General features: G+C 43.3%; 2 protein-coding genes and 1 long non-coding RNA gene across 4 annotated transcripts; 1 reads left to right on the plus strand and 2 right to left on the minus strand.

Moving 5' to 3' along the window:
- Window positions 1-14,243: 14,243 nt before the first annotated feature.
- On the plus strand, window positions 14,244-59,219 carry LOC140712857 (uncharacterized). Of its 2 annotated transcripts, none has more exons than XR_012094661.1 (3): window positions 14,244-14,369; window positions 26,117-26,260; window positions 57,601-59,219. It is a non-coding gene; the product is annotated as an uncharacterized lncRNA (long non-coding RNA). The 2 variants fall into 2 exon arrangements; XR_012094662.1 differs by lacking the exon at window positions 57,601-59,219 and adding an exon at window positions 39,343-39,400.
- LACRT (lacritin) lies at window positions 15,192-19,614 on the minus strand. The gene is made up of 5 exons (XM_008003531.3): window positions 19,287-19,614; window positions 17,654-17,707; window positions 16,707-16,844; window positions 16,198-16,299; window positions 15,192-15,409 (listed from the first exon to the last, which is right to left on the minus strand). Exons 1-5 carry the CDS (start codon window positions 19,477-19,479, stop codon window positions 15,348-15,350), a joined length of 549 nt encoding a protein of 182 aa, XP_008001722.3. The 5' UTR covers window positions 19,480-19,614; the 3' UTR covers window positions 15,192-15,347.
- DCD (dermcidin) lies at window positions 29,317-33,291 on the minus strand. The gene is made up of 5 exons (XM_008003532.3): window positions 33,152-33,291; window positions 32,074-32,112; window positions 30,561-30,662; window positions 30,127-30,216; window positions 29,317-29,500 (listed from the first exon to the last, which is right to left on the minus strand). The coding sequence occupies exons 1-5, from the start codon at window positions 33,207-33,209 to the stop codon at window positions 29,457-29,459; spliced, it is 333 nt and encodes a 110-aa protein (XP_008001723.3). The 5' UTR covers window positions 33,210-33,291; the 3' UTR covers window positions 29,317-29,456.
- Window positions 59,220-71,336: the final 12,117 nt, after the last annotated feature.

Consider the following 71,336-nt stretch of genomic DNA (forward strand, 5'->3'; position numbering starts at 1 on the left):
GTGAAATACAAATGGCAGAGTACACAGTCAGAGGATGGAGGTTGTTCTTGGGGAAGACTGAAGATCAAAAAATTTTGGAATTCTGAATCTGGAAGGAATCATGTGACTTGTGAATCACAGAGAGGACTCTAAGTAAGGGAAAACCAAAACAGGTTGCGGTTGTGACCCATCATGATCACATCTGTGTGTTAGGGAGATTTGTATTCCCACTAATTCCCTCCTGGGCATGGGGAAGAGGGTTTAACACTGGGGCCCTTGTTTAGGGATGTACTGGCTTCATAACAGAGATTTCAGATGCAACCGAGAGCACCCAATTTCCTACACAGTCTCAGGTAGGATGCTCTTACCTGGGAATAATGGACAGTCCAATTTAGTTGGCTCAAACAATAAAAAAGGCATATCTCATGATGCAAGAACACTAGAGGTAGGCTTGGTAAATTCAGCAGCTTAATGAATTCACGAAGGACTTAGATTCTTTCCATTTCTCCATCCTACTCTTTTCTGTCCAACAGCCTGGTCTTCTGGCTACCTCTTTTCAGGTAGCAAACTGGCTGCTGCTGCACCAGGTGTCACATCCTCACGATGTCCAGAGGCAGAAAAATGACCCTTCTCTTCCTGTGTTACCTTTTACGATCAAGAGAATCCTTTCTTGGGAGTCTTGATAGCATACTCTCTCTCATGTCTCACTAGCCAGAATGGCATCACGTGTCTTTGTGTGACATGTCAACCAGGCTTTGGCAAAGGCAACGGGACCACTTTGATTGGCTCTGGCTGACTGTGATTCATCTCCTGATGGGACCTGCCTCCCCAGAAACACATGGCCATGAGAAAGGGGCATAGGGAATAAAATCAGTCTGTCCACAAGGAGAAAGGGAGGTGCAGCTATTAAAAAGGCAACCAACAGCATTTAATGGGCGTATTCAACATTCTGAACCTGGGATTCAAATATGTAATGGTTTTATTTTCCTTTAATTGCTGCCTTGAAAATGCTCCGGGGAACCTCCATTTCTAATCGTTTAATAATATCTCTGGTATATTCTATAGGTAAGTCCAATTTAACATTTCAATTTCACATCCAATTCAACACTCACTTTCTCTACCTCCTTTTTTTTTCTTCTAGTTCGTTCTCTGCTCCTCCCAGCTTGTTTAAGCAAGAAGAGACAATCAATGAAAAGAAATAAACATCCCTTATCTGATTGCTCTCAGACTCTTTTCTCAGCTAGCACAGCTTCTTAGGCCAAGACCGGCTGATCATGTCCTCTTTGTGGCAAGAGGCCAAATGATGGCTGTCTCAAGGAAGGGGTGCATATGTGAGTATTTGGGGCACCTGCAGGACCTCCCTACTGTACAGTTTTCTCTTTCAACCACCCTCAGCAGCCATTCGGCAGTCCACCCTATATCTTCTCACATCGGGGGTCTGCTTGTCAAGTGACTGCCCCTTTTGAGTCAGATACCAACAAGATGGCTCAAGTCACAAGATCTGTTTAATCCACAGGAAACTCTTGCCCTCTTTCCATACCAATCAGTATAAAAGGCTGCTCATCACACTCCTTGCCTCCGTCTAGTCTTCTATTTTTTCCTCTATTTGAGCAGGCACAGAGGGCAGATCAGCAAGTCCGCTGTGCAAGCAGGTGTTGAATTTGGAATGAAATTTCATTCTTCCTTTTGGCAAGCACCAAGCCCTTGCTGCTTGGCTTGAGGGTGGAGGGAAGGGATGACAACTCATGACCCTAATAAATCTCCAATATTTTCCTTCTCGCTCCTGTTCTTTACACATGCCGGGGACTAGGGTGATGGTGACAGGACAAATTCTGTGACTTCTGAATCAATCTTGAGGGATGTGTCTGGTGCCTCCTTGTTGGCTCTCTTTAGGTTGTAGAGTACTCAGCACTTTACTGTTTTCAACTTGTAGCTATAGTTACAATAGAGATTTTATTTGGCATCTTTCCAAGTCATCCTACCACCCTAGCCTTTCAAGTAGTTGGGACTAAAGGTACATACCACCATGCCTGACTAATTAAAAAAATTCTGGGGGGATAGAGACAGGTTTCTCTATGTTTCCCAGACTAGTCTTGAACTCCTGGCCTCCAGTGATCCTCCCACCTTGGCCTCCCAAAGCATTGGGATTAGAAGTGTAACACATGCACCTGGCTTTATTCAGCATCTTATTTTAGGTGTCTGCTACAGTTCCACTTTTGGCTGTCCATCATTTATAAACACCGTTCATCACATATACACACTTAAATGTTTTTGTGCTAGATGAAGCACATTGCCTCCATCTCTAAAAGAAGATACCCGAAAGCTTCTCATCTGTTTACTGTACCTAACTGCAGATCGAGATCTCAAGCCTAATTGTAATTCCTTGATGTCCTATGACCTATGTTTACAAGATATACATCATTGAAACATACAGTATACACTAGTGGAGAAGGAAGACTGGAACATAATGAACAGTTCCATCAAAAAAGGAATGATGATAAATTTCTCCAGTAGCCAGTGATTCACAGTAAATATTCTGCTGGGCAGAAATAGCAAGGATGCCCTGCCTAGCATTGAATCAGTACCCTTTCCTGGCCAATTTGTCAGCCCTCAGGTCTGTTTTCTGGGAGGATCTACTGTCTATTGTCCTTGAGGGCCATTATCTCTAGGGTGGACATTGAACAGAATGCCTCTGAGGGGATTTACTTCACTTTACAACAAGCCTATTTAAAGGATTTGTTGTATTCATTTTGCCAATTCCTACCACACTCATTCTAAATCAGCCTTCCACCCAAACCATCCCACTGAAATTGCTCTTGTCAAGATAGCCATATTACTAATTCTAATAGTCAGTCCTTAGATCTCTTATTTTACCTATCAGGAGCATTTGATACAGTTGATCACCTCATCTTCTTGGAAATACATTTTTTTCTTTTGGCTTCAAGGACACCACGTTTTTCTGTCTTTCTTCCTGCCTCACTGGCTGCTGCTTCTTTGCTGTTATTTCGATAACTTTCCCCAACCTCTAAGTATTGGAGGAGACATTTTTCTCTATTTATAGTTCTTTGGCCATTTCATTCAGTTTCATAACTTTAAATCCTATCTATATCTCGTCTATGTATTCATTGGTCCTAAATGTGTATCTTCCAGCTTAGACCTCTCCTTTCAACCCCAGCAAAGAAAAAAAGTGGAAAAAATTGCTGAAATATTGGTGGGAAGGAATAGGATGCCCCATATCTATATTTCTTCTCTAAAAAGTACTTCATGTTGCTGTGTCCCTTTGGTCTTCTTCGCCCACATCCTACCATGTTAATTTTTCTAGAATTTTAGTTTTGTGATGTTATAGATTTAGTTCTATGACATTCTCTTCTTCCTTTCTTTGATTTCTTTAGACAATAATTGTTATCTTTCCCATATCTCTTGGGGCATGTTCCTAGATTGATTTATCTGAATGCTTCTATGATTGTTTTCTAAGTAGAACTTTTTGTGGCCAACCTTTTGAGTGTGGTTTTATTACCACTACCATTTAAATGATAATATCACCTTTAAAAAATATGAATGTTGAATTGTTGTCAAAGTCCTTTGGAGCATTGTGAGGATATAAACATATGTTTTTATTTGTTAACCATTTATATATATATGCACACAGATATATATTATATATTTATTAACCGTATATATTATATATAATTATATTCATACATTTTCTAATATCAAACCATTCTTTCACTCCTGGCATGGACTCTACTTGCTGCTAGATTTTATTGATAGTATCTCATTTAGAACTTTGCCCTAATGTTTGCAAGAAAGAAAGATTGTTCTATATTTTCTTTTTTGGTGGGCAGTCTTTTGGGTTTTTAAATAAATAATCTGCTGACTTTGATATGTATTTGGAAGGGTTCCTCCTCTCTGTGTTCTGGAACAGTTTAGTGAAATTGGGTTCCTTAAAGGGACAGAGAATTCACTTGTAAAATTCTCTGGGTGTGGTGCTTTTTGGTGTGATAGCTCTTGATATTTTCTATGTTTTGTATCGCAACTTATCTGTTTGTAGTTCACCTCATCCAGGGTCAGGTTTCTTGGATATTTTTTCTTTTCTTTTTCTTTTTTTTTTTTTTTGAGATGGAGTATCACTCCTGTTGCCCAGGCTGGAGTGCAATGGCGTGATCTTGGCTCACCACGACCTCTGCCTTCAGGGTTCAAGCGACTCTCCTGCCTCAGCCTCCCTAGTAGCTGGGATTATAGGCATGCACCACCACACTCTGCTAATTTTGTATTTTTAGTGGAGACGGGGTTTCAGCATGTTGGTCAAACTAGTCTTGAACTCCCGACCTCAGGTGATCCGCCCTCCTTGGCCTCTCAAAGTGCTGGGATTATAGGTGTGAGCCACCGCACCCAGCGGTCTTGGAGATTTTTTCTAGAAAATAATTCATTTTACACATGTTTAAAAATCGATTTACTCAGGTTTAAGCAAAATAATCTTTTCATTGTTTGAATTTCCTTTTTACCTTTGTAATGTTCCCATCCTCATTTCTTATTCTGGTTTCTCTCATGCCTACCCTCTTTACCTCTCAAAAGTTAGATAATAGTTTATATTTTCCATAAATAATTAGCTCTGGATATTTTAAATTTAGATTCTATAATTTTCTGTTGTCTATTCAATTAATTTTTGCTTTTACTAATTTATTCTTTATGTTTTCATTAAATTTAGTTCATTCTTTTGAGTTGGGGGTTTAATTAATTTTTAAACATTTTTTGATTAATGCTAATATTTAAGACTTTGAAATTTCCTGTGCACACTGTTTTAGCTATATCTCATAGATTTTAATATATAGTATTTTCATTATTATTTTATTTTAGATAGCAATTTTGGTTTTGTTTTCTTCTTTGAATCAAGAGTTGTTTAAGAGGGTTATAAATTCTCATATGGATAAGACTTTAAAAATTACTTAGTTCTGTTCTTAATTTCTAGTTTTATTGTGTTATTATTGGGGAATGTTCATTTGCATCATTTCTGCACTTTAGAGTTTATTCAAGTGTTGGTTAGGAGTGTAGACTCTGGATCCTCACTGCGTGGGTTCAAGTCCTGGTTTTCCCGTGTATCAGCTGCATGACCCCAGGCATCTTGTTTAACCTCCCTGTGTCTCAAATTTTATCATGGGGTTGTTATGGGGATTAAAAGAATTAAGATCTACAAAGTACTGATGAATAGTACCTGGTACATTTTAAAGTTTGACAGATATGTTAACCATTAGTAGTCGTGTAGTTGTTTATCATATAATTTTTGATGCATTTTTCAAAAGTTTCTGAAATGAAAGGATATTCTGGCTTTTCAGGAGTATTAAATTAAGCCTGTTTTCCCGTTTAGGTTACTTAGATACTCTGTAGTCAAACTTTTCTTGTTTATTTGACCTTTACGGCTTGAGACAGGTGAATTAGAGCCTGCCCAACTATGAATCTCTTTGCATTTTCCTGAAGTTTTGGTGCTCGTTAAAAGGTGCAGAAATCTTTGTGTCTGTTTTTAGCATGGAGTGCAACCTTTATTCTTTTTTTTTTTTTTTTTTTTTTTCTGATACGGAGTTTCGCTCTTGTTGCCCAGATTGGAGTGCAATGGCGCTATCTCGGTTCACTGCAACTTCCGTTTCCTGGGTTCAAGCGATTCTCCTGTCTCAGCCTCCTGAGTAGCTGGGATTACAGGCTCCTGCCACTATTCCTGGCTAATTTTTGGTATTTTTAGTAGAGGCGAGGTTTCACCATATTGGCCAGGCTGGTCTTGAACTCCTGACCTCAAGTGATCCGCCCACCTCGGCCTCCCAAAGTGCTGGGATTACAGGCATGAGCCACCGCGCCCGGCCCCAGCCTTTATCCTTATAAACACTTCTCCTTGTCTCATTTAATACGTTTACTCTGAAATAAATATTGACTGATATTAAGATCAAGATTCTGTGTTTTTCATTTGCTTGGTGGGTTTTCGCTCATCTTTTAACTTTCAATCCTTCTGAGTTACTTAAATGTTCTTTTTCTATTGAATTTTTTGGTAATTCCTACGAACAAGGATATTTCATCATAACCTCAATGCAACCATTAAAATTAGGAAATTAATATTTGATACACTACTGATACATTATAACCATCTCAACCATACACCCCATTTAGTTATTTTCCATTGTTTCAATAATGATCCTGTGACAGAAGGATCCAGTCCAAGATTACGCATAGCATTGAGTTGTCACAGTTCCTCAGTCTTTCCGTGACTTTCATGACATTGCCACTTTTGAAGATTATAGACCAGTTATTGTGTAGAGTGTCTCCAATTTGGGTTCATCTTATGTTCCTCATGTTTAAATTTCAGGCTTCTCACTTTTGGCAGAAATATCAATCAGTCATACGGCATTCTCTGCATTGCATTCTGTCAGCGGGCACGTTATTTTGATTGATCTGATTTCTGTGATGGTACTGATGAAGGTGATGTCTGCCAGGTGTCTCCACTGTGAAGTTACTCTTTTTCTTCTAGTGTAATTAATAAATATTTTGTGGAAAGGTACTTTGAACGTACATAAGTATCCTTTTCCTTATGAAACTTTTACCAATTAGTTTTAGTGCTCATTGATGTTTCCTGGTTGAATTATCACCCTGATGGTTGCTGGATAGTGATTTTCTACTTCAGTCATTCCTTCTGAATTCATTAGCTACCATTCTAGTGTAAGAAAAACCTTTCTCATATTCCCATTTACTTATCCATTCATTTATTTAATCAATATGGACTCATGAGTTCCTATTTATTCAATGATTTACAATCTTCTTTTCCTTTCTTCCTTTTTTCTCTTCTTTTCCTTTCCTTTCTATTTATTCAATGATTTATAGTCTTCCTTTCTTTTCCTTCCTTCCTTTTTTCTCTCCTTCCTTCCTTCTTCTTCTCCTTCCTTCCTTCCTTTCTTTCTTCCTCTTCTTCTTTCTTTTTTCTTTCTTTCATTTTCTTTCTTTCTTTCCCTTTCTTCCTTCCTTCCTTCTTTCTTTCCTTTCCTTTCCTTTCCTTTTCTTTTCCTTTCTTTTCTTTTCTTTTCTTTTCTTTTCTTTTCTTTTCTTTTCTTTCTTTCTTTCTTTCTTTCTTTCTTTCTTTCTTTCTTTCTTTCTTTCTTTCTTTCTTTCTCTTTCTCCTTCCTTTCTTCCTTTCTTTCTCTTTCTATTTTCCTTCCTTCCTTCCTTCCTTCCTTCCTTCCTTCCTTCCTTCCTTCCTTTCTTCCTTCTTCTTTTTTCTTTCCATTATAATCATTTATAATAGTTTTCCTTTCTGCTGAATTTTGTTAGTCTGTGATAATTCAATACTATTAGGATTAAGCTAACCTTCTCATTAGATTTTGTACATCTTTTTTTTTGTTAGCATTTTCTTACTTTCTGGTACAACAAGTCATTCCAGCCTTATCATGTACTTTCTCTGTCCTGCCCCTGGTATTAGCCACTTCTCCAAGGATCCCTGTTCTCTTAATGGTATTTGGAAAAGAAGATATAGGCTCTATATAATGCTCATTGTTCTTAGGATGTTACTGCTTCTAGGTCTCCCAGTGGTCAAGCTAAGAAATGTATCTATGTATTTATATATGTATGTGCATTCCTATGAATAAATTATATATGCATATTTATATCTGTATGTATTTCTACATCAAATTATATATCAAAGACCGTAAGTTCTTACCATTACCTCCAATTCCAGTCTAACACCACATTGTTCAGGCTCAGTCACTCTGCACCACCTAGACCCCCTCACCCTGTTTGAGCTGCACCCCCCCCCACATCAGGCTGGATGGGTGCCCTTCTCATCCTGCGCAGGTCCTGATGTCCCATGTCAGGTCACTGCTCCCCTTCACCCCCTGTGCTCCTGGTAGATGCCCTCCTCATTTCCTGTTCCAACACCCTGCTCTGGCTTTCTCGTAATCCCTCACTCCCTGTTCATGCAGATGCCTGCCTTGCTTAGCTCTACCCACTGGCTTTTGTACTGAAACTCAGAAAGTAAGGCAGGAATATAGGCAGGCAGGAAGGGAGGCAAAGTAAAGCAGTTCCATTGTTCTTCATGTATAATATTTTTGAATCCATTGTTTATAGTCTGGTTTTGCTTTGTGTCCTGATCTGAGACTCTTGCTTTTTATGACATGAATTTGTTCTATTTTTGTTTGTTCACATAAAAGACATATTTGTACTAGTTATACCTTCTTAATGCCATCCTTTTATTTTAACAATTTAAAATGTATATTTTGCTATGTGATCTGTGTTTTTTTCCTTTTTATGTATAGTTCTGCTAATATAAAAGATTTATAGTTTATAGTCCTATTGTTTATCTTTATAATCAGCTTCAAATGATGTACTCAAATCTTCATTTCTTCGGAGTTGACTCCCTCTACTATCAACTATTAAAATAGTATACTTCTACTTTCTCCTTTCCCCTTCCTTTTCATCATCTGGTTTTCATGCAATGTATTATTATGAATTCTTCTAGTGATTTACTTTAAACCTTGATTATTTGATTTAGCATGTTAAAAATATTTTTTGATCCTTCAACTATAAAAGTTGTAAAATCCACCTACTTATATGAATTCCCTCTTTCTCTTCCATCTGTATTCTGATTTTTTGTTACGTTCTCATAGTTTATAACATTTACCCCCTACTCTGTAACCATAATTTTCACAGCAGTTTTAGCTTTGTCCTGCATTAAAATGGATTTAGCACTCATAGCTACTCCTTTTACCTCATTTTCTCTATTTATCTCTTGACTGGCTGAAGTTTATCTTCTAATGGTTTTTTAGAAGAGTTCATAGAATGGAATTCCTTCAACTGTTGCATGCTTGAAAGTATTTGTCTCTTGCCTTAGCCTGGTAAAATAGCTTGACTAAAGACAAAATGCTTGGATATCACCTTTCTTCTCCCAGAGGACTGTGTAGGAATTTCTCCATGGTCTTTTGATGTTCAAGTCAGGAGCTAGCTTGATCTAATTTTTTTCCCTTCAGTCCGTGTGTCAATAGTTTTGGCTGGATGCCCACATGATTCCTTCTTTATATTTGAAGATAAGAAACTCTATTAGGCCAGTTCTTAAAATTGGTCTTTTTGAATCAGTTTTTTCTTTCAATCTGTAGATTCAAGCTTTTTTTAAATTAAAAATTTTAATTGTGGTAAAATACACATAACATAAAATCTACCAGCTTAGCCATTAATGTACAGTTCAATGGTGTTAAGTATATTCATGTTGTTGTATAACCAATCTCCAGAACTTTTGCATCTCGAAAAACTGAAACTATATTTATTAAACAACTCCTTATTTCCCACAGCCCTCTGCTAGATTCAAGTTTTTCCCCTCCCTTCCCTCCTTCCCTTTCTCTTCCCCTTCTTCCTTCCTTCCTTCCTTCCTTCCTTCTTCCTTCCTTCCTTCCTCCCTCCCTCCCTCCCCTTCCCTCCTCTTCCTTCCTTCCTTTTTTCCTTCCTTCCTTTCTTCTTTCCTCTCTTTTTCTTTCTGTCTATTGAGAGAGAGTCACACTATGTGCAGGCTGGTATCGAACTCCTGGGCTGAAGCAATCCTCCTGCCTCAGCCTTCAGAGTCACTGGGATTACAGGCGTGCACCACTGCTTCTGGCTAAAGTTTTATTTTAAATAAATCTTTTTTCACTTATGTTTCCTATTCTGCGTGTTCGGTTCTCTTTTTCAGGAGTAGTCATTATACATATGGTTGCTCTGGTTACAAACAAGGTGACCTTGCTTTTGTTCTTCTGGGTATGTCATGTACTTTACAGAAGTCTGCATATTGCCAGCTCTGCCCATGATCTGTTATTATGGGACACTGTGTCAGCATCCTCCCTCCATTTGGTTCCAGTTTCACTGGAATTGGCAGAATTTCTTCAAAGAAAGTGTTATTTGGGGTTGTAAGGGCTTTCTATTTTCATCTAAGATGGAATTTACATATCTGCATTTATTTTCCTTGTTGTAAAATTCCGTTAGTTTCCAAGATAAGAAATTAGTAGATATATCTTTATTTATTTTCCTTACATTTAGAATTGTGTTATCGAATGTTTCCTCCCATTAATTTGTATATAATTTATTTAGCATATCATCCACATCTGAATGTTAAAACTTCTATAACCTCAGAAAGCACGAAAACAACTGTGAACCCAGAAGTAGCCTGTTTTTCATTAAATCAGCATTTTCAGTCATTTCATGAAATATTGAGTGGAAGGGGAGATAGAAGGCTATGCTCAGCCTTTCATCTGGTACAGATATGTTTGTGTATGCCTTGAGTAGTTCGAACATTCCAGGGTCCACCTTCTCCTCACAATAAAGTCACATAGTCCACAAGCCTGTGCCACAAGGGGGAATTATCTGCTCCTTGTACCTCATAGGCCCTTTGGATTGCTGCCATTGTCTCTGGGGTTGGAAGGGATTTCATCAGGACTGGGGTTTTCTCTGAAACAGTATCTGGGGTTAGCTCTTGCCCCTTCATCAGTCTTTGTCATAATCACTGTGTGTCCAAAGTCACCAATTTGTGAATGTGAAATGGTTGAAGTTTTCTCTCCTTTGAGGAGGATGAATCTGGGGAATTTTGGGGGTGCTGTAGGCAGGTAATCCCAGAGCCTGCTTCTCCTTCATTCAGTACACAGACAACTTGTTAACCACCTGTTACCTGCCGAGTGTTAGGCGTTCTGAGACGAATTCCACCTGGACCGACTTCTGAAGTGTTGCCTCTCTGGCGAAGACGTATTACAGCAGACATGCAAATGCATATTCTAAGAACATAGATGATGGAGACATTCATCTCACAGGATATAAATTAGGAGGTGGGTGGAAGTGGGTGAACTCATTCAACATTGAGCCAATGTTTCTTGGGTGCCTTTTGTGTTTCAGGCACTATTCTAGGCACTGGGGATATAGAAGTAAAAGAACAGACAGAAATCCCTGCTGATATGGCTTGGCTGTGTCCCCACCTAAATTTCATCTTGAATTCCCATGTGTTGTGGGAGGGACCTGGTGGGAGGTAATTGAATCATGGGAGGAGGCCTTTCTCATGCTGTTCTGGTGATAGTGAATACATCTCATGAGATCTGATGGTTTTATAAAGGGGAGTTTCCCTGAACAAGCTCCCTTCTCTTGTCTGCTGCCATGTCAGATGTGCCTTTTACCTTCCACCATAATTGTGAGGCCTCCCCAGCCACGTGGAACTGTAAGTTCAATAAACCTTTTTCTTTCGTAAATTGCCCAGTCTCAGCTATGTCTTTATTAGCAGCATGAAAATGGACTAATACAGTAAACTGGTACTGTATTAGTACTGATTAATACAGTAGAGTGGGGTGTTACTGAAAAGATACCTGAAAATGTGAAAGCGACTTTGGAACTGAGTAGCAGGCAGAGGCTGGAACAGTTTGGAGGTCTCAGAAGAAGATAGGGAAATGTGGGAAATTCTGGAGCTTCCTAGAGACTTGTTGAATGGCTTTGCCCAAAATGCTGATAGCAACATGGACAATAAAGTCCAGGCTGAGGTGGTCTCTGATGGAAATGAGTAACTTGTTTTGGGAACTGGAGCAAAGGTGACTCTTGTTATGTGTTAGCGAAGAGACTGGCAGCATTTTGCCCCTGCCCTAGAGATTTGTGGAACTTTGAACTTGAGAGGGATGATTTAGGGTTTTTGGTGGAAGAGGTTTCTAGGCAGCAAAGCATTCAAGATGTGACTTGGGTGCTCTTAAAGGCATTCCATTTTATAAGGGAAGCAGACCATAAATGTTCAGAAAATTTGCAGCCTGACAATGCAATAGAAAATAAAATCCCATTTTCTGAGGAGAAATTCAAGCCAGTTGCAGAAATTTGCATAAGTAACGAGGAGCCAAATATTAATCCACAAGATGATGGGAAAATGTCTCCAGGACATGTCAGAGATTTCCACAGTAGCCCCTCCCGTCACAGGCCTGGAGGCCTACGAGGAAAAAGTGGTTTCATGGGCTAGGCCCAGGGTACCTGCGCTCTGTGCAGTCTAGAGACTTGGTGTCCTGTGTTCTAGCCACTCTAGCCATGGCTGAAAGGGGCCAACATAGAGCTTGGGCTGTGGCTGCAGAGGGTGCAAGCCCCAAACCTTGGCAACTTGCATGTGGTGTTGAGCCTGTGAGTGCACAGAAGTCAAGAATTGGGGTTTGGGAACCTCCACCTAGATTTCAGAGGATATATGAAAACACCTGGATGTCCAGGCAGAAGTTTGCTAGGGGTGGAGAACGCCTGGAGAACCTCGGTTCTATGGAAAGTTTGGAACTCCTTAGAGATTAGTTAAGCGATTGTGACCAGAATGCTAGTTGAAATATGAAGAGTAAGGCCATTCTGATGATATTTCAGATGGAACTAAGGAATGAGGTATTGGAAACTGGAGTAAAGACCATCCTTGTTATAAATTTACAAAGAACTTGGCTGAACTGTGTCTACATTTCAGGGCTTTGTGGAAGGCCAAACTTGAGAGTGACACACTAGAGTATCTGCAGAATAAATTTCTAAGCAAAATATAGAAAGAGGTGCATGGTTACTTTTGGCCACTTGTGCTGAGATTTGGGAGCAAAGGAATAATTCAAAGACAATTATAAAGATAAAGAAAATTTACATTAAAAGGGAAGTAAAGTGGAAAGAGTCGGAAAACTGTCAGTCTGGCCACATGAAGAGTGAAAAAGTGCATTCAGAAGAGGACACCAAGGATGCAGCTAAAAAGATTAGCATAGGTAGCATGGAGCCAGATGCTACTCCTCAAGACAATGAAGAAAGACCAGAAATGCATTTCAGAGATCTTTGAGGGTACCCCTCCTGTTATAGGCCCAGAAGTCTAGGAGGACAGAATAGTGCCTTGGGACTCTGCCCCTAGAATCCCAGTGCAGAGCTTCATGGCTGCCCTAGCCAAGGCTCAAGTGACCCCAATTGTAGCTTGTGCTGCAGTTCTGGAAGGTACAAGCCATAAACCTTGACAGTGTCCAGGTGGTGCTGACTCTGCAGGCTTGCAGACAGCAAAAGCTATGGCAGCTTGGCGGCCTCCACCAAGATTTCAAAGGATGTCATCAAAAGCCTAGGAGCCCAGGCAAAGATTTGTCACAGGGGCAGAGCCACTGCAAAGAGTCGTCATCTAGTGGAGCCATGGAAGTGATGCCAGAATAGAGAGTCTCCATTAGGGTAATGCCTAGTGGAGCTGTGGGAGTGGGACAACTACTGGGACCCCAGAAGTGTGCAGTCACCGGCAGCATGCAACATCCACCTGGGAAAGCTTCAGGCACCAGACTGTAATACCTAGGAGCAGTCACATGGGCTGCACCCAGAAAAGCCATAAGTGTGAGGCTGCATGAAGCCTTGGGGGCCTAACCCACACCCCAGTGTGGATGGGAGGCCACACACAGAGTCAAAAGAGATTTATTCTTCAGCTTTAAGATTTAATGTCTGCCCTGCTGGGTTTCAGATTTGCTTGAGACCTGTTACTCCTTTCTTTTTGTCGATTTCTCCACTTTGGAATGGGAATGTCTGTTTTATGCTTCTACCACAATTGTATCTTAGAAGTAAATAACTTGTTTGTATTTCACAGGCTCACAGATGATACTGTGGACTTTGGACTTTTGAGTTGGTGCTGGAATGAGCTAAGATTTTGGGGCTTTGGAGTTGGAATGAATGTATTTATATTTGAGAAGGACATGAGTTTCAGAGGGCCTGGAGTAGAATGGTATAGTTTGAGTGTTTGTCCCCTCCAAAACTTACATTGAAACTTAATCCCTAAAGTAACGATATTGAAAGGCAGGGCTATTAAGAAATGATTGGGTCATGCTGGGCGCAGTGGCTCACGTCTGTAATCTCAGCACTTTGGGAGGCCAAGGCGGGTGGATCACATGAGGTCAGGAGTTTGAGACCATCCTGGCCAACATGGAGAAACTCTGTCTCTACTAAAAATGCAAAAAATTAGCCAAGTGTGCTGGTGGGCGTCTGTAATCCCAGCTACTTGGGAGGCTGAGGCAGGAGAATTACTTGAACCTGGGAAGCAGAGGTTGCAGTGAGCCGAGATTGAGCCACTGCACTCTGGTGTGGGCGACAGAACAAGACTCTGTCTTAAAAAAAAAAAAAAAAGAAAAAGAAAAAGAAATGATTGGATCATGAGGTCTTTGCTCTTATGAATAGATTAATCATCTATGGATTAGTGAATTAATGAGTTAATGGATTAATGGTGTGCCATAGGAGTGAGACTGGAGGCTTTCTAAGAAGAGGAAGAGAGACCTGAGCTAGCAAGGACAGCCACCTCACTATGTGATTCTCTGTTCTAGCTTGGGATCCTGCAGAGATTTCCTGCCAGCAAGAAAGCACTTGCCAGATGTGCCTCCTTGACCTTGGACTTCCCAGTTCTAGAACTGTAAGAGGTACATTTTGCTTCCTGTAAATTATCCAGTTTTAGACATTTCGTTATAAGCAGCAGAAAATAAACTAAGATGGGGCGAGAAGAACAGTCTAGAATCAATGACTCCGGGCATGTTAAAGAGCAGAAGACCATGTGCCCGGCCTGAGAAGGAGTCTGGCAAGGAGATCTGACTGCTTTCTTTGCCCCCTGAAGTTATGAGTGACCTTCCCTGGTTCATCTGTGTGCAAGACACAGCCCTGAACTGTGGGGGAGGAAAACAAAGTTTCAGGAGGAGGAAGAGGTGACCGAGACCCCTTTGAAAGAATTTAGTCCTTTGGGGAAGATAATTCACACATCTAAAACACAGTCAAAAATGGCTTCTCTGCACCGCATCACAAGAATAACTTTAATGGATTCGATTGGTCTTTTCAGTCAAGTGCCAGTTGTCACTGTAGTGGCTCATTACTTTACTGTCTGATCTGATTAGCCATTGCCAGCCACTTTGGCCCAGTGTAGAATGTACGAATAGAAGGCAGGAGAGATGAATTTCCGATAAAGGTACCAGAAAGTGGCTTTAGTATCAATGGCCCAGGCTTTGATTATTTTCAGGATGATAAATCCTGGTCCTTTGGAAGTTGATTTAATTTTTGGAAATGCTCAAATGTCACTAGGAGTAATGTGTGAAGAATAAGAGGTGGACGACAACTGGAGTGGCATTTGGACTCAAAGGAGGCTCAGCACATGTGGATGTGGCTCAAAGTGAATAAAAGGGCTTGTTAGAGGCTCCGCCTTCTAGGCAAGCTGTGACTGGCCAAGGGCCGGGGTCAGGACATCGTATGCCTTGTGTTGGTCCAGGGAGGGCTCTTCTCCCTGCCCTTCCTCCAGGGCCCATCCCATAGAGCACAGGCACACAGCAAGTTGGATGCTTTTGTTTTAATAACTCTGGGCTACAAGGGTATTTAAGGCTTTTAAGTCCAGTGATCCCATTCTTTTCAGCTTCTCATGCCCACAGTTTTGGCAGACCGAATTTCTTCAGTAATTTTTGTGCAAATTCATTTCCATCTAGAAGGAAAGATAAGACAAATGAGGCTTTTAGGACCCCAGGTGCCAGCTCCACTCCTTCCATTTCTTCTCAACTCCATCTTCTGCTTTCCAGACTTACTGAGACTCTGGAGAGGCTTACACAGAAGTTGGAGGGATTGAGATTAGATTCACCAGAGCCTGAAGGACCTACCCTCTTCCCCACCTTGGCAGGGGCGGGGGGCAAGAAGAATAGAAACAAGCAGCTCCACTGTGGGAAGGTTGGGGGTTAGACCCCAGGGGAATCAATATCAGACAACATGGCACATTGAATCTGTTCTTTCTTTTGAGACAGGGTCTTTCTCTGTCACCCAGGATGGAGTGTAGTGGCACGATCTTGGCTCACTGCAACCTCTGCCTCCTGGGCTCAGGGGATCCTCCCACCTTAGCCTCCCAAGTAGCTGGGACTACAGGCACACGCCACCACGCCTGGCTACGTTTTGTATTTTTTTTGTAGAGATGGCATATCGTTATGTTGCCCAGGCTGGTCTTGAACTCCTGGGCTCAAGCAATCCACCTGCCTTGGCCTCCCAAAATGCTGGGATCACAGGCGTGAACCACCGTGCCCAGCCAGCAATTTGAATCTGGATGAGAAACTGGAAACATATGAAAGCACAAAGTGAGGGGTCTTCAACAGCAGGGGCTGCGGCAATTCCAAGTCTCATATGTGAGAGTGGAAATGGGGGCAAGTTCTCTCCCATCTCCCACCCCTGGATGGTGGGTGGTGAGTATTCTCATTCCCACAAAGCCTTGCCTTGGGATACACTCACTTTCAATGAATTGTTTTCCACCTGCCAAGCCTCCAGGCATTCCTTTTCCTGCTCTTGCAAAGGCTTGTTCTGTTAGTAAGATACTTTTCTCCACTATGGATTCTAATTTTGGAGCAGAACAATCACATCAGCAGAAAATTCACCTCATTTAAAGAGAACTCTGCACTGCCCCGCCTGCACCCCGCCCCCGACCCGGCCCCCACTCCACCCAGGACATCATCCCTACACAAAGTCCTGAAGTGCAGAAGCTTTGCTGAGGGCTCCAGCACTTCTTTCATAGGAAGTTGTGTGAGCCAGGACAGAAACCATGTATAGTGCAGGCTGCAGCATCTACTATTGTGGAAATGTTGTGAGTGGGTGCAGTGCACAATCCCATTTGTGCCTTTGTGTTCAGGTGTTTGAGTCTACCTGCTTCTCACCAGGCTTATCTCTGGGCATGCAAGTGTGATGTGGGCCTGCAGCCAGAGATTTTTCTAGGTTGTTGATCTGGCATAGAGACAGAGACTTACTCAGGGGGTTTAGTTCCTGCCTGCTTGAGGTAACCTTGGCTGTCCCCTGAACTGCTGCCGACGTCTCCTGGGCTGTTGTGGTTGTCTCTGGGGGTGAAGCAGATGCTGCTGGATCTGAGGTCTCTTCATTAGGCTTAGCTATGAATGCACAAATTGATTGATTTTAGCAAAGCCAAAATGTTTGTTTCTTTTGGAATGGGTAGCGGGGCCCCAGGATACCTAATGTGTGCTGGGTGCCAGGATACAGAAGTGATATGGCTTAAACCCTGCCCCCTTAAGGGAGATAGCATTTCTGCATGCTGTGTGTCTCTTGGAATGCAGTGGACAAGGTTGGGGAAGGATTTGGGCAAGGGGATGGTGAGAATCAGGGAGCACTTCATAGAGAAGCTGGATCTTGAAGGCAGGATGTTAGCGGGAAAGGATGTTCCAAAGGGGCTTCGCTGGGGGCAGGCAGCGAGTAAGAGTTCAGGCGAAGGCATGTGTGGGATAGGTGTGGGGAACGGAAACAAGTTCAGTTTAGCTGATGTGAGTGCGACATAAAAGACAGTCATGGAAAACGGGGTTGGAAAATGAGGTTAGAGGCCTGATAATGGTTACCTTGCTAAGGAATTGGGAGTAATGGGAGGTGTTTACAGGTGAAGGTATAAACACCATGTGAGACATTGCCCTTACCACTTAACCTCATGTTTCTCTCCCTTTTATTCACAATAACCTTTTCCCCATGCTCCCTGTTGGCCTTGCCTCTCTGGGTCATCCTCTTTTGTCCTTAGCTTTGTGCCATTTCAACCCATACTACCTTCTTTATTATTTTACCTGCCCCTCCCCATTACCACCAAGCACAGAATCCAGATCTCCTCCCACTGGCTTCTTCTCCCAGCCACCACTCACATCCCTAACTGTTAAACCTTCCCAACAAGGGCTAGGACAGGTGGGAGGGGAGGACTCACAGGTCCCAGCTTCCTGGGCAGGATCAGCATCCGTCGAGTCAGAGGAGGCATCTTCTGCAATGCAGGAAACACACCAGATGAGAGCAAGGACCGAACCGCACCCACCCGAACCACCCTCCCCTCCCAACCCCAAAGCTTATCTCCTGGGAATGCTCATGGATAGAAGGGGAGGAATTTCCCTTTTGGTTGGACGTGCGCTTCCACCATATCAGTGGGTCTAGTGGGGCCCTCTCTGATGTTTAACTCCTGTGGCTTTTGAAACAGGTTCCCCTCTGAGAAATGTAATGTCTCTTGGAACAGTGCCTTCCTCCTGACTGGCCCCTGGCTTGGGAGGCTTCCCTGAAGTGTCTGTCAGGGAGCTGGCCATGGTCAGAGGGGCTCAACCTCCTCTGTGGTGGAGGAGGACAGTATGTGGGAGTCATGGGGCCATGTTTGAGTGATTTCCAGGATTGAGACCCCAGCCCTGATTCCCTTTATTCTTTCAACACAACATTTATGCAAAACTCTGTTCCAAGAGATGGAGGGGCAGTGCTGAAGAGGGCAGACAAGTCCCCTGCCCTGACAGAGCTTACATCTGTCCTTTTACGGAATTATTTAATGACTGGTGTGACAGTGCTGGAAGGGAATGTGCAGCCTGGTGCGAGAAGGGCACATGGGATCTGATTTGTTCCACATGTGCATGGAAGCCATTTTTGGGGAATTGCATCTAAACTGAGATTTCCTAGATGAAAAATCATTGGCCAGGTGGCATTAGAGTTGGTTGGGCGAAGGGGCCAGGGAGAGGGAAGGCATTCCAGATGAGGAAAGAATAAGAAGAAAGATCCTGATGTTCAAGGAACAGCAGGATCATCATGGCCCAAGTGGTGCTTCTGTAGATTAAAAAAGGCATCCCAGCCGGGCACGGTGGCTCACGCCTGTAATCCCAACACTTTGGGAGGCTGAGGCAGGCAGATCACCTGAGGTCAGGAGTTCGAGACCAACCTGGCCAACATGGTGAAACCCCATCTCTAATAAAAATACAAAATTAGCCGGGCTTGGTGATGTGCGCCTGTAGTCCCAGCTACCCGGGAGGCTGAGGCAGGAGAATCACTGGAACCCAGGAGGTGGAGGTTGCCGTGAGCCGAGATCACACCACTGCACTCCAGCCTGGGCAACAGAGGGAGACTTGGTCTCAACAACAACAACAACAACAACAACAACAACAACAACAAAACAGCATCCCTTTCTCTTAAGAGACACAGTCAGGGGCCAGGCTCACTGCTTGGCAAGTAGAGTGTGGGCCAGATTTTAGCTTCTACCACTCCTTGCCTGGGCACCCTCGTGTAGGGGACACCATGCTCAACTACATGCAGTGGCCCAGAGGAACCGCAAGAAGCCAGTGTAGCTGAGCCTAGTGGGTAAACAATGGTGTGTGAGGAGATGAGCTGGGAGGGCAGGCAGAGGCCAGAGAGTTCTGGGTTCCCCTGGCCAGTGGGGTGCAGAAGCCACATGTGGAGAACTGGGAGAGGAGTCACTTGCCGAGGCAGGGAAGCCAGAATAGCACTGAGAGAGGAGGAGAGGGGTGAAGGCAGGAGTGAGGGCCTCCTTGGCCTGGGAGGATTCTCGTGGGGTGCAGAGGAAAGGCCATACTCACCAGCATAGACCAGGGCCCCAGCCACAGCTGCCAAGAAGAGGAGAGTGGTGAATTTCATTCTTTGGGATGAGGAGTGAGTATAACCACAGAATCTGTAGAGGGTCTGGGGAATAAGGATGCTGAAACTGCTGGGCCCTTTTAAGCGTATCAAGGGCCAATGGGAACCAAGCTTGGAGAGGTGTGACTTCCACATCCTCCTCCCCTCCTTCCCCAGACTGTCACCTGCTAAGTCAACAAGGGCTAGCTTGAGCTGGTTGATACCTGGGAGTCTTGCAGGCAGGTCCTGGATGGGAGCCTTTCTCTATTAACTCCCAGCCATCCCTTTTCTTTCTCCGTCCTCCCTTCCCCACCATACCTGCCCTCTGGGTTCACACCCCAGGGCTCTCAGGGACAGTAGGCAGAGCACATTTCACTTGGGGAGTTTCTGGGATGTGTCTGTTGAGGGTTCTGGTAGAGAAATCTTAATCTTGTTATCTCTCCAGGAGGAGGTTGAGGGTTCAGGAGATTATGTTGTTCACCTTCTTTCCCAGTCTACATAGGACTCAGTGCAGGGTTTGAAGGTTTCCCCAAACTAAGTGAGCCCCTTTCCCTGGGAGGCCACACCCAGAACACTTGAGGCCTGAGTTCCTGGCTACTTTCTCCCTGTGAGGGGATGGGTTTGAAGGCGTGTGTGCCTTCTCTGGAGTTGTTCTCTGTTCTTGACATTATCCAGCCCCTAAAAAGAACTCCTCCAGGCTCACATAGGCCTGTCAATCTCTGCCTTCAGGCCTAATCAGTGGGACCCTGCATTTCTGAGAGACTCTCCTGGTCAAAGCATGATGGTGGTTCACTGAAATTGGAACTTGGTTCTCACTTCAAGTGGGGAGCTGACCCATGGTGTGAATAATCCAGAAAAGCAGATTATTCTAGAGAAGCTTCTCTTTGACTCAGGGTTTCTTCCTCTCCTGATCTGGGACTCTAGAGGTCTGGATTTTGAGTTCTGGCTTTGTCATATGAAAACGTTAGGATTTGAAAAGTTATAGGATTTTTATTTGTTGTCTAGGAGTTGTGGCTCCTGTGTACAGCATAGTGGTGGAGATTAAGTGAGATAATATATGGCAAAGCCATATATTTTAGACAGCGAACTTCTATGGAGTTGTGTGGGGTTCTTGTGCCATCTTTCCAGGTAGGTTTTTGTCCAGGCTGGTGCTAAATGCTAAATATTAATAGAATGGGCCATGGAGCAGGAGCCAGCTGAGGGGCTGAAGGGTGGAGAATAAGGTGCTGGATGTTAATTTGTGACTTTCCCCTTGCTTGGTGTCAGCACTCACCCAGCCCCACGTGGGCTGACTCTGGAGGCTTCTCTGCTTCATGGTAGCTCTGAAGATGAGTGTGAGAAGGGCGTGTTGAAGAGTTTTCGACATAAGGGTGTTTTGGGTGCCAGAGTTTAGAGCATTAATCTTTTCGGGAGCTAAAGGAAGATAAAATTAATGGGGTGGGACATTAAAGCCTCGGCAATTACTACCTGCCTGAGGGTCTGGGTATGGAAGCCTTGAAGGTGGTGGTGGCCTTACCTGGAATGGCTAAGGCTGAGGAATAAGAGAAAGTTTTGATGGCACCAGTGCCCTGGTATATGCACATACGTGTGTGCACGTGTGTGTACACGGAGGAAGGAGAAGTCCTGCAGATCCCAAACAGATCTAGATCCTGAGCAGTCTCCATGAGCACATTAAAAAAGTCAACAGGAGCAAATTATGCTATTTGCACAAGACTTTTTTAAGAGGAAATGAGAACTTTGGCGTCAACACTAGAACTGTCACAGATCAGGGTCTTTCCAAATGTCACTGCATAGTCCTATCTTCTTCCAACTCTTCCTCCTGGCCTCAGTAATTAAAGAGGCAAGCATCTACATAGAAAATTTTCGTTACTCTATAACAGGGCCCAGGAGAAATGTTACCCCAAATTACAGAGCCTGGGAAAGAATTGGGTGCATAGATTAGAGGAAAGAGGCGGACCTCATGGATATGGGTGAGGTGCTGCTCTGTGTGATGTTTTGTCTTCTAGGTTATCTGACCTCCTTGATGACTGTCAGTTCGCTGATCTGTGTGTTGTCTCATGGGCTGCTTGTTGTACCTCTCTCCCCTCTGCCTCATCCCTGCACTGGTCTGGAAGGATGCCTCTATGGGCTGTATCACCTGGGCTCCCATGCCCTCTAGCTTCGAGTTGAGTTTGGCCAATGGAAGACACGTGGGAGATAGGAGGATGGGAAGAGGGAGAGGTCAAGGTATTTGTTCCTCCTGCTCCCTCCCTTGCTTTGGCATGTGTGGTAGGATGACTTCAGAGATAGCTCCTGGTGAGGCCCACGTCTTGGCATTGGTGCCCTGCTGTAATTTCCTCCGCTTAACTGAGCTGGGTCTCAAGATTCACTCCTAACAAATAGAAGATGGCAAAGTGATGAGGTAGTCACTTCTGAGACTATGACTTTAGTCTTGTTTACAAATGCTCTGTCTCTGGATCTTCTCAGCTTGCTCTGATGAAGTGAATGGCCATGTGTGAGGCTGTCCTGTGGAGAAGCCAAAGTGGCAAGAAACTGAGGGCAGCCTCCAGCCTGTAGCCAGTAAGGAACCGAGGCCCTCAGTCCAGCTATCTGTGAGGAACTCAACTCTGCCAGCTACTAAGTGATTGAGTTTGGAAGTGGGTCTTTCCTCAGCTGAGTTTTGAGGTGACTGCAGCCTTGATGATACCTTGACTGCAGCCTCATTAGAGACTCTGAGTCTGAGGGTGTGTCTACCTGAACTGCTGACCCATAGCACCGGTGGATAAGAAATGATGTGTGAAGTCACCAAATGTTTGAATAATTTTTACAGCCACAGATACTTAATGCAGCATGGTGTGGCAATGGCTGTTTCTCTCTGACTGCAGATTCTGTCTATCCCTGTTCCACAGTGCCATCTCTTGGTGTCAGGTGACATTATTCAACCCCCAACCACGCTGCTTCAGACTTCCTGCTGTTGCTAGTCCTTACTTGAATCTCTGTAAATAATAGATACATTTTTCCTTAAAGAGTCTTTTTTTTTTTTTTTTTTTTAAAAAAAAGAGTCCTGAGAACCATAAACCACTGCTCAATGAAATAAAAGAGGACACAAACAAATGGAAGAACATTCCATGCTCATGGATAGGAATAATCTATATCGTGAAAATGGCCATACTGCCCAAGGTAATTTTTTTTTTTTTTTTTTTTTTTTTTGAGACGGAGTCTTGCTCTGTCACCCAGGCTGGAGTGCAGTGGCACAATCTCAGCTCACTGCAAGCCCCACCTCCCGGGTTCACGCCATTTTGCCTCAGCCTCCTGAGTAGCTGGTACTATAGGCACCCGCCACCACACCCAGCTAATTTTTTGTATTTTTAGTAGAGATGGGATTTCACTGTGGTCTCGATCTCCCGACCTTGTGATCCATCTGCCTCGGCCTCCCAAAGTGCTGGGATTACAGGCGTGAGCCACCTGCCCAAGATAATTTATAGATTCAATGCCATCCCTATCAAGCTACCAATGACTTTCTTCACAGAATTGGAAAAAACTACTTTAAAGTTTATATGGAACCAAAAAAGGGCCCGCATTGCCAAGACAATCTTAAGCAAAAAGAACAAAGCTGGAGGCATCACATTACCTGACTTCACACTATACTACAAGGTTACAGTAACCAAAACAGCATAGTACTGGTACCAAAACAGAAATATAGACCAATGGAACAGAACAGAGGCCTCAGAAATAACACCGCACATCTACAAACATCTGATCTTTGACAAACCTGACGAAAACAAGAAATGGGAAAACGATTCCCTATTTAATAAATGGTGCTGGGAAAACTGGGTAGCCGTATGTAGAAAGCTGAAATTGGATCCCTTCCTTACACCTCATACAAAAATTAATTCAAGATGGATTAAAGACTTAAATGTTAGACTAAAACCATAAAAACCCTAGAAGAAAACCTAGGCAATACCATTCAGAGCATAGGCATGGGCAAGGACTTCATGTCTGAAACAACAAAAGCAACGACAACAAAAACCAAAATAGACAAATGGGATCTAATTAAACTAAAGAGCTTCTGCATAGCAAAAGAAACTACCATCAGAGTGAACAGGCAACCTACAGAATGGGAGAAAATTTTTGTAACCTACCCATCTGACAAAGGGCTATTATTGAGAATCTACAAAGAACTTAAACAAATTTACAAGAAAAAAAATCAAACAACCCCATCAAAAAGTGGGCAAAGGATATGAACAGACACTTTTCAAAAGAAGACATTTATGCAGGCAACAGACACATGAAAAAATGCTCATCACCACTGGTCATCAGAGAAATGCAAATCAAAACCACAATGAGATACCATCTCACCCCAGTTAGAATGGCGATCATTAAAAAGTCAGGAAACAACAGGTGCTACAGAGGATGTGGAGAAATAGGAATGCTTTTGCATTGTTGGTGGGAGTGTAAACTAGCTCAACCATTGTGGAAGACAGTGTGGCAATTCCTCAAGGATCTAGAACTAGAAATACCATTTGACCCAATGATCCCATTACTGGCTATATACCCAAAGGATTATAAATTGTGCTACTATAAAGACACATGCACACATATATTTATTGTGGCACTATTCACAATAGCAAAGACTTGGAACCAACACAAATGTCCACAATGATAGACTGGGTTAAGAAAATGTGGCACATATACACCATGGAATACTATGCAGCCTTAAAAAAGGATGAGTTCATGTCCTTTGTAGCGACATGGATGAAGCTGGAAACCATCATTCTGAGAAACTATCACAAGGACAGAAAACCAAACACCACAAGTTCTCACTCATAGGTGGGAATTGAACAATGAGAACACTTGGACACATGGTGGGGAACATCACACACCGGGGCCTGTTGTGGGCTGGGGGGATGGGGGAGGGATAGCATTAGAAATACCTAATGTAAATGATGAGTTAATGGATGCAGCAAACCAACATGGCACATGTATACATATGTAACAAAGCTGCACATTGTGCACATGTACCCTAGAACTTAAAGTATTTTTTTTATATATATATATGTGTGTGTATATATATATGTATGTGTGTGTGTATATATATATATGCCCTCCTGAGTGTGCCATCTGTTTTCTGCCTGGACCTCTCCACTGATACACCACTTCCTGTATGAACTGTGATGAATACCTTTTCCTCATTCCCCTCCCTGTGTGTTAGGCCATGTTCTGGGGGCTGGTGGGGAAGCAGAGACTCCAAAGGGAGGAAGTGACATGGACTATTTAGGGTAGACCTGCTCCTGCATTGAGAACACAGGCATACGTTGATCTCCAAGGGTCATCCTACCCTGGCTGCTGTGCTCGACATGGCTCGTCTTCTCTGCAAAGCCCTGTGGCCTGCACAAGCTCTGCCACACTCCTCTGATGCCTCTGATCTTCCACCGTGGCCATCGGGGAGGTGTAAAGACAAAGTAATAGAGTGAAATTTTTAAAAATGTGAATTCTGTTTCTTTAACATACATACAGCATGTAGTATATGCCAAGCACTATTCTCAGAGCTTTATCCATTTTAATCTCATTTAATCCTCCTAACAACCCAATGAGATAAAGTACTATTAATACTCTTACTTTCTAGATAAGCAGACTAAGTCTAAGGCAGTTTAAGATGTTGGCCTATGATGGCACAGCTAGTGAGTGGCAGAGCTGGATTTCAACGTGGGCTTCCTAGCTTCAGAGTCTGTGCTGTCAACCACAACTCCTTGCTGGAATACTAAATTCCATTTTAAAATAAATATGAGGCCTCTCTAATGTTAAGTTTCTCTAGTTTTAACTAATTGGTACCTGTATTCGTTAGGTTTCTCCAGTGAAATAGTACTAATTGGATATGCGTGTATTTGTGTATATATATATATATGTATTTATATATAGTGTGAATATTTATAGACACACAGACACACACATATATATAGAGAGATTGAGGCAGAGAGAGAGAGACAGAGAGAGAGACAGAGACAGAGGTTGATTTATGTTAAAAAATTGGTTCATGTGATTATGGAGGCTGGCAAGTCCAAAAGCTGTAGTTCAGGTCTGAAGGGTGTCAGGCTGAAGACCCAGGAAATAGCTGATGTTGTGGTTCAAGTCTGAAGGCCACCTTCTGGTAGAAGTTTTTCTTGCTCAGGGAGGTCCATCTTTTGTTCTATTCAGGCCTCAACTGACTGGATGAGGCCCACCTTCAATTATGAAGGGCAATCTGCCTTACTCAAGGTCTACCAATTTAAACGTTAATCTCATCCAAGAACACCCTCACAAAAACATCAGAATAATGTTTGACTACATATCTGGACATTGTGGCCCAGCAAAGTTGACATATAAAATTAACTAGGACAGTACCCTTCAGCATTTTGATCTTAGAAGATTTAGTGCACATCAACTGGGCCCAGAGAAAAAAAAAAGACATGTTGTGTGCATCTTTGGAAAACTTTTTCCAGATCTTAAGGGGAAGGATTTTTTTTTTTAATCTCTAGTTTCACAGGAGTAAGGGGTAAGCTCCAGGAAGCTGTGGAACAGTCCACAAAGACCAATAAGCGGGCCCTCTTCCTGCCTGTGGTCTAAGCAAAAAGGATTCTCATGGCTCCTATGGGGTCTAGCTACCTCATCTGGCAATGTCCAGAAAAGGACTTAGGGTCAAAGGCCAGGGCTAAGGATTGCAAATTTCAATGCCTACAAGAATCAAGCAGGTACCATTAATGAGCCAGGCAGTCCAGGTACAAGGCAAACAGCAGCATACGTGCGATGATAAATAGTAATTGTCCTTCCCTTTCAGGTGTTGGAAATCAGGAGAAAGTGGTTGAGTTGGAGAAAACTGGAGTGTGCCTGCCCTTTGTAAAGTGGTCAGCTGCCTCTGCCTTGAGCTGATGGCTGCCAGACATTCAATTCTTCAAGGAAAATTGGAAATCTGGATTCTCTGGTAAAACTCCTGATTTTCTTATTATTTCTGAACATTTCATTTAATAGTTTTACTTTGTAGTATTTTAAAATTAATTAATTTAAAAATTGACAAATGAAAATTGTGTATATTTATCACATACAATGTGATGCTTTGAAATATGTGTGCATTGTGGAACAGCTAAATCAAGCTAATTAACATATGCATTACCTACTTTTTGTTTTGAAATAACTTCAGACTTACAGAGGATTTGTAAAAATAGTACAAAGAATTTTCACATCTTCTTTCTAGATCCACTGGGGACTTGAGCTCCCAAATGTCAACATTTAATTGTGCTTGCTTTATCATGCTCTACCTTTGTTTCTGTCTCTGCTTTTTCCTTAACATTTTGACAACTGGATTTGAATTTTTAATATACATAACAGAAGACCCCTTTAGAAATGGCTGTCCTTGATCTTTTTTTTTTTTTTTTTTTTTTTTGAGGTGGAGTCTTACTCTGTCACCCAGGCTAGAGTGCAATGGAGAGATCTCAGCTCACTGCAACCTCTGCCTCCCAGGTTCAAGCGATTCTCCTGCCTCGGCCTCCTGAGTAGCTGGAATTACAGGCACATGCCACCATGCCGGCTGATTCTTTTTGTATTTTTAGTAGAGTTGAGGTTTCACCATGTTGGCTAGGCTGGTATCGAACTCCTGAGCTCAGGCAATCTACCCACCTCGGCCTCCTAGAGTGCTGGGATTACAGGCATGAGCCACTGTGCACGGCCCCTTGATCATCGTTATGATGACAAATCCTGATGCTTGTGGGTTTATTTTTAGAAACAATATTTTCTTGAATAGGCAGGACTTAGTGGAGTTTGTTTTTCTTCAAACAGTGCTCCCAAGTATGTATAGTCCCCGACTTAACAACGTTTTGACTTTACGTCAGTGAGAAAACAATACACATTCAGTAGACATACTTCTAGTACCCATAAAAGCATTCTGTTTTTCACTGTCATTGCGGTTTTCAATAAATTACATGAGCTATTCAACACTATTAGAAAATAGGCTTTGTGTTAGATGATTTTGCCCAGTTTTAGGTGAATGTAAGTGTTCTGAGCTCGTGTAAGGTAGGCAACACTAAGCTATGATGTTCAGTAGATTAGGTATATTAAATGTAGTTTTAACTTGTATTTTCAACTTATGATGGATTTATCAGGCTGTAACCCCATCCTAAATTGAGGGGCATCTTATATATGTTGTTAAATCTCCCTTTCCTATTTATTCATGACAGATTTAGAGGATTCCATATGTTCTAGTTTCTTGTGGTTGTTGAGAGTCCATCCAGTTTAAAATCTTACCTCCCTTTCCTCTCCCCAGCATATGCTTCACTGGAGAGACATGAAAAGGGGTGGGGTCTGGTTCTGGATCTCAGGGGAGGTGGGACGGGGCAGACAGAGATCTTTGAAGGTCACTGATCACAGTCAATGAGGGAGAAATCCTGATCTCCTGGCTTGGTCTACATTATTCTGCTCCTCTGGAGGCCTCCACTGGTGCAGGGTGTGGCGGTCACCAGATAGATGGTGGTTAGCTTCACTCCAGCCCTGCCATTGCTGTGGAACCCCTCAAAGAGTGACAGTTCCCTTAGGCCAGTGGCCCCCACTCTCAACCCTCTCACCAGGTGCTGGCTCCTCTCATCCAGCCTGGAAGCCCCCTGTACAGCTTCTTGGCTTTCGGTCCTTCTTCTAAATGTACTCATGAGAGCAATGGGAATCCTAAGTTGTCTTCTTTGCTCTTCAGTGGCCTCAGGAGCCTGGGATGAGAGTGTCTTCTTGCATCTCTTCCATGAGCTACCATGAAAAACTTGTTGCTTCTAGAAATGTCAGATGATAAACAGGTACCCGCCTTTTTGTTCGCTTTTCCCTGTGGCAGAAGTTGCTACAGGGATACAAACATTCATTCTGATCATCTTACTGCTAGGCATTTCCAGTCCTTGCAGTCAGGTGTGGCCACAGGGAGTGGGTTCTTGTATTACTTGCTAGTATAGCTCATACAAACCTCCAAGCAATCTGTTCCATGCTCCTTCCCCCTTTCTGTAGTTGGAATGGTGATAAAGATGACAGAATGACCTTGAAGCTAGATATTGAAGATGGCAGGATTGCTGACATCCTGGAATCCTTAAATGACTCTGTGGAGAAGACAGACTATTGCTTCTTGCCCCCAAATCTGGAGCAAACCACCTTGACTTGTATATGTTTGTGCAATTATATCTTGGATTATTGTTTATAGTAGATTAGCCTTCCCTAATTAATATAATCTTGATACCTGGGGACATGGCTTTCTCAAGAGCTGTCCTACCGTGCTCTAGTCTGGGCAGCTTCAGGTCAGTCTAAAGGGTGCATTCAGCTGGGGGTGAGAGGTTGGTGGGGGAGATGCCTGTCTCCTCCTGGACTGGAACCTTCAATCTAGGAGTGATTTCTACAGCCCTTCACTTGACTTGAAGGATAGAAGAAGCATCTCCCTCCCTTCTTCCATGGAGGTGTTCAAGAAAAATCTCTTTGCCATGAGCACTGCATTCCTCACAGAGCCAGTGATCCTGATGATCCCACTTTTCTCCTTCTGCACAGGGCAGAGAATGATAGTCCTGTGGTTGATTGGGATTGGGCTGGCTTTTCTAGCTCTAAGGAAGTCCCAGGGTGGTGGGCAGGCTCCAGATGTCAGAAGTTCTCCATGGAATGTGGGGTATTTGGGGTCTATGATTCTAGCTGTGGGTCCTAGAGCCAAATTCAAGGCAATGGGAAAAGTCCCACTCAACACTGATGCATAGTAAAATGGCATTGGGCAGGCAGAGTGAGGGATAAGGAGGCAACCAGTTTGGGACTTGAGGCTTAGACCCTGCAGATATGGGTGAGGGGCTGGGCATGAATCAAAGAACTTGCTGGAACTATGCTTTCTGGGAAGGCTGGATCTGGAAGCTGTGTTTCGGGAGGAAGGGCCAGGGTGCCAACTGAAGCCTCATAGGGTGCTCCTCCAACCTCTTGGGCTCCTGGCCACGTTTCTTACCCCATCTCTTTTTAAGGAAAACATACACATACTCCAAGTATTACAGATGCTTTCAGTTTAATAGCTGTTTTTAGTTTTGTTTTTTTTTTTTTTTGTTTTTTTTTTTTTTTTTTAGGTTTTGGGCTGAAGACTTAAAGCCCGCTGCTCCTGGGCATCATTTCTCAGCCTCTCCTTACAGCTATAGTACTGAGTCAAGGACGTCTTTAACGTCATGGACGGCTCCTAGGACAGCCACAGAAAAAACGGGGTAAAAGGGTAGGAAGACAAAAGGAAGGGAGAGAGAGCCAGGGAATTGGGGAAGGAGAGGGAGGTGGAAGGGGAGGGAGAAAGAAGGGGAGGGGGAGGGAAAGAGAGGCGGAGGGTGAGAGGGAGGAAAGCGGGAGGGGGAGGTGGAAGGAGAGGAATGGGGAAGGGGAGGGAGAGGAAGGGGGAGTGGAAGGGGTGGGGGAGAGAATATTAATAAGGATTCCAAGGCCCCAGGCACCAGCTCCACCCCTTCCATTCCTTCTCAACTCTGTCTTTTGCTTTCCAAACTCACTGAGGCCTGGAGGGGCTTACACAGATGTCAGAGGGATGGAGGTCAGATTCATTGGAGCCCCAAAGACCTACCCTCTTCCCCACCTTGGCAGGGGCAGGGGGCAAGAGCAATAAAAAAAAAAGCAAGTTAGACCCCAGGGAGTGTCAATATCAGACAAGAATGGCAATTTAAGTCCAGATGAGGAATTGGTGACATTTGAAAGCACAAAGTGAGGGGTCTTCAACGGGGGGCGGGGCTGTGGCAGTTTCAGATCTCATGCAAGGGGTGGAGACCAAGGCTGGTCCTGAGGGAGGAGTGGGGACATACTCACCTTTACCCACACTTTCTAGATCTTCAACTGCATCTTTTCCTAGGTTTCCGAGTCCCCCCAGAGTGTTTTTTGCTCCCTCTAGGCCTTTTTCTAGGGTGGATTCAGAAAAGAAGAGGTCATAGAAGCAGAAAAACTACTTCCTTTGTAGGAGAGCTCCTCCGCTTCCTAGGCACGATGGGCCCCCCTAAGGTGAAGTGGTTTTGCTGAGGGAATCAACTTCTCTGTCATGGGAAGGTCGGTAAGCCAGTATTAGCTGCAAAACCTATGGCCCAGAAACCCTGTGTGTAGAAGCAGGTGTGCACCCCCAACCCCTCCCTAGGAATATGGGTGTAGCTGTGTCCCTGTGCTTGTGCCTGTGAGTGCAGACTGGCCCCCAGATATCTCGCTGTTTCATGCATCAGAATTCTATACCAGGCATTGGCAAAGAGACTTACCCAGAAGGCTGGCTCTCTGCTTCCTTGGCTTTGGTGCCTGTCTGGCTAACCCTGGGTCTTCACCTGCATTTTCCTTTCGAGCTGCTGATGCCTCATGGGAAGCTGCAAGGGTGACGGAATGAGAGGAATAATAGCTACCTCCACTCTTTCCACCCTGGTGAGGGAGCAGGTGGTGCTTTTACCCCCTGAAGGTCTGGCTTGAGGATAGCTCCCTCTCTTCCAATTCCTCTAGAGCTTGACTTTCATAATGTGTTAGGTTTTTTAGCACCCCTCAAGCTTTTTCCTGCTGCCTCCAAGACTTTTCCTGCTCCTCCAGGGCCTTTTTCTAGAGTAGGTTATGGTTCAGGGAAAAGTAAAGTCATGTTGGCAGAAAGATCACCTTAAAGAGACTCCCCCTAGTTTTCATTCCTTATACCAGCCACCTAGTGTGAGGAGGTTTTGCAGAGGGCACTAGCTTCTCTCTTCTAGGCAGGTTGGTGGATGAGCACAGAAATTTGGCAGTCTCTGAGGGGGACTTCTGCATCCATAAAAAATCCATTTGTTTATCTGGAGAATCAAAACTTCTCTTATCACACTGGTGCAAAACGCAGCAGGGGCATCTGAGAGGAGACCAAGGTGCCTGGTGTTCCCTCTGGGCTGTATGTGAGAAGGCAGGGAGGGCAGGTGTGTGCTGTGGTTGGGGCTCGCAGTGTGGTGAAGATGTGCAGAAATACAGTTTATCTTTCTGCCATTAATTATCCAGAGTGTGTACATGGCTGGGGAAGTAGAAATGAATGAGAATTAGATCCCTCTCTCAGGGGCTTACAGTCTACGAAAAGAGACAGAACTGCTATATACCGGAAGCCCAGAAGAGGGAGGGATGAAAGGAGAGACTGGGACAGAGGCACCACATCCACCAGGCAGGGAGGGCTTCAGAGAGCAGCTGGGACTTGAAGCTTGTTAGAGCATGGACAGGTAGGGGTTGAAAAGGCACCTGGGAAGAGGAACGTTGGGTAGTAGAAAGTTACTCATGTTGGCTGATGAAACAAATGTATAACATTTGATGTGGAGAATGCAAGCAGTGGAGCCTAGGGAAATTACGTTTGAAAAGTACCCTGGATCTAGATCATGGATTCCTTGAATGTCAGGCTAGGAGGTGAAAGCTTCGTGATGGGAAATGGGAACCACATGAAAGGTTTTGAATTGAAATTGTTGGTGAGGGTGGGGCAGATGAAAACCTCTGAACCCATCTAATGTGAAGTTCCCCCTGTTGCTCAAGAAAAGTTTTCCTTTCTTTCCCATTTTTCTTACTCCACTTCTACTTCCAGAGAAGGCTACCCTTTCCCCCATGCTCTGTCCTTCTCCAGTGCATGAGTCTCTCAGGAAGTCTCCCTTCTCCATGTCTCCTAAAGGTCGGCCCCCCAACTTTCCTTCCCCTGAACCCTTCTTCTGCTTCTCTGACTTCCTCCGCTCATATCCCCAGTCATTAACTCTCCCACCCGGGACTGGGGCAGGAGGAAGAGGAAGGACTCACGGTTCCCCGATCCTGGGGGAGAGGCAGCCTCTGGGTCATCTGCAAAGGAGGGAACAGTGACCATGTCAAGTAGGGTACAGTTGCAGGAGCTATATCCAGCCAGGGCTGCCTAGAGTTCCCAGGCCTCTAATCTCAGGAGCGTGGCAGTGGCCAGACAGGAGAGAAATCTCTGCTACACAAGGGGCCCATTAGAAATGCTTTTTGGTATCTCAACCAAATCCCTCTCTCTGTTATCCTCCCCAGACCTAGGCTACTCAGAACATCCCTATGGAAATGGAATCATTCTCTGACTCTCTTCTATGTCTTAGATGTCCAAGTTATGAAGGGGCATGACCATGAGGGCATGATCACAGCACCTGCCCTAGTGACAGGGCAGGACTTGTTGTGATTGTCACCTGATAGAAGGACCTCAGAAGGACCTTCCCTCCATTTCTTTATTCTTCCAACAGCATGAATGAAGCACGCATTATGCACCAGACATGGTGTTAGAGGCTGAAGATACAGCTATGGGGAAGACAGACAGTGTTTGCTCGGGGAAGCTGACACTCAATGGGGGATTTGGAGGAATTAACATAATTACATAAGCAATTGTTTAATTACATTTGTGATAGTGCTAGGAAGGAAAAATACAGGAGGCAAGAACATGAAAAACAGGGACCAAAATGATTCTGGGGCTTCAGCAAGGCAGCTGTGAGGAAATACATGGACAGAGAGAGCTAGCGGGGCAGACACTTGGAAATTGAGTAGGAGTGAGGTTGACATGGGTGGGTGAAATAATGGGCAGCGGAAAAGACAAGAGGATGAGCAAAAGTCTTGGCAGTGGGAAATGGCTTGGTTCATTGAGGGGAAAAAGAATGCCAGAGTGGGCCAATCGCAGACTGAGAGGAGAGGCAGTGCGGAGCCAGGCTGGGGCCACAGGGCTCCTGCCTTCCTCTGACCACAGGGTCCCTGTGTGGAGAACCCAGTGGGAGGCAGACTTGGGTGAACTGTCTCTGGTGAGGAGGGGAAGGGGAAATGAAGGCAGGGCCCAGTCTTCTGGGGACTATATGGTTGGGTGTTGGGGAAGAGCCATACTCACAGGCACAGACCAGGGCTCCTGCCAGAGCTGCCAGGAAGAGGAGACTCATGAACCTCATGCTTCTGTGTGCTAGAGCGGGTATGCCACCAAATCCTTGGAGATCTTGGGATCTAAGGTGTCGAGACTGCCTCTCTGGGCCTCTTTTAAGCATGACAGGGACCAATGGGAGCCAGTCTTCCAGTGGTGTGTTCTCCTCCTCCTCTTCTCCCACCTCAGAGCCACCTGTTAAGTCAACAAGGGCTGGCTGGGGCTTGCTAGTGCCCGCCTTCCCTGCAGGTAGGTCCTGGACAGCAGCTCTGGAGTTGGCACTGTCCTGACTTGCATCCTTTGCCTGCCTCTCCCCTTCCCATCTTGCTTGTTCCAGGACTCCCATCTCTGATTGCATCTGGGGTCCTGGGGGAGACTGTGAGAGGTTTCTAGAGAGGGCCCTGGCAGGAGGGCTGTACTCAGAAGGCTCTCCTTCCACCTGGAAACAGAAGGGGGCCCCAAGATGTCAGATCCAGCCTCCTTAGGAGAGAGTGGGGGTGGCTGAGGCTTCCCTTGAGTGGGTTAAGCCTATCCCAGGAGGCTACCCTCACAGCATTTGGGGACCCCTCCTGACTAAGATCCAGAGAGGCTGCTGTCCTCTCTAGGGGTCTCCACATGGAAACCAGAGCTTTCCAGCCTCAGTAGACCCTGACCAAGGTGTCTTCATTCCCAGCTAATGATCCTCTACCCAAGAAAATTCTCCTGATAAGTTAACCAGAATATGAAGTCAGTTCCCAGTTTGCCCTTCAGATGGGGGAGGGAGGCCAGTGGTGTGGATAATTCAGAGAAGTGGAGAATCCAAAGGTGCTTCTCTGTGCCTCAGAATCCCTTTCTGCGGACTTGTGTTTGCTTTAAAGTGGCAGAAACAGTCCTGGAGATAATGGGTTTATGACTCGATTTTGTTGTTTACTAGCTGTGTGGCCTTCAGAGAGGCAATTTACCTGCCCCACTTCAATTGTTTTTCTTTCTTCTTTTATTTTATGGTAATATTTAAGGTGTAACATGATGTTTTGGTATATACGTATTTAGTGAAATGGTTACTATAGTCATGCAAATGAACACATCCATGATTTCACATAATTAGCCTTTTGTGTCTTTCTCTCTCTCTCTCTCTCTCTCTCTCTCTCTCTCTCTCTCTCTCTCTCTCTGTGTGTGTGTGTGTGTGTGTGTGTGTGTGTGTTTGGTAAGAGTACCCAAAATCTGCTCTTCCAGCAAAAATCCCAAATTCAGTACAGTATTACTGACTCCAGCGCTCGTGTTCCACTTCAGCTGTTTTGCATTTGATGGTGAGAAATGATCATTCTTATCCTACAGGTTTCGTGTGAGGAATACATATGTCAAAACTGGTCAACTCCCTCCTCCATCTATTCCAGACCCAAGCTGGGGAGCTGAGGATAACTTGGAAACTTAGTTTCTGCTCCTGACAAAGCCAGTTACTTCCTTGAGATGTCTTTTCTCCATGGAGTGGAGCCTGCCCTTGCCCTGTTCCTGGGAACTTGGTGAAAATGGACTGAGATTTGTTTCCCGAGGTGCTTTGTCTGTGCCAGGCACCATGCTGGGCCCAGACAGATAGAGATAAGCAGACTGTGTCTTGCCTTGAGGGGATACACAGTAGGCAAGGATCTCAGACAGATGAAGGGACAATCGATGGTAGCAGGGGACTCTTTCCTGGAGGAGAAAGCATGCTCTTCCTAGCCTATGGGATTGAAGCAAAGGTGTCCTCCACCAGTTAAAGGCTGAATGATTTTGGCATGTCACATAATCTCTCTGACTCTCGTCTCTACAGTGTGACCCAGGGTACTTGTGAAATTCAAACAGGAATAGCTCAGATCCACTTTCTGGGTCAACTTTCTGGGGCTCTTTCCTGTGCTCTGGATGTCTACTTCTCACTTCCATGGGAACTCAGTCCATCTGAGCTCCCACCATCTCTCCTGTTTTGTGGTTTATTGTGAGCCTCTCTTGGCTTTTTTCCTTCAACATATAGACATCTTAAAAATAAGCAAAATGTTCCCTTTATACTCTCCCTGTCTAGCTTCTTTCCAATTATTCTGCAACCAAGCTTTTGAAAACAACTCCATTTTTTTTTGGCCTCAACATCCGTGTTTTGCTTTATGTTCTTATCATCCTGTAGTGTTTCCACCACCATCCCTGGAACTGAGATACGTCCTTGCCAAGGTATTCAGATACAGTCGCCACTTTTCGGCCTTTATCTTATCTGATCTCAGTAGGCTCTGACACTGTTAGAGCCACTCATCTTTTGAGGTGCTGGGGTTTTCTTTCTCTCTCTCCTTTTTTTGACCACCCTTCAGTTCCACTTTGACTCACCTTGCCTGCCCCTTAGATATTCTCCAGTGTTCTATTCTTAGCCTTCTTCTTCTCTCCTCTTACACACTCTTCTGTGTGACTCATTCTTGGAGTCACACTTCTGACTCCAACATTTTATTTCCAGCCCAGACCCCTCTCCTGAACACTCATATCCACCAATGGATGGGGAGTAACGGGATGGACCAAACACTGATGAACCCTAGGGGTTGAAACTGGCCTCACCTACCTTCCCCACATCTCCACCATCACCTGCTCCTCCTCCTGCACCATTTTCCATTCTGATTAACAGTACTGACATTCACCCAGTTATCTAAATAGAGAACTGAGAGTAATTTTACATTTTTCCTTCTCCTGGCCCCCTATGTACAAGGACACTGGCGTCTATCAAGTGCTGCCTCTTCGTCAATCCCAGGGCTCTGGCTCAGAAACCTCTGTCTGGATCCTTGCCATTTTTTATATCCACTGAAGAAACAGCTTCACAAATGGTTTTCCCTCTGACAGTCTCAAGTTCTATCTCCCAGCTGTCTAAGTGATTTCTAGTAGACAAACTATGTGCAGAGCGCACACCGTCTTTCATGAGCTGGCTTCTGTCTGTCCCTTCAGTTTCAACCCTTTTCACTCCCTCATCAAGACTCTGCCCCAGTCACATTAAATTTCTTTCAGTTTCTTGCATAGATTTAATTTTTTCTTGCGTCTGCCTCTTCACGTATTTTCCTCCTTGTATTGTCTTTAATGCCCTCCTACGATTAGATGACAGAGCTTTTTCCTACTCATCCTTTAAGATTCAGATCAGAAATACCTTCTTCCTGGAAAATTTTCTTTTTCTTTTTTTTTTTTTTTGAGATGGAGTCTCACTCTGTCACCAGGCTGGAGTGCAGTGGCACAATCTCAGCTCACTGCAACCTCTGCCTCCTGGGTTCAAGTGATTCTTCTGCCTCAGCCTCTCAAGTAGCTGAGACTACAGGCACGTGCCATCACACCTGGCTAATTTTTGTAGTTTTAGTAGAGACGGAGCTTCACTATGTTGGCTAGTATGGTTTCGATGTCTTGACCTCGTGATCCGCCCACCTCGGCCTCCCAAAGTGCTAGGGTGACAGGCTTGAGCCTGGCCCCTGGAAGATTTTCTGGGCATTCTTCTTGTCTTGCTTCCCCTCCCCACCGAAGTGAGGTCAGAGTTCTGGGCACTTCCACCAGCCCCTTGCTCTTCTCTTTATCTATGCTTCACTTCGACGGAACTGGGACTGTCTGTTCAGTGCTTGGTTTTCCACACTAGACTTGAGCTATGCAGTGCAGGACCATGTTTAATTTGTCTGTGCTCCCCAGCCCCAGTGAGGATGCCAGACACACAGTTAGAATGCAGTAACTTTGGGTGAAGTGCAGCTAGAAACCTACAAGTGAGGGGCTAGAAACCTTCAGAATTTGGGCAAGAAATGTGAACTGGTGGATAAAGCTTAGATTAGACTAATAACATTAATCTGTTGGAAACAGATATACCAAGCTGCTTTTTAAGAAACTATTTAATATTTATTTATAGTTTTTTTCTTTGAGGTACAACTTATAGACAATGAAACATACGTATTAACTGTATTTTTTGGTCTTGACAAATGCATCTACTGATGGAACCCAGACTCCAATCAAGATATGAAGCATTACCAGTAACCCAGGAAATTTCCTCCTGCTTTTTCCCAGGTGATACCTGCCCCAACTCCCAGGGGCAAGCTGAATTACCTTTTAAATACAGTCTTTTTTTTTTTTTTTTTTTTTTAAGAGACAGGATCTTGCTTTGTGACCCAGGTTGGAGTGTAGAGATGCCATCATAGCTCACTGCACCCTCAAACTTCTGGGCTCAAGCGATCCTCTCACTTCAGCCTCTCAATTTAATGCACTCATTGCTGGAATATCTGTGGGGTTTATTCAACCCCAACTTGATAACCTTCTTTCTCTGTCTTGTAATGTGGGCTTACGCCTGTAGAAACCTGACAATTCAGGCCATAGAAGCATCCTTGGGTCAGGAAAGAGAGCTTGCATGTTTTCAAAGGTGTGGAGAGTCTCTTTGGTGTTCTGTGGTGAAAAGGGTCAGCACTGGGCCCTCAATTTTCATGCAGTTCATGGTGTGATTCCCCAGGAAGGGTCCAGAAGACAGTTTAAGATATGGGGAATACTTGACTTTGGACAGAATCAGTTTCTGTTTAACCAATGACTTCCAGCTGATTCCTCAGAAGAAAAGGTCAGGTCGGTTCAGAAGTCCAGTGTGGGAATAATGTGGTTAAGAGTTGGGAGTCAGGAGGTGAGTTAAGTTTAATATCAAAGGTGGGTGGTAGAGACCTGTGCAGGGCAAGGAGAATTCAGAGAAACGTAAGCAGCGGCTTCATTCCTTTTGCAGGTGCTGGGTACTGGCATCCGAGGGATAAGTATGAGTTGGTATCCATGCTCATGGAGCTCATAGTCTAGGCTTGGTAATAAAGATAGGCTAAATAATTCGATATTAATGTGACCCATAAAAGAGTACCTAGAAGGGAAAAATGAAGGTCTGAAGCAGTTCAGGGATGTTGAGAAGAGGGGAAACGTTAGAGGAAGCACTAAGGGGTATTATGGTCAGGAGAGTGAGGGAGAGGACGTGCTCCATTCCTGAAGTTCTGAAACCAAGTGAGTGATAGGGCCAGAGATGGGGAGGCTTGAGTATGGGGAGCACCCGTGTGTGCGTGTGTGTGTGCGTGTGTGTGTGTGTGTGTGTGAGTGCACGCACATTTGAGTGGGAGGTATGTGAAGGCAGAGGGTGATGCTCCCTTCTCAGTTGGAAGGTCATCTCGGTCAGATCATTACACAGCCCTCAGGAACAGTTCTTGCTATTTGCACAAGTCTTTTCCAGGAGGAGATTAGCCCTCAGGGTTCTGGAATCAGCACTGCCAAGGAGCAGCTTCTCTGTACTCCTCTTTTCCTCCCTTCCCTACCTGGGCCTCAGGAAAGAAAGGAGCAGGTACTCCCAGGGATTGTAGGGAGGGAGCAGAGGCCTGTAAGGTAAACACCCGTCCCCCAACACTTAAAAAAGATGCTTTTCATGAATTTAAAACGAGTCTGTAATATTCACTATCAAGCTTAGCCTGTTACTCATTATCGAGAGGGAGGCACGGGATGGGAATCGGGGTAGGGATGGTACCCAGAAGACTGCAATTCCTTTTCTCCTAGATGTGGTTAAAGAAAAACACCCCAGTTCTCTGGGTTCCTTGAGGGAGCAATTGTCTGTGGACACCTGGTTGAAGACCCTGGTGCTTGCTAGGGTGCTAATCTGCCCCGTCTCCTGTTCAGAACATTCTTCCCCTGTTCTTCATTCTTCTCTGTCTGGGTACGGAGTTCCATCCTAGACAGTGGGGTGGGGAATGTGGAACGCAGAGGGAGGAGGCGACCCTGCCTTTATGAGGATGGGAGGTTGATTCCTGCATCTGGGACATGGACATAGGACCTTTACCTGGCCATCTCTCGCTGATCCTAACTGACTTCACTGCTGTTTCTGCTATGCACCCATTGGCACTACAGTAATGCATTATTTCTCTGAGCTAGTGGAAGTTAACCAGTCATCTTTGTCAAATGCATTAGGTATGAACAAAAGGTAAACTGCCTGAATTTTATAGGCAATTGCCAGAAAAAACATCTTCAGAATCAATATCCATGGCTTTGAATAATTTCCAGATGACACATCATGTACCTCTAAAAATCAAAGTAATATTTGGAAATGGTCATTAAGGACCAAGATGAGGAATAAAGTGGAGAGACATTTGGGTTGAAAACTCTACTTGGTTATTTCATCATAAGGTTCTCATTCTTGTCTGGCTCCTAAACAGGTTCTGAAAATCATTTCAAAAGGGGAGATACTTTTGGAGCAATGAAAGCCCATTTGGGGTGAGTATGGCCTCCTGAGGTGACTAATTTGAAGAATGCGGTGCTCAGTTAGATGTAGAAGTTCTGGCTTATTTGTGACAAATCAGTTCTCCTCTCCTTATTATCAAGTTTGAAATTGACCTTAGCAAGGTCTTTGATACACTTAGGACATTCTAAATTTTTTAATCTCAAGGATCTAGAGAAATGAGGAGTCATCAGATTTTAGGAAGTTACTGGGAATTAATCTGGAGAGACTTCCTGGACCAAGAAGACTGTGGAGAGAGATGGAAGTGACAGCCTTCAATGCTGGGGGTTGGTTAGCATAAGGATAACAGTGCTGTCCTTGGATGCATAATTGGGGCATATGGACTGAGCGGAATTGACTTTGGGAACCCTTAAAATAAGGGCACAACAGAGCTGAGGGCAGCAGCTGGTAGAAGGATAAGATAAATTGTTAGAATGGAGTTTTAAACAGCGGGAAAGGAAAATCATCTTGGTCGTCTGCCATTCCTGCCTCTGAATAACTGGAGCCAATTCTAAAGTACCAATAGGGCCTGAGTAGGGTCTGCTACTCCCCAACTTTGTGATTCAATCCCTTAATCCCTAGAGGTGGCAGGGGGTCAGCCCCAGCTGCTTGGAGAGCCAATTGCCTCATGGAGATGACTTAGATAAATAGGACTTTTATGTACTTGTTAATTCATGTGTGAGTTTGGGGCACTGTGGGAATGGAGCTGAGGAAAAGGGTTGCCAGTGAGGTTTGCAGGAAGCAACTGGCTTTGTTGAATCTCTGCTGAGATTCTAGGAACTCCAGGAGGTTGTTTTCCTGAAATGCCCCTAACTGGCCACAAGCCCTGGTTCCCTTTGCTCCACTGGCTCTCTTCTGGGTAGAATTCTGACCTCTTCCCTGCTTCCTGTTCTGAGCTAATGACCAGGAATGAAGCTGCTGGGTAGGTGGGAACATATAACCTCTTCAGAGACTTAGAGACTCTTCAAGGGGGAGGATTGAGAGAGAAGTCATTCCATCCCTCTCTGTCAGACTGGCAGAGAGAAGGGAGGCAACTGGTCTAGATTGAAGGTACAAAGGAGACTATGAGAGACAAATTCCTTATCTTTGGCTCTGCCATTTACTCTGTGTAATCCTTGCTATACCATGTTTTCTCTGTTTTATGCATTCATAGTCCAGCTTTCTCAATGTGGGGACAGTGGAGAAAGCCTCTAGATCTATCTGCTTTATCTAATAATTTTATTTATTTATTTATTTATTTATTTATTTATTTATTTATTTTTAGAGACAGAGTCTTGCTCTGTCACCCAGGAGCTCAGTGGTGTGGTCATAGCTCACTGTAATCTCAAACTCCTGGGCTGAAAACAACCAATTAGCTCAGAGGCTAAACCTAATTCTCTGACTAGCCTCTGAGTAGCTGGGACTACTGGCATGGGCCACCATGCCCAGCTAATTGAAAAAAATTTTTTTTTTTTTGTAGAGATGGGGGTCTCACTATGTTGCCCAGGCTGGTCTTGAACTCCAGACCTCCAACAATCCTTTCTCATCGGCCTCTCAAGTGTTGGGATTATAGGCATTAGCTACTGCAGCAGGTCCTCTAATACTTATTTTTAACACATGTTGAATAGACTTAACCCTCCTTCCCACTGGGAGATATTCAACTCCTTTGTCAACATCTGTGTAGATTCTCAGGCGCTTCAACTCTTAAAATCACTGTGCCCTATGATTTTCTCTAATGAATTATCATTCATTTGTGTCTTGATTCCTTCAGCTATTCCCTGTTCCCTGAATCCCTCCAAATATGGACACAGCTCCTTTCTCTGAATTTCTCTGGGCACCACCAACATAAGGCTTTTGCCTTTGCTGAAAATTCCGACACAAAAACACTTTAATCATGCACATGAATCATCCATGTCCCAAATTTAATTGGCCCTAGGGAAACTGAGCCATTGAAGTTCCCTGCTATGGGGAGCCTCACACCGTCTCTTCTTAGACGTTAAGTCTCTCCTGGTCATTCTCTTTTTCCTAGCACTGCATACCCATTTACTTAACTTTAGTCTTCATTTGTTCACTCAATACATGTTTATTGATTGCCTACCATATGCCAAATACTGTGTGAGTCACGGATACATTTAAGTAGTTTAGTTGTCTTTGTCTCCTGCCATCCCGGGGAACTTCATCTTTCTTTGCTGAGAATGCAGAATGAACACTGGGTATGCCCCCATTTTGACTAATTGTGTACATCACATACCTCACATGCCTCAGAGACAAAACTTTGCATCCTGTGGTAAACTGCAACAAACTCTGTCAAGCATTAGTCCTCCAAACAAATAAAGCCGTGACTCTGTGAGTTGCTGACTCCCTAGTGAGGTGAAACTTATCTCTGACTTTTACAATACTGATGTCTGCAGATGACATAATAGCTCTTGCAGATATGGTAATCATGTGAGGAACTGCCATTTTTATAACAGTGAAATAAGAAACTGACCAACTGCTACTTCGCTGTTTTCCTTTACCTTCTGGGTATCTTACTCAGGGAGCCCACTTATAAACGAAGTCCTTTCAAACACTGAAAATAAAAATATTTTAAATGTTCAAATTTGCCTTTTTGTGGCTTTCTTTTAGCATCACCCAAAGGTCTTTTCTTTTGATGTTACCCGAAGCTCACTGAAATATTTTCTTATGCACAGAACCACGTACATCTGGACAGATTATGCCATCATTTTTGGAGGGCAGGAGATCTACAACCAGTTAGTTCTTAAAATAAATTATTCTGTAATAAGAATGATAAAATTTGGTTTGTATGTCTGAGGAGGGCCTGGGAACAATGAGGAGTGTCTCACCAGGAAGTCCACAGTTATTTTTGTCATAAATTGTTCAGTAATAAGAATGATGCAATTGGTTCGTAGACGTGAGGAGGGCCTGGGCAGAAGAGGAGAGTCCCACCTGAAGGGTGAGGTAATTAATTCCCTGGGCTGTGGTTGACCTCAGGCCCTTGCTTGTTCTGCCGTACTGAGTCTTGGTTTCTGGCATCCTCTCTGCCTTTCTCTGTACACCCGAACGCCTACCCTCCAGCTTTGCATACACTCCTCAGCCTTCTGGCTGGCTGCCATACAGAAAGCAAAACGGGCAGGCTGGTGCTAGGGAGACCGGGCTGCCCCTGAGCCCTGCAGGGAGCGCTCCCTAGTAGGGTTAGAATTCTGTTTAGCCAGGCTGTGTGAATCTGGTTTTTGTCTTTTAAATTCCATCTTTATTCTCCATAAATAAAGTCACGCTAAACATTCCAGACCACTTCTGCTGGGTTAAACGTGTTAATCTAAAGGCATTTTTTCCATACACGGAGCTGGGGAGGATTTCAGGGGCCAGAATGTGGTAGCATGGCAGTGACATTCTCCAGAACGATTCACGGGGACGATTCTGGCTCCTAGGCCTGGCGATCTCCCCTGTCTTTTCCAGCACAAAACTCTTAGCATCTCTGTTTCCAGGTCCCATTTATCAGTTTTCAAAGAGGATCAGGGGCGTGGGGAACGGCGTGAAAACAAGCCTCCTCTGAGGACAGCATCTGAGTGAGAGGAGTGATAAAGGCCCCCCCCCGCAAGACAGTGTCTGTCACAACGCTGGACCTATTTTGGGTCAGGGTTGGAGCTAATGTAGGGATAACACAGCCACCCTGGGTTTCCTTATACTTAAGCAGAGGCACCTGGTACTACCTTCCCTCCTTGATCATAGAATGGTTTTCAGTTTTGCTGTAGATAATGCTTAGAAGCTGTGCATCTCTGGCCACGACTGACATCCCATCCACAGGAAGCGTCCTACCACGCATCTGGTTCACCTTCGGTCTGTGAATGCCATTTCCAGGGAACATGGCTGAGTGGCTGAGAGAACCTGGATTCTTTTCACGGCTCTGCCATTAGCTCGCTGGGTGTTGCTGGAAAGCTACTACCCCTCCGTTGGCCCCTGTCTTCTCCTGTGAAAAACAAGTGGGTTTCCCTAGGTCTCTCTCAGTCCCCCGTCAGTTCTGACAGTCCCGGTGGGTGGACTGGGCCTTCCCAGGTCCCCCAGGTCTCCCAGGGCTCTTGGGCTGACACGGGACTGCCTGAGACTCAGGGGCTGGAGCCCCGCGTGGGTGGGCAGTTCACCTTTTCAGAGAGCATTCCAAGTACACGACTGGGCTGAGGGTCTTCACTCTCTTCTCTCTGGTCTTCACCCTCTTCTCTCCTCACCCTTTTCCCCCCAACCCCAACACACTTCTGCTTTGGAAAAACACTGGGTTAATAGTTTTTCCAGCTTTGCAGGTTTTCTGCTTCTCCCCAGTCCCAAGATCCGTTCTCAATATGTGGAGGCTGCGGCTGCGTGAATGAGGATAAAAGTGGTGGCGAGAGCGGCCTCCCAGACTCTTCCCCTAGGTCTCCAGGATCAGGAGCTCTGTCCTAACAGCCATAGCAAATCTGGGCCAGCAGAGGGCACTATGGAAGCAGCCTGAAGCTCTGAGGGCCTCCATGCCTCCAGAAGGCATCTTCTGCAATCCTCGCCTTAAGCCACTCTCCTTCACCAAGCCCAGGCCATCCCCTATCTTTTTCAGTGTTGTAATTGCCACGGCGCATGTACACAGAAGGTACATTGCGTAGAAACGTATTTGGCGTATATTTGTCACAGGAAGGACTAGCTGAAAGAAATAAGTCTCTTCTCAGTTTCTACCTTCTATGACAAAGGAGAGATGACCTTATCTCAGCCACTCCCCTGCACCTCCCTAACCTTGCTGGCTCACTGAGGGCTGACTCTAAGGGTGTTGCTTCCAAGTGGCTAGAGAATATAGGAGCAGGCAGTGTTGAGTCCTGAGCAGTAGTCTTGGGTCCCTGGTTATGTGTAGGCTCTGTTCATTATTTAACTAAATCTCAGGGAGCTCCATCCAACTTCAAAAATATTCCTGAGAGAGAGGGAGAGAGAGAGAGAGAGAGTCAAAGAGCATCGGTCTATGTCCATTCCCTGGAAGGAAGGTGGGGACTGCTCTCCTGCAGCCTCCTGCCTGATGGGAGTCTCATGGTGGGAATAATCAAGAAACCAAGGCCCTGGAAGACATGGACGTGGGCAGCATGTCCACTTCTTCCTCCTGTATGGGTGGTTCTGGTGCTCAGCATTGTGGTGAGGCCTGAGGCGAAGGTGGGTGGAGTTCTGGCTTGAGTGCGGCAGTCTGGTCTCTCAGGGAAGAACACAGGCTGCTGGGGCCTTGGGTTGTTTTCTTTGAGCACCCCTGCACTGTGTCAGGCAATACACCATGGACTATTGTTGTAGGCTTTCAGGGAGCTTAGAGTTTAGCAGGTGGAGAGAGGAAGTGGAGGATGCCTCAGAAGAGATTGAGATCTATTGAGCATAGACTCCAGGGGCGAGAAAGGAAGATCAGCAGGAGTGAAGAGGCTTCGTGGAGGATATAGCTAACTCAAGGAGGAGGAGGCAGGGGATTCCTGGGATTGGGAGCTGAGAGTGGGGATTAGTGGGACTGGTAGCGGTGGTAGTGGTGAGTTGTTGTCCCAGACTACAGAAGGGATGTGCTCGAGAACAGCTGGAGAAGAGTCTGGAGGGTTCCATCCTCAATGTAATGAGTTCTTGTTCTATTCGTTCCTAGGAGAGCTGGTTGTTAAAAGAAGCCTGGCATCTCCCCACCTTTTTGCTTCCTGTCTTACCATGTGACCTCCACACACTCTCCCCTTCACCTTCTGCGGGGAGTGGAAGCATGGAAGCAGCCTGAGGGCCTCACCAGATGCAGATGTTGGTGCCATGCTTCTTGTACAGCCTGCACAATCATAAGCCAAATAAGCCTCTTTTCTTTATAAATTACTTGGAATACTACCCACCCAGCCAGAATACTCAGGTCTTCTTCTTCTTCTTTTTTTTTTTTTAAGACAGGATTTCGCTCTGTTGCCCAGGCTGAAATGCAATGGTGTGATCTCAGCTCACTGCAACCTCCGCCTCCTAGGTTCAAGCGATTCTTCTGCCTAAACCTCCCAAGTAGCTGCACCTCTTTGATTTCCGCTCTGAGTACTAATGGCTCCTCACATAGTTATTTTTGTGAAAGGCCAGTGCTCTGTCCCCAACCCCATGACTATGCATGGCTGCTCCTTTTTCCTGGCATAACCCTCCCAAGGTTGGCACTGTACGCCTGGCTGGCTGATTCCTAGTCTTGGCTCTTGCCAGGTTTCGCTTTCCCTGGTTTCAGTTACCTGTGGTCAGCCACGGTCTGAAAATATTAAATGGAAAATTCCAGAAATAAACTATTTGTGTGTGAGTAGTATGATGAAATTGCATGCTTTCTTGCTCCATCCTACCCAGGATGTGAATCATCCCTTCGTCCAGCATATCCATGGTGTCTATGCCCCCCGCCTGTTGTCCCTTGGTAACCTTCTTGGTTATCAGATGACTATTGTGCTACTGCAGTGCTTCTGTTCACATAACCCTTACTTAATAACGGTCCCAAGCACGAGAGTAGCGATGCTGGCAATTCGAATATGTCAGAGAGAGCCATAAAGTGCTTCCTTTAAGTGAAAAGATTAAAGTTCTTGATTTAATAAGAAAAGAAAAATCATATGCTGAAGTTGTTAAGGTCTATGGTAGGAATGAATCTTCTATCCAGAAAATCATGAACAGGATATTGTTATGTTATTATGAGTTATTGTTGTTAAATTCTTACTGTGTTTAATTTATAAATTAACTTTGTCATATGTATGTATGTATAGGAAAAAAACATAGTGTGCAGAGGGTACTATCTGCAGTTTCGGGCATCCACTGGGGGCCTTGGCACATATCCCTGCAGAGAGGGGACTACTGTATAGTACCCAGTTCCTCTTTCATAATTCAAACCAATTTGGAAATCTACTATCATCTGGCTGTTACCATCTCTCAGGTGTAAGTCACCCAGGTTTGCTACATGCTGAGGGAGACCAGAGGGCCTCTCATTGTCTGCTTCATTCTTGGAGACCCCCATCTTCTTTCAGGGCCTGTGGCGTTCAAACTTAAGGCTGTTCTCTGTACTAATTTCCCTGTGAGTTTATAGTCTTTGGCACTGCTCATGTTCCTCTTGGCAACCTGAGATGCTTTAATCTTCTTAGTCTTAACTTCAGCAAGGACACATCGTATGTATTTTGGCCTCTGTTTTAGTCGTTAGGCCACACATTTAGCAATTGGGAAGGCTGATGAATCCCAGAGAAGGTGAGTGCCTGGCTGTAAGTTCTTGCATCAGAGAGGCAGCCAGTGTGGTGATGAGGAAGAGCCAGCACAGGGTAGTGCCAAGGATCAAGGTCTTGGGTTTTTTTTTTTTCCTTTTTAACAAATTAACAGATAAAATAGTATGTATTTATCATGTACAAAATGATGTTTTGAAGGTCATGGCTCTTTTATTTTCTTTTTAAAAAATTAAAAGATAAAATTGTGTGTATTTATCATGTACAAAATGATATTTTGAAGTAAATTTACACTATGGAATGACCAAATCTAGCTAAGTAACGTGTGCATTGCCTCACATAGTTATTTTTGTGGTGAACACACTTGACACGCACTGTCTTAGCATTTTTCAAAAATATGGTCAGGTTCTTTCATTGATCTCATGCCCTGTCTTTGTTCCCAAAACCCAATACCAGGCCAGGGTTGCTGGCTTTTTGATCAGAGCCACCTGTTGGGTTGGAATCAGCTCCCGCAACATCCTAACCTGGGCCCTGTGTAGGGAAATCCTTTTTGGAGACCTCTGGTACCCTTTTCTATCAAAGACCCTGTTGGAATAACCTCAGTCAAGGAGAAGGGTGTGCACTACTATTTAATCCCAGGAGAGAAGGGGTCAGTGTCTTCATTCCTTTCCTTACAGATGCCTTGTTGGCTTTTGTGCATATTTGCCCACTTTCTCCAGGGATCTGTTGTAGTTAGTGAGGGTCATAAATCAACTGGCCTGTCCAGCCACATATAAAAGGTCTGATGGCAACATTTCCTCAGCAGAGTGAGTACTTACCCACCTTGAAACTGCATAATTAAAAGAATTATTCAGTGATTCCTACTATAACAATGATAATAAAAATCTGCTCAGAGGTGACTCTATAATAGAGGCGAATGAAATCTTCAGTTCTATATCACAAAGCATCCCATTTTATAAATAATAATAAATTTTATATTTGTATTAATTAAGACACATAACTTGTTTGGCATGAGCTAATTAAGGTTGGCACATTGATTTCATGTAATTTAAAATAAAAGGAGAGATATTTTATGTTTTCTATGCATCCTTGTTAGTTACATGTGTACCATTAGAATTGTTGAAAGATGGCAAATAGGAGATCCATACTATCATCTTCATGGACCAGTAGAGATCTGGTAGTTTTGTTTTATATGACAGGAAAACTTTTTTCATATTATATGGACGTAGAATATATTCCAGCTCAGGACTTCCTAAAAGCATGCTCCGCTGGGCCTGAAAAGATGCATGCCCTACTTTACTTGTTTGCTTGTGTCTGTCATAGACTCTGCTGGGCCTTTCTTACTGGATACACTAGCCAGAGAGACAACGAGAGTGTGTGCGTGTGTTGTGTTGTGTGTATGTGTGTGTAGTATACAATTCAGCATGAACATATATGTTTGTGTTGCAGGAAGTTCATGGGGAAAATAATAATATTTCCAAAATAATTTAGAATTTCAAAGTCAATGTGCTTTCACATACATTAGACTATTTAAAGTATCTCTGAGAACAAAACATTCTGTACATGAATGAATATTTTTGAAGATAGACTCTTAGAGGCTGAGTTGCTGGTTTAATTTTCTATATATCCTTCCAAATCTTTTCCCACCAATTTACAAACATGTGTATGATTAAAGGTGAGGTCCTTAAGCACTCTCAGAAAACAGAGAATGGACATTGAGTTCATCTTCATTATACTGGTTTCACCTTAGGCTATTCTCAATATTGTGAGTCTCAAAGTAGATATATAATCATAAATATTGGTGAGGAAAATAATGGCACCGTATGATCCCAGAGCAAAACACTGACCATAAAGTCTGGACGTCAATCAGACTGCAATCCCAAGGCCTTAGATTTTCCAAGATTCAGGTCAGGCTTCTAGAACAGGGAGAAATGCCCTAACTGTGCATGTGTGTGTGTGCACATGTGTGTGTGCAATGCATGTGTGCATGTCCACATATACCAGAGGGCTTATTGAGAAGGAAATTATCCACATGGTCAAGGTAGTAGGGATTCTAAAAGGTCCACTTGAGACCAAGAGGCAGATGGTTGGATATTCCTTCCTTCCTTTTGAATTGTTGAGATTCTACCAAGAAGTGTCTTGACCCTGGGGATTCACTTCTTGACTTCAACAGTCATAGTGTCGTGGAGATAAGAAAACCCACGATTAGAATACTGCTTGAGAGACTGGTGGTAAGCCGATGGAGTTTGGCTATCATGAAGGTTTGAATACTGGTTCTTCTCTATAAGCAGCACCTTTAATTTTCTGTGTAGTCTTCCAAATCTTTTCTCACCAATTTATAAACAGAAATACATATATTTATTTAAAATTGATTTAAAAATTCAAAACAGGATTATAATTATATAATTAATATGCTAATATATTTAGCATTATAAATATACTGATATATAATAATTTAATTATAATTTTATAATTTAAAACAGGATTCTATTTCTATTTAAAGCTCTATGTCTTAATAGTTTGACTTTTTCTCTTGTATATCTTTCTTATTTTATTAGTATGTATAACTGTATCTCATTCTTTTAAAACTATAGCCTAATATTTCTAATGATGAATATACTCATTTTATTTAGCCACTTCCCTATTGATGGATTTGTTAGGTTGTCTCCAATGTTCCCCTATTATAAATAAAGCTGAAATGGAATAATGCTGTTTTATGTGCATGTATGAATAATTTTGAAGGATAGACTCTTAGGGGTTGAGTTGCTGGTTCAAAGAATATGTTTATTTAAAATATTGATAGATCTTTGACACTGTCTTCCTTGAAGTTTTTCCAGTTATGTCTTAACCAATAGTGTGTGAAAGTGCCGGTTTCCCATATCCTGATCACCACTAGATACTGTCAATATTTTAAATTTTGGCCAACTTGTTGGGCAAAAACTTTATGATATTTTGTTGGTAATACTTTAATTTGCATTTCTCTGCTTACCAGTGAGTTTGATAGGATTAGTAGTCTTTTGTATTTTCTCTCCTGTGAATCATTTATGTCCTTTGGCTTTTTTTGCTATTTAGAAAAAACTTTATCTCTCTGATGTAGCTCCTTAAGTACTTTGCTTGCTAACCTTTTGTTTGTTGTATATCGTTAGAGGAGGGACCAGTTTTGCTTCATTCCAAATGTTCCCATGTTGAGGAAACTTCAGGCACAACAGTTGAGGTCTCTCTTTACCTCTAAGTAAGAGTGACTTAAAGTAAGTGTGGAGTTTGGAAGAGAAGACGTGGCAGACGCGGCCAGCAGGGGGCCTTGTTTTCTTCCTTTCTTTGGGACCCAGGCTGTCTGGGGGAGCACGTGTTCTGCTGTTTGCCTCCAGGCTAGGAGCCTCCTGTGGGAGGAGGCCTATGGTGGCTCAGAACTATCTTTTGGTAACTGTGTTTAAAAGAAAGTTTCACTTCTGTAGATATGAGCCTCAATAAATATTTGGTGAATAAATGAACACTGAGTATTCTTCTAATTAAAAAGCTAAAAGAGAAAGAAAGCTTCTGGAATCAGATGATGGAGAAACTTAAGCAAAAAGAAAAGCAGCGGAGGGCGACTGCAGAGATGAGACCTGCTCTTCCCCAAGGAACCCTGGAGAAAGTTGAAGCCAGGGATCAATAAGGCCAAGGTGAAACTGGCCCAGGGGATAATCATAAAGGTAAATAAGCAAATGACTTTTCCTGGAACAGCCATTTCTGTTCCATTCCGTTCTAGGAAGTGTCATTTGCTTATTCGCCAGTCTCTGGTCATTTGCGTCTTCCCCACTCCTCTTTTTGTGTTTACAGAGTGACTGGTTGAAGGGTTTGCCCTGGAGTGAGCAAATGGAGGAAGGAGTTGAGCACGACCTGTGGTAACTCTGTGCCTTCAGATGGTCACAGAGAGAGAAAGGAAAAGAAAGGGGGAATGTTCTTTACAAAGGGACACCAGATTGCCTATTGACTCCACTTCCATACATTCACCATCCACCATCCAACCTTATTGGGAAATCTGTCGGTCAGCATCCTCATCTTATTCACCCCTTACACCTTCCATGAGAGAGGATGAGAGAAAGAGAGAGAGAGAGAAAGAGAGAGACTCATCATGGAAACAGACATATGGAAACCTATGCCAGATGTCTATAGCATTGCAAAGTGCCAAGAGAGGAAGAACCAAAGGTACTGCATTTAAAACAAAGAATTACTAAATATTGAAGGAAAATGAGCAGTATGGAAAAAGAAGAACCTCCCTCGTAGCCTAGTGGTTAGGAAAAATAAAAATAAAAAAAGAAAAAGAAAAGAAGAACCATGATGAATAAACAGAATAACCGATCAACAATGAAACAAACCTTTTCATTTCAGATAAAATGCTAATTGCTTAAAAAATTAAGTGGATATTAAATCAATAAAGCTAAGGTAGAATTCCATGAAGAAGAGCCAATCACTAAAGGAAAAAGACTTATGATGTTAAAAAATGACTATAAGAAGAAAGCAATTAATAGAAGGGCTGAGTAACTGCAAGTATATGGTCGAAGAATAAATTAGTGATTTAGAAATTAAGGTTTTTTTTTTTTTTTTGTAATGTGAAGGCAGAAAGACAATAGAAATTATGGGACTCATGTTAAGAGATATGGAGGATATGCCCAGGGGACCAAATACTCATTTAAGAGAAGTGAAAGAGAAGAAAACAGATGGGAGAGACAGGGTCAAAGAAATAATAGAAGTCTCCCTGATAGCAAGATATCTTCAAGACTTTAGATCTAAACATACACTAAGTGCTAGATGGGAATTCTGAAAGATACCTACACCTAAATTCATCTGAGTGAAATTTCTGGATTTCAGAGGTTAAAAAAAATCTTACTAATTTTCAGAGAAAAAAGTCACTTGCAAAGGAATGCAAATAAGATTAGCACCAAGCTTCTGGCCTGCTCCAGAAAATTAATGGACAATGGATTAGAGCCTGCCAAGTTATAACTAGACTTATATAGTCAGTCAAATACGAGGCCAAAATAAAGAACTATGAAAATATATCACTCATGCTCCATTTTGGAAAATCTGGTCTACAAACAATACAATTTCAAGAAAGGAGAACAGGATATACAAGAAAGAGGGGTAAACAGAGAAACAGAATGTATAGTTAAATCTAAAAAATTCTTATTATTATCATTGTGTTTAATACCATTGCTAAGAAATCCTAAAATAGAAATACATCTATTATATAATAAAATAATTATATTATTTGTATAATTATATGATTATATATAAAATAATACATAAAATAACACAGTTATGTTATATTAATAACAAAAATCAACAATATCTGAAATAAAGTTATAGATACTATTAAAGTCTTACAAGATAGGGAAAGAGGGGTAAATTATACATGATACAGGTCTCATTTTTTGAGGAGGGTAAAGTCTGGTTATTAGTTGTTGATACTGATACAAGCATTGATTTAAATAGGTTTGTTAGAAACTTAAAAATTTTATAGAATGGGTATAGTATGTAGATGGTGGTGGTGATGTTACTGGCCTACTCAGTATCCATTCTTGCTTTCTTTCTAAGTAGTAGAATTCTAATTTTAGTTATGGGGGTAATGTGTCTAGTTAAAAGATAACATTCCCAGCCACAGTTGTGGTTAGTAGTGGCCACTTGACTGAATGTAAATGGAAGTACTGTGTGAAATATGAGCGAAGATTTCTTAAAAGGAGCTGACTCAGCTGACACGTGTTTTTGTGCCCATTTCCCTTCTTTCTTCCCACTGTTTGGAAATTGGACAGGTTGGCTGGAGCCATCGCAACTGCCTTATGGCCTTGAGAACAGAAGTCGTGTCCTTATGTCCTTGACAATGATGGGGCCAAAAGAAAAAAGGTGGCTGGATTCCTGGAGACAGCGGGGCCTCCTACCAGGAGTCCTAGGCTGCCTTTCTCTAGTCTTCTTTTACTTAGGGTCTGGGGAGAAGCTTATGTCTTTAAGCTGCTTATTTTGAAATTTCTATTCCATGCAGCTGAACTGAATTCTAACTGATTTATAAATCTTTTAACATGGCAGAGTAAAAAAAGAGCAACAACAACAAAGAACTTGATCAATCCAGCAAAGATTCAGAAGGAAACAAAGAACAGGAAAAGAATAAATAAATGGCAGGGTTAGAAGGTGAACTGCAGTCATAGATTTCTTTTATAATAGACACACCAGAAATAAAGTGACACACAAACATTGAAAATAAAGAGATGGAGAGAGAAACGTTAGGTAAATGGAATAGCAACATTATCTGGCAAAATAGAAGACAAGGCCAAAATAATTAAAGAGAACATGAAGTGCTGTTTTAAATGGCATATGTTTAAAAAAGGTAAAATTCACTGAGAAGATACAACAGTTACAAACTTTTATGCATCACACTTGCATTGAAACAAAGCAAAAACTCTGATGACTGTGAGGACTACCTGACAGAGCCACACTCTCTGTAGGGGACATGGATCTGTAAGTCTCGGAAAGTGACAGTTTATGTGGACAAAATATAATTTTCCATACAGAACATTTGAGTAACACAATTGACAAACTTGCTTGAATGTTATAGCCAATGAAAAGAATAAACATTTTTTCAATACCTGCGTGGATTTACAAAATCGATTAAATACTAGGTATCAAAGAATAACTCAATCCATTCTCCAAAGAAGAAATTGTAAAGGCCACTTTTCCTTACCACCATATAATACAAGTTAGACATTAAAAATGAAAGGCAAATCATAGTAGTTTAAAAAATGAGTCCCTGGGGAAAAAGAACACTCTTTCTTAGGTAAAAGGAAAACAGAGCCTTAAGTGATGATTGTTTTGGAAATGGATATGTGAACGCTGTGCACCTTTATTTGCAGCCAACTGTTCTTACAGGGTCCCTGGTGTTAAGTATTTTATGAGAAAAGAATATGTAGCAAAAATAAATTCGAGTTTAGAAACTAGAAAATGTCTAATCAAACAATGTGAAAAATAGAAGAGGGCATTAATGGATATAAAAGCAGAAATTAACTAAATTAAATAATGCAATCCCAGTAGGCAAACATGGTTCTCCCTGAGTCTCTTCTGAAGTGCAGCCCACTCATTCCCACAGCCATGCTTCTCAGGTTGGGCAGTGGAATTCACAGACATGTGGATCACTGTAGACTCCACTGCAGTGTCCATCCAGTCATATCACTAATACCTCCTCCTCGGAGAAGTCTTGGGTCATCCGGCTACCCCTCCTCATTGTTTCACCTGCTGGGCTCCCAGTCACCCCCCTTCCTTCATGGAAGACTGACTCCTGAGTGGTGGTCTTCCTTTTTGTTTTAAGCTGCTGGACAACTTCATGGATCATGACCATGACTTACCCAGAAATCTGAGATCTAGGGAACCATGGAAGCTGGGATGAAAGTAGGAATTTACCTTATCATAACTTTTACCCCAACTCCCATGGTCAATCTGTGGCCCTGGTCATTTCTTAGAGTTACTCCAATTCTGAAAACACCCACACCCTCACCACATATCACCTATCCTTCCAAGTCTTTCATTCTGATACTTCTTCTATATCTATTTTTCAAACTTCAGTTCCCTGACCATTTTATTTTCCCTTTTTCTGTATGCCTACTCCAGTCTTCACGTTCTTTCCTTTCCAGGTTAAATTACATGGTCTACCACTTAGAGAAGTTTTTTACCAATCTGTGTCACTTCCTGGCTTCATTTTTACAAAGTTTGGCAAATTCTGAGCCTTAATGAATCTAGCTATCTACGCCCTCTGTCCTATTCCAGGGCTATTGAGCACTTTTAGGGAAAAAAGGATATAAAACCATAAAGATTATACATTATAAACTTCTGGTTTGTAACCTCGACTAGGCCCTCAACTCTTTCCAAGCAAACCTACAACGCTTCCCTAGTTAGTGCTGTTTCTACTTCTCCATAGAAAGAATTTTGGGTCTTCCTCTAGCTCCGTATGCCACCCATCCCACCACATCCTTCTTCACACACACGTAGTGACCTCATCAGCTTCACAGAGAAAATAAAAGTGTTTTGGCACAACTTCCCTTTATTTCCTACCAATATATCTATAACCTTACATGTACTTGTGTCCACCTTTTCCTTCTTTTTTACAATAACTATGTGAGAGTTTTTCTTTCTCTTGCCTAAAACTTAACCCTTCATCTAAGATCTGACTCCTGTCTCCTCCTGCCTTCTCAGGAATATTGCTCTGTTGATTATCGCTACTCTTTCTTGCACTTTAATTTCTCCTGGACCTTTAAAAAATATCAGTTAAACAAGGCTTTTGAGGTCTTTCATGATCTGGCCTCTTCGTACCACCTCTTCCACATTTCACCTCTTAGTTTATGTCCTAGCTATGCATTTTTCTTTGAGTTCCTTGAGCACACGTTGTTTGCACTTATCTCTGGGCTTTTGCACATGCTGATCCTTCATTCTGAAACATTGTCTTCCTTTTTTCCTCCAATACTCATATTTGAGTAATTTTTCATTTTATATCACTTTCTCTGGGAATCTTCTATCCTGAAATTTTTGATTAGGCATACGTAGTTCTTTTTTTTTTAAATTATACTTTAAGTTCTAGGGTACATGTGCATAACGTGGAGGTTTGTTACATATGTATACTTGTGCCATGTTGGTGTGCTGCACCATCAACTCGTCAGCACCCATCAACTCGTCATTTACATCAGGTATAACTCCCAGTGCAATCCCTCCCCCCTCCCCCCTCCCCATGATAGGCCCCGGTGTGTGATATTCCCCTTCCCGAGTCCAGGTGATCTCATTGTTCAGTTCCCACCTATGAGTGAGAACATGCGGTGTTTGGTTTTCTGTTCTTGCGATAGTTTGCTGAGAATGATGGTTTCCAGCTGCATCCATGTCCCTACAAAGGACACAAACTCATCCTTTTTTATGGCTGCATAGTATTCCATGGTGTATATGTGCCACATTTTCTTAATCCAGTCCGTCACTGATGGATATTTGGGTTGATTCCAAGTCTTTGCTATGGTGAATAGTTAGGCATACATAGTTCTAATAGACTTCATTGCACCCTCTAATAGACTATCACAGAGCTTATTATTCTAAGATGTACTAAGAAATTTATTTTTCTAACCTTTGTCACCCTTGTTTCCTCCAAGACGACCAAGATTGTCTTATTCAATGTTGATTTCCTGGCATCTGGAGCATGTCCGGCATAATAAGCATTAAATATGTTTTTTGTTGGATTGATTAAATTATTTGTCTGAATCTTTGGTCCTAAAGCATAGTATAGAACTTTAGGAAGCTTAATTGGGCCACATGGGAAATACATTTTGTGTGGTTTAGAGTCCTAAATTGTGCCATTTGTTAAGCTTAAGATTAAATCTTGGAACTTGCCACTCAGGAAAGGTGAAATTCACACCATCAGTGTCAAAGGAAAATGAGTCATAGAGAGGTTTTCATGTACACAGGCACATTTATTCTGCCTTGGTCCTCAACTAGAAAACATGGCCTAATGATGGTCTAGAATCTGACCAATCAACCAAGCATTTCCCCTCCTTGAAAATGAGTGAAGAGGGAGCTTCTTCCCCTAGAGACCAGTATCATAGTATAACCCAGTGTAGAAGGTTAATCAGTGAAACGGAGGACTACTATTTGAGCTCTGCTAATGCAATCCTGCTTGGGCATCTTATTCACTTTGGATACATTCTTAACAAATACTCTGTACTTGAATAATATTTTTAAGAGGTGGGGAATTTGTAAGGTTTTATATTTCACATGGTGAAATAAAAAGTATTTAAGTATAAAATACTTAACATGGATAGTGAGTAGGGTAGGGTGGCCATATGTCCTGTTTTGTCTCGGACAGTCCCAGTTTAGGGCTGTTCGCCCCCCTCCCCATGTGTCTGGTCTGGGTAAGCATGTGACTGGATTTTTATACTTTAACCAAGTGTTATTATTATTAATGGTTACATGAAAATAAACTGACATGTTTTGGTAGGCTTTCCCTTTGAATTTCTGCCATAGTCTGGTCTTGTAGTGAGAACTACTTTCACGCATAGTTAAATCTGGAATACAGCTAGAGATAACTTTTCTTTCTTCTTCTTGTCTTTTCTAGGTGCAACTTGACTAACACCCTCCTTTCAAGGATAGCATGCAGGGCACTCCCTGATGAAAGTAGTGTACATATTGGGACAGTAAGAGACAGTGTTCACTTTCAGGTCTTGGAGGTGGTGGGAGAAGTATTTGATATTGCTCCCCTGCCAGCCAGTTGGTGTGCCTTCCAGTTGTTCAATGGCCTGTAAAATGAGCTGGGAAATGTGCAGTATATCAGGGCATAGGTTGATAGAGCCAGCGGGAAACTTGGGAAATTATGTGAGATATACGTAAAAAACAGGCTGATCAGTTACACAATAGACCTACAGAAAATAGCCTGCTTGCCCTTGCTACAGTAGTTTTGTCATTCATTATATGGTACAACGTTCACTTACTTATTTATTTTATTGTTTGGTATTGCTTTTTAAATTGTGAACACTTTTGGCAGCAATGAACTAAAACAAAAAAACAAAAATTAAGTACTTAATATTCATTTTTTAGAGAAAGCTTTCGATGAATATAAAACTGGTACAAAATGTTGATATTTACCATCCACTATGGAGACCATAGTGCTATCACTGACCACATGAAAGCCAGAAAGCACAAATTTGCTAAAGAAGTATTTAGCATCAACTCGCAGTTAGTAGTTATTTGAGAAGGCAACAATGATTTAATACCTGCAGCTGCTGAAGTCACATTTTTGTATTACTCTACAGAAGCACAACTTTTTGCTTAGATCAGATGGCTATTCTAAATAATTTTTACAATTTTGAATTTCTGAGTTTTCTTGAGCATGTATGGAATGTGAACTTATAGCTGTTAATTTATTAGCTCCATTAATAAATGAACTTTGCAAATAGTTAAAAAATGACGATTTTATATCAGTGACCTCAAGTGTTTTAGGTAGAAAATCAGTTAATTCTAGTAATGATTCTATTTTTTTTTTTTTTTTGCAGCCAAGTCCTGGATTCAAAGTAAAGCTTTTGGAAGTTCATTTGACATTGTTGTTAATGCTATTGTAAATTTAGTTAAAAAGTTTAATTTTGAAGATAAAATTATTTGTTTTTGTGATGATAATGTGAACAAGGTTTTTGGTATACCATAATATGTGGTAAATATTTTAAAATAAAAAATAAATGGAGTAGAAAGTACCCATGGTGTGTACTTGTGGTACACATGTAATTTAGAATTGAGGCCACATAAATGATAATATTCTACCAATCCAAATATAGAGTGATAATTATCAAAATTTATAAATATATGTGTATATGTATGCATGTATTATATATACATATATATGAAGTGTGTATATTTAATATATTTTGTATATATGTATGTGTTTGTATATATATGTAATTTGTGAGGAAGCTGATATCAGTCAACCTGTTTTACAATGATATTAGAGTTTAAAAAATTAGCGGAATAACTATTGTTATATATTCATGGACATTAATCTGTGAATTGTTGAGTGTATTTTGTTTAAGAATCATTGTAAATCTTTAATCAAAATATTCAAATGCAGTGCTGAAAACTTCACCCCTGGAATCTTTCAGTAAATTTCAATGATTGAAAACAAAGCTTGCAAACAAAAAGACAGTGAAATTTATCTGCACAAAAGCAAGCGAACAACTGAACAAATTAAATGACGAGTACTCAAACAGTTTACAAGGTTTAATCTTGAGATTTTAGACTATCTCAACCTTGTGGGAAGAATCTTTTGATAGAGCTTCTATATTTAAATGAATATATTGATACTCTATTCTGAAACTTGGTGAAATTGAGGCCTGTGATTTTTCAGCATCTAAATCTGGTGAAGCATTCAAAGAACCATAAACAAAGATAACTTACCAATTCATCTTGTCTTTTAAAAATATTTGTTAAGCAATGCTACTCTGAACAGGATAAAAAGATAGTATCTGTGAAAATATCTGGGGTAAAAATCTTTACACATTTCAATGAGAAAAACTTTAGAATATTCTTTCTGGCAGAATTTTTTGTTTGCCACGTACTTCAGCAACCGTGTACAGAGTATTTTCTCACCTAAAATATTATGATCTGCAGAAAAGAGTTAATTGACGATGTCAACAAGTTTAAATTTTTAAATAATAAAACACAACTTTGGCAAAGGTTATTGGCAATTTTAATAAAATATAAGACCAGGCGCAGTGGCTCACGCCTGTAATCCCAGCATTTTGGGAAGCCGAGGCAGAAGAATCACTTGAGCCCAGAAGTTCGAGACCAGCCTTGGCAAGACGGCAAGACACCTGTCTCTACAAAACATTAAAAAATTTTCCTGGTGCGGGGGTGTATTACCTGTAGTCCTAGCTACTTGGCGGGAAGATCCCTAGAGATGGTGGGACAGTGAGCTAAGATTGTGCCACTGCACTGCAGCCTGGGTGACAGAGCAAGACCCTGTTTCTTCTTTCTTTCTCTCTTTCTCCCTTCCTTCCTTCCTTCCTTCCCCCTCCCTTCTTCCCTTCCCTTCCCTTCCCTTCCCTTCCCTTCCCTTCCCTTCCCTTCCCTTCCCTTCCCCTCCCTTCCCCTCCCTTCCCCTCCCTTCCCCTCCCTTCCCCTCCCTTCCCCTCCCCTCCCGACGGAGTCTCGCACTGTCGCCTGGGCTGGAGTGCAATGACGCAGTATCAGCTCACTGCAACCTCCGCCTTCCAGGTTCAAGCGATTCTCCTGCCTTAGCCTCCTGTGTAGCTGGGATTACAGGTGCCCACCACCACGCCCGACTAATTTTTGTATTTTCAGTAGAGAAAGGGTTTCACCATGTTAGTCAGGCTGGTCTCTAACTCCTGATCTCATGATCCCTCCGCCTTGGCCTCCCAAAGTGCTGGGATTACAGGCGTGAACCACCGCGCCTGGTGGTTTCTTAAGAAAAGAAAACAAAAAAAAAAAGAAAACCCAAGATCATATTGAAAAGAATGTTCCTCAGAATAAAACTGGTGACATGGTGTTACAGACAGATATGACTGAGAAACAGATAACAATCTGTGAGTTTATACCCAGAGTAATTATTCTACTGATGTTATTTTCTAATGTATGGTTTTGAAGCAGGCTGTGTCTATTATATTACATTCTAGAAATTTCAACAATTGTACTTGAATTATACTAAAATTTACTCAAATACATTAAGTGATCATTATTCTGTTATCTTCTGTATTCTCTCTCTAAAAGTGTTGGGAATTAATGGTCTTCTAGAAATAGTCCACCATGAACTCTTTAGGTGAGAGATGTTTAATCACATTGCCTGACAATTTCTGGGACTTCTAGGATATTATCCAGTCATCAGAATCAATACATCAGAATGTTTAATCCCTTGAAATGATTCTTTGTCAGAGATAGTCCACTCAGGTCCCTAAAACTAGAGCACTGAGCTGGCCTTGTGGCTCCAGGGCATGGCTGTCTGAATCTTACTGTTTAGAAAAGGAGGAAAACATCAGTGAAACTTCCGGTGACAAACGTATCCCTTTGTAGTCAGGTCTTACCCCTCTAAAGAGGGAGAAGTCAAGGCAGGATTTTTGGAACTTCTATTGCCAGAATCCATGCTTTATAGAACTCAAAAGGGATGGAGAATTCAGAAACAAAGCTTCATTGTTCTATTTCACAAAATGTCAGGCAATAATCTCAACCTTCCCTGACTTTTTGAGTTTTTGGATCATAGTTTGAATCACATACTGATCTTTCAATGGACTCAACTATTTAAAACATTTGACTTATTTTTTAAGAATGATTTGACTGTCATACACATTGTTAAAGTACCTGTAGTCCCAGCACTTTTGGAGGCTGAGGCGGGTGGACCAACTGAGGTCAGGAGTTCAAGACCAGCCTGGCCAACATGGTGAAACCTCGTCTCTACTAAAGATACAAAAAATTAGCCAGGTGTGGTGGCGGGCGCCTGTAGTCCCAGCTACTCAGGAGGCTAAGGCATGAGAATCGCTTGAACAGGGAGGTGGAGGTTGCAGTGAACCAAGATCATGCCACTGCACTCCTGCCTGGGCAACAGTGCGAGACGCCATCTTGAAAAACAACAACAAAACAAAACCATCCAAGCAACCAACAAAATAAAACCCAAATTGTTAAAGTATCATATGAAGACTTTCGGCAAGGCTGACATCTCCCTAGAGAGTGGGTCTGCAATAATCTGGGAAGGGTACAAAGGAATGTTCATGGACACTCAGGGTATGGGAGATGGTCCAGTGTTGTTTTCATGGATACATTTTTAAAATGCAGTTTGTGTAAAATTGATCATATATTAGTTTAAATGAAAAGAAGTCTGTCACAGAGTCCTTAAGCACATACATAACTGTCCCACTCCTGCCTTCTTCAACTGACCATTGTTGGAGAAAATTATATGCTAGTTGGTCTTAGTTTAAATTGATTACTACAAGTCTACACTGGGCACTTATCATTGCTTATCAATTTTACAACATTTCTCTAGCCAACGTGTCTCTCTACTCAGAGGAAGGATGAGAAACCTGAAAGGATCCACACACACACAAAAAAAAAACAAACAAAAAAAACCTGTTAGAGGCTGGGCTCAGTGGCTTATGCCTGTAATCTCAGCACGCTGGGAGGCTGAGGTGGTTGGACCATGAGTCAGGAGACTGAGACCACCCTGGTCAACGTAGTGAAACTCCGTCCCTACTAAGAATACAAAAAATAGCTGGGTGTGGTGGTGCGTGCTTATAATCCTGGCTACTCGGGAGGCTGAGGCAGGAGAATTGCTTGAACCAGGGAGTTGGAGGTTGCAGTGAGCTGAGATTGCACCACTGTACTGCAGCCTGGTGACAGAGCAAGACTCCATCTAAAAAAAAAAACCTATTAGAACTAATAAACAAATTTAATAAAGTTGCAGGATACAAAACTGACCACACCAAAATCAGTTTCCTTTCTATACAGTAACAATGAACTATCAAAAAAGGAAATTAAGAAATCAATCTCATTTATGATATTGCCTAAAACATAATATAAAGGATAGTCTCTTCAACAAACGGTGTGAAAAACTGGATAAACACGTGAAAAAGGATATTGGATCCTTATCTTACATCATTCCCAAAACTCCCCTAGACTGGACTAAAGACTCAAATGTAAGACCCCGAAACTATAAAGCTCCTAGAAGACAACATAGGGAAAAAGCTTGTTGGTATTAGTCTTGGCAATGGTTTATTGGATATGACACCAAAAGTGCAGTCAGCAAAAGTAAAAAATAGACAAGTGGGGCTATATCAAACTAAAAAGCTGCTACACAGCAAAGGAAACAACCAACAGAGTAAAACAGCAACCTCTGGTGTGGAAGAGAATGTTTGCAAACCATATACCTAGTAAGAGGTTAACATCCAAAATATATAAGGAACTCCTACACCTCAATAGCAGGAAAACAAAGCCCTATTTAAAAATGGGCAAAAGACTTGAATAGAGATATCTTCAAAGAAGACATACAAATGGTCAAGAGCTGTATGAAAAGGTGCTGTAATTATCAGGGAAATGAAAGTCAGAACCACAATGAGCTATCACCTCACACCTGTTAGGATGCCTGCCAGAATGGTGTTTAAAATGCAAATATGATCCTGTCACTCCCTGCTTAAAACCTTCCAAAGCCTCCTAATTGCTCTTAGGGATAAAACTCTGATATTTAGCAGAGCAAACATGACCTTTTCTGATCTAGCCCCACCTACGCTGTTAGTTTTTTTTCCTCTCCTCAATCTCATTTGGACTTCATGTCTTTGATACAAGATTTTTTTTTTTTGAAAATTTCTCAGTTTTTCATTAGTTAATAACTTTTCCCATGTTGTTGTCCTGAGAACTTTTGTCTTATTTTCACAGCGTGTCTAAATCTACTCATCGTTTAAAGCTCAAATTGGGAATTTCTTTCTACCTACTGCTTTTCCTGAAGTTCTCTGAATTCCCCCAGTCCTCTCCAGTGTGGGCAAGGAATTTTGACTGTGGGCTTCCCTGGCACCCTGTGGAGTGTGCTGTGTGAGGTTCTCTAGGACAGGCCTCATGATTAAGACACCTTTCCTGGCTTGTTGGTGAGCAGCCCTGCCCTGTCTCAAAGGCTGCTTCTTGTAGGGGTTGGGAGACAGGGAGGAAGGTCCAGTAGGTCTGCAGGAGACACTGATCTCACCACAAAGTGGAAATAAAGTAATCAGGAATTGCAAGGCCTAGGAGTCAACTGGTTCTGTAATTGAGAGTGTTCAGGAGGAGATTCCTGGCAGTGTTGGGGTAGAAGGCGGTGGAGGAGATAGCAGGAGATGGGACAGGATTGCTAGACTTGGGCCCTATTTATCCATTAGGTAATTTTTTTCAGGCACCGATTACGGAGGGGGAAATGTGCAGGTCCCTATTCTTAAAGGATTCATAGTCAGCATTAAAATTGATATAAAGAATTTGTGATTTCTCTGGCTTCTTATGGGGGATCTCCCAAAAGAGAGAGAATGAGGATCTGATGTACTTTAGGGTCAGTGTGTAAAGGGCATGTGCTGGATAAATATTCAGAGGTCACGTGGACTTTGGAGTTGATTAGATGAGAGAAGTGGGGGAAATGGGTAGGTCCTGCATGTCTGAGGGCTTGAGTCTAGGAATACACTGGTTTGTGCGAGTGTGTGTGTTTGTATGTGTTAATGTGTGTGTCCGTGTGTGTATGGTACGGATGGGTGGGCAAAGAGAAGAACTCTGAACCCAGGACCCCAACAATCTCCAGCAGCAGAGCCTTCGAACCAGTCGTTGCAATTGGAATTGCGTGTCTTTTCTAAGAGGAAATCAGATCTCTGACACCAACACAAAACTGCCACAAAGCAGGGTCTTTCTAAACATCATTACTTATCATTTGCCATTCTTCTTGTTGCCTCACTCCTGACCTCAAGAATTAATGGTAAACGATTCACAGAAATGGAGTTTTGAGACATAAGGGCATGTGTTCTGTGGCATTTCTCCCTATTATATACATTAGGTCTCAGATGCAATGTCATTTGAAAATGTAAGGGAAAGGAAGAAATTGAATGTGCCTGTTGGGTGGATACTCTTTGCAGCCTGTGAGAAAGAAGACTCCTCCCCTCTCACGCGTCCTGTCGAAAACCTCTTCTCCACTAAGTCCTCTTAGAGCTGATAAATATCCATCTATTTGCAAAGTTGGATATCCTCAACCCATTAGACTTTCCTGAACAGCTTTCCCCATTCTTCTGCCTTCTCCCGTGCAGCCCTTACCTGGGAGTGGAAGGGGTAATAGAGACTCCAAAAAGGAGAAAATGACTCAGACTCATTGAGGTCCAGATGTAGACAGGTTGTGTCTACGAGAGCCGTCTTAGCATGACTGCTGTGATTGATGTGACTGGTCTCTGCCAAGCTGCTTCACTCCCCTGATGCCCTTGGCTTCTCAGCTTGGCCTCATGGGGGATATGTAACTGGAAAGCAATGGAGCTGAAGTTTTACTAGATGCTTCAGAAGATTCTTCAAGAGTCAACATGGGCAAATCTTTGTCTTTTGTGGGTTGATTTGATTTTTGTAAACAACTGTGACTAGTTTGTGGAGCAGTTTGAACTCGGTGGGGTAAATATATCGTGGTTTCATTTTTCCTGCAATCATTGCCTCCAGGAATGCTCTGGTCACATCTTTCTTTCCTGTTTTTTAATGGTACACTGGGAAGATCCCATGACTTTCTGGTCTTTTGGTTATTAAGGTCTATTCTTGAAACTTTACTATCAAGCTTATTATAAACTTCATCTTCTTTCCTCCTCCCAACACAGGCTAGACAAGAGGCGGGTGTGTGGTCTGGTTCTCGGATACCTAGTACCTGCTAGACAAATGAAGTCCCAGCTACATTTTCTGTTCAACCCCACCTAACGCTGTTTCCTGTGGCTCCCCCTCCAGCTGCTGGGCACTAGAGTCAGAGAAATTAGTTTAGTAAGATTCCCCGCCTCAAAAACTTTACAGCCTAGGAATGAAACTGAACTTAATGTAAGATTTTGAGATCAATGTTACCTGTGCTAAGAAGTCCCTAGAAAAGAGGGATGGTAGTTTAGGAACAGTGGGGCTAGAGAAAAGGTTATGTGTTGAATAAACACAGCAGTGTCTGTAAGGACAAGATCTGGCCCTTGGCTGAACGTGGGGATTAAGGCCGAGGGAGAGGGTGGCATGCCCATGGGATTCAGTGTGAATGGCTAACAGGGTAGCATGATCTTGGCAGAAATGGAGGAATCTGAGGGGGAGTGGAGGTGGGGTGTGTGTGTGCACTGGTGAGTGTGTGCACTGGTGGAATACAGGCAGAGGTGGGTACTCCATTCTCAGTCTCCAAATTCAGTCTTGTTAGATCCCTGAAAACACAATAGGGCAAGTCCTACTGAGCACCAGCCTTTTCTCAGATGGAAATTAGCCCTCAGAGTTCCCAACTCAGAACTTGCAGCAAGAAATTACCTCTCCAGCTCCAGCCCTGCTTGCCTTTCTCTCCTCCTGAAGCTGAGGAGTTGAAGGGGAATACGCTTAACAGGGATGAAGGGGAAGGAGAGGGGCCTGTTTGGTCAATACTTTTTCATTAATTTAAAAAAAGTGGCCCAAGTTCAATATCAGTCCCAAATGGGGTTAGACGGACAGGCATAGAATGAGATGGTTAAAAACATACTCCTTTGTTGGCCAGGCTGGTCTTGAACTCCTGACCTCAGGTGATCTGCCTGCCTCAGCCTCTCAAAGTGCTGGAACCCTGTCTCTACCAAAAATACAAAAAATTAGCCGGGCATGGTGGCATTTGCCTGTCATCCCAGCTACTTGGGAGGCTGAGGCAGGAGAATCACTTGATCCTGGGAGGTGGAGGTTGCAGTGAGCTGAGACCACACCATTGCACTCCAGTCTGGGTGACAGAACGAGACTCCTTTTCAAAAACAAAACAAAACAAAAAACCAAAAAACAAAAGACCAAAAACACACACACACACACACACAACAACAAAAACATAACCCTTTGTGAGTAGTGGGGCTGGGAGGCTGCCCTCAGCGGAGGACTGGTGGATGGTCTGATGGTTACACGCCTCACTGCCCCCGTGTCCTGCGTGTCCTGTCTCTAGTCCTTACACTGCGTGCAAGGACCTGTCCTAGACAGCAGAGGGTAGAGAATGTGGAATCCTGTAGGAGAGAATGACCTAGATCCTTCTAGAAGCACCTCATCTGATGGAGGAGATACTTTGCATATCCAAGACACTGATATTAATTGTTATTACACGAGCCATCTCATACCCAGCACTTTGACTTCACAGTCTTTCTATCAAGCACCTATAGGCACTGCAGTGGAGGCTGTTTCCCTGAGTGGACACAAGCCAACCAGTCACCTTGGTCAAGGTCACTGGGCATGCCCAGAAGGCAAAGAGGCTGAGTTTTATATGTATTTACCAGAAAAACATCTTAGATGAATGTCTCAGGATTTCAATTGTCTTGGAGTAACACATTATGGACCTATAAAGGCTGAGTTGATGTTTGGAAACAGTCAAATGCCATTGTCATTTAATGGTAAGGAATAAGAGGAGAGAGATTTCAATTGAAAACAGGGCTTGGCTACACCATGCAAGCCTTTCTGGTTTGCATGGCCTGCTAAAAAAATTCTAAAAGTTATTATAAAAGGGAGGCCCTACAAATATTTTTGGAGCAATGGCTGCTTTTTTGGAACAAGTGCTTTACCTCTTAGAGTGACTAGTTTGAGGAGGCTAATGGCCACTTAGGACTTCTGGTTTATTTGTGACAAAACTGAGCTTCTCACCTTGCCATCTCATGTCTTGGACTTGGTTTTAGCAAGGCCACTGACATATTTAGTGAAAGCTAAACTTCTTTGTCCCAGAGGAATGGGGAGCTGAGGCGTCATTAGATCCTGGGAAATTGTGAGGGAAGCAATGAATTTTAGGGGGCTTCCTGAAAGAAGAAGCCTGTGTGGCAGCGATGGAAATGAGGGCAGGTAGAAGTGCGGGCCTCTGGTAGAGGCTGCTCATTGTGAATCTGGGATGTAGAAGGGGAAGGGCAAAGCCAGGATAAAGGAGCTTAGTGGTACTGATTTTAAGTGAAGAACAACATAGATGTGAGGTGGAAGTTGTTGTCTGAAGAGTGGGATGATTTCTTTTAAGGGAGGCTGTTATAAGACAGAGTCCTAAATAGGAGAAAAGAGAGTCACCTGTTTGCTCTCTGTCTTTATGTGCTCTTGGCAATTGGAGACAGTTCCAAAGAACTGATGGGGCCTGAGTTAGGGCTGGGTCCTTGCCAACCTCCGGTCCTTCTGACCCACCCCTTAATCCCTGGGGGCACCCAGGGAGTCAAGCCCAGATAAAGGAGTTGCCAATTCCTTTATGGAAATGACCTGGACAGATACAATTTTTATGTTCCTGTTAGTTCACGTGTGAGCTGGGGTTGGGGAGAAAAGAATTGCCCAGTGGGGTATGAAGGACACAAGGGCTCCTGTTCCCTGCCGAGATTCCAGGAACTCAGGAGGTCATTGTGTCCTGAAATGTCCTAAATGGCCACAATCCCTGCTGGGTTCCCTCTGGTTTTCTCTGGAGTAGGATTCCATTCCCTCCCCCTCTTCCTGTTCTGAGGGAGTCACAAGGAATGGGCCAGCTGGATGCATGGAGGGATTCAGTTTCATTCATGAATCAGAGATAGAGGGGAGGGGGCTTAGGTGGATATCATTCCATCCACACTCATTAGACAGCAGGGAGGAGGGAAGGAATGTGCCTGTCTGGTGTGTAGCAGAGTGTGTTGTGCCTAGTGGAGCTGGGTGAGTTCCTTACTCTGGCTTTACATCTTGCTGTAAGTACGTAGCTTTTCTGTATGGGTGTATGCTATGGCTGTATATTTATAATTTATCTATCTCAAGTCTAGGAGTCTCCTTGTCCTCTAATCTTCTTTAATCTCTCTTTTTAATACATGAAAAATCACATATAGGAGAAGTCCAGCCCACTCTTCCCAAATATCTGCAGATCCCTGGGGGCTTTGAATGATCATCTCTCCCTGATTTCCTCTTCCTGCACCACTGCCATTCTCATTAGTACCTTGTTCTCTGCAGCTATTCTGTCAGCTTTAAATCCCCACTGCCCCCATACCAGACTTAGTCTCCTTTCTCTCAGTCCCCCCTGTTGTGGGAGACAAGTTCTTGCTGAAGGCTTGGGTTGACATCACAGCATGACAAACAATTTTGTATTGACTATTAATCACTCACAGCCTAAGTTTATTGGCCATGGCTGACAGAATTTCTCACTATCCACTCCTCTCAGGCCTCTCATCCTCCCACGAGGCTTCTCTCTCTGGACTGTCTCCTGGCTATTGTCTGTCACCTCAGGCCCCTTTCTTAATTTCTTTCACTTTTTGAGGACACTCATTCATTTACAAAACAAGTATTTATTGAGTGCTTACCACCTGCCAGGCACTGGTCTGCACACCAGTTAGTTTAGTTCTCCTCAGTCTCCTGTTGCCTCCCAGAACCTCAGTCCTCTCCAGCAAAGGCCATTCAGAGATGCTCAGGATGTATTTGTAAGAAAGAAAGAAAGAAAGAAAGAAAAAGACAGAAAGAAAGAAAAACAGAGACAAAACCCCAAACAAAACAAAATAAATGAAAAACATCTGTCCCTGGATGAAAGCTGTCAATCTCCTACATGACAGGAGGTCTGTAGTCAGTTACTTTTGTCATGGTTTAAAAAGTCTCTGGAGTCTAATTAAGATGGAAGTACTGGGGTAGCAAGAAAGAGAGAGAGAGAGAGAGAGAGAGAGAGAGTGTAAGGACTGGCAGAATAAGCAGGGTCCCACTGAAGGGTTAGGTGATTCCCTGGCAGTGGTCGATAGCATTTGTTCATAGCAAGATCTGAAACTGACCTTAGGCTCCTGTCCTCATCTCTCCCCAGCCCCTGGCGTGCTCCTAGCCCTCTAGCTGACTGCCTGCCCAGGGCCAGTGCTGTGGGTCCAGCACTGCACAGCTGATCTTATGGGGGGTGGGTGAGGTGGTCTCTTAACTGTCACAGGGGAGTAGACAGTGCATTGACAAGCTCCTGAGTGGTGAATGGGGGCTCCCAGGTAGGGAGCAAAGCAAAGTCAGGGAGCTTTCTGTCCATCCTTTCAGGGGAGCTTGGGAATAGCGATTTTGAGAGGCAGGAAGAAGAATGGAGCTGTGGCTGTGAGTTCAGCATGGTTAGGCCAGGACCCCATGGGTGAGGCAACATAACAGGCTCTAGGGTTAGGGTCCCCAGGTTTGAATTCCAGCCCTGCCCCTGATTTCCCAAGTGACCTTTAGGATTTCCTGGGCGCTTGTGTCTGAGAGATGGGCGTGGCAGGGTTCCCACCTCTAGTTCTGATGGAGGTTAATTAGCTTGTATCATAAGGGGAAAGAATGGAAGGAGGAGATTAAGGGAGATTAAGGGTCTGATATTGTTCAAGGACAATGGGTATGGAGAGGAGGGGAGGCATTAGATGTAAACACTGCAGTGTCAGCCAGGACAGGATGTGGCATCTGCCTGGGAGGCAGGGAGAGGGAGAGGGAGAGGGGCTGGCAGCCTGAGGGTTTTGGTGTAAGAGTGTATGAGGGGTGTGAGGTGTGTGCATGTGCTGTGTCTGAGGATGTGTGCATGTGTGTCTGTGTTGGGTCCGTGTGTTTGGTATATGTATGTTGTGTATCTATTTTGCCTGTGTGTGCACTTGTTGTATGCATGATTCACTTTAATTTTAATTTTCCAGGGCTAGTTTTGGGAGAAATGTCCCAAGCAGCAGGAATGTAAACAGGTGAGGCTCCCAGCCCACAGGAGCCTGCAGAGAGTGTACGAGACTGAGTCAGAAGGATGCCCACAGTGTGGTTTTCTGTGGCTCTGTTGCCTTCTCAAGTCTCCTGAGTGACATTCTGGGCTTAGGGCTTGGAGCTATGTGGATCATCTATCCAGGAGAGGTAGGCACCCAAGTGGCTTGAAAAAGAATCTTCTCTTGCAAGGTCCGTGTCCCTGCAACCGCTGCCCCCTCGCCTTCGCCAGCCCACTTTTTCTATGACCTTGGGAGAGTGTACTGCAGGGTGACAGCAATGCCAAAATAAATACCAGGCGGGTGCTGGCACCGAACCCTGGAAAAACACTTGCCAAAGAGCAAAGTATAATAATGCCCCCAGGCAGGAAAAGGTGGATCAATGGATTTGAGGACAGGTGAAGGATAGAGGGACAATGGGAGCTGAAGGACGATTCTTTTGGCAAGGTGGCCTGAGCCCTGTGTGGACTACTGAGGATGGCCCCTCTGGGGTTTAAGGATGATCATACAACTCTCAGATTTCTGGGGGAAGATTTGGAAACTTCCATTACATGTTCCTGGTGTGGCCCTATTTCTCTATCTGCGGGAGGGAACGGCTTGAAGTTTCTTGGAGACGCCTCCCTCCTTAGATGAGAATGGACCTAGTGAGTGAGGGCGGCCATGAAATCATTCTCCCTGGCTGGGGTGGAGGGTTGAAATGGAGTCCTGGGTAGTGTCTTCTTCTCTTAGGGTTGACAAGGGACATCGAGCAATGACCAGTGAACACCTGTGCCTGTAAGATGTCTCTGTGTGTGTGTGCACACCTGTGTCTGTCTCTGTGATCCACAACTGTAACTTTGAGTATGGTGCATTCAGCAAAACTTGCCCAGATTTGGGAGAGACAGACACTCGGAAGAAGATAAACAACTCCACTACATTTCATTTGGAAACCTGAGGGAGGTTAGCACCTGCAAGGGTTTTCTGTCTAGTTCCTCATTCCTGTCACCTGTGAGCCACAGTGTAACTCAAGGGGCAGACTTGCTCACACTCACCTGTTGCTTCACCTTCTCCTTTCCCTTTCATTGTGCCCCGTGTAGTTTCTCGGTCTTTTTCTCCTCTGTGTAACTATTGCCTACTTTAAATTCCTTCTGTTTTAAATAGTTTGATTTCTGTTTTCCGAATTGGGCCCTGGCTGGGATAGAGTAGTGATCAGAACGGACTAGGTGCCCGTAGTCATGGAACTTATATCTTTGCTGGGGGTTGTGAGGAGGACACAGAAAATAAACAACTATAATATGCCAGGAGGTGATGATGGAGATAGGTGATGGAGAATCCCATGCTGGGGATGGGGGGTAGGGAAGACCCTTTGGATGAAGTGGCATCTGGGCTGCAGAAGGTGGGGAAGTGAGTGTGGCAGGTATCTGAGAGAAGAGTCTGCCTGGCAAAGGTCCCGAGGGGCAGCGTCCTGGCACACTGGGAGCATTGAGAATACCGCATGGCAGAGTGGAGTGAGTGGGAGGGTCGGTGGTAGGAAATGCAGTGGAATAAGCAGTGGGGGGCAGACCATGCAGGATATTGCAGACCACTGTGAGCACTGTGGTTTTTACCCTGAGTGAGAAGCAAAACCACTGGAGGATTCTGGGTAGAGAATGGATGTGATCTGACTTATATTTAAGAAGGACCATTTAAAATTAGCCAGGTGTAGTGGTGTGCACCTGTAGTCCCAGCTACTCAGGAGGCTGAGGTGGGAGGATGGCTTGAACCTAGGAGGCAGAGGTTGCAATGAGCTGGGATCATGCCACTGCACTCCAGCCTGGGCGACAGAGCAAGACTGTCTCAAAAAAAAAAAAAAAAAATAGATAATTTTAGCTGCTGTGTGGAGAATAGACTGAAGAAGTAGAGAGACAAGCTTATCTACCCAGCTTGCTGCATGTAACAGAAAATCTAAGATTTGTTTTTTTTCA

This window comes from Chlorocebus sabaeus, chromosome 11 (genome assembly GCF_047675955.1).
Source record: "Chlorocebus sabaeus isolate Y175 chromosome 11, mChlSab1.0.hap1, whole genome shotgun sequence".
In the NCBI taxonomy this organism is placed as follows: domain Eukaryota; kingdom Metazoa; phylum Chordata; class Mammalia; order Primates; family Cercopithecidae; genus Chlorocebus; species Chlorocebus sabaeus.

Coding starts and splice junctions, on each gene's coding strand:
- LACRT (XM_008003531.3), bottom strand. CDS start 19,479: ATGTGGAAGTCACACCTCTCCAAGCTTGGTTCCCATTGGCCCTTGATA. Junction 16,845..17,653: donor TGCCCAGGAAGCTGGGACCT/GTGAGTCCTCCC, acceptor GTGCATTCATAG/CTAAGCCTAATGAAGAGACC. Junction 15,410..16,197: donor TGGAAAACAATTCATTGAAA/GTGAGTGTATCC, acceptor CTTTCCTTCTAG/ATGGAAATGAATTTGCACAA.
- DCD (XM_008003532.3), bottom strand. CDS start 33,209: ATGAGGTTCATGAGTCTCCTCTTCCTGGCAGCTCTGGCAGGAGCCCTG. Junction 32,113..33,151: donor AGGAGCCCTGGTCTGTGCCT/GTGAGTATGGCT, acceptor CCTCCTTTGCAG/ATGACCCAGAGGCTGCCTCT. Junction 29,501..30,126: donor TCTAGAAAGTGTGGGTAAAG/GTGAGTATGTCC, acceptor TGGCTGTCCTAG/GAGCCGTCCATGACGTTAAA.